We start from the raw sequence: 53,928 nt of genomic DNA on the forward strand, positions 1-53,928 counted from the left end.
AGTTAACTAATTATCATGCGCACGAGAAGTACTCATTCTTAATCTTTAACTTCCAAGGAGTTAATTGATCGTTAAGCTCATAACCGCCCTCTAATTTTGTACCTTCCATGTTAATTAAACACAACTCAACTACTTTAACTAATTATAAGCTCATTAACCGTCTAATTATACTCTAATCCTTGGAGATCTATCTGAAATTTCCTTTTTGGGTTCTTAAAATATCACGTTAAAATACCCCTCTTTAAAATTGAAATATCCAATTTATCCTCTTAAGCTGTCTTTTAAATGGATAATTTAAAATATTAATACAACTTTAAGTAATGTTTTGAGAAACTGTTATATCTCGAGGGCCATTTTGAAAAATATCCAGATCAGATCATCAGATACGGGTACAAGTACAACCACGTTTGTGATTTTTATGCGGGCGCTCGGGTCAACGGACGTTGGGAATCGTCGTAATTTTATGGAAGAGACAAGGTTAAATACGTAATTTGGCACGTGTCGTATCTTCTTTGTCGGATCCGCACTTGGAACAGTGAATAAATAGTCTTCCGCCATGGATTTCTCGGAGACTCAGACTCACCTCCTCCTCTCCTCTCCTCCTCTGTATGTAATTGAAGCAGATCCGGCGAAGCGAGGGGAAAAAAAAAATGGAAGCACGACAATGCCTCAGAAACGAGCCTCAGATCGGTTGCGCAGGGGGGAACCGGCGGCGGAGGCAGGGCATCGACGAACCCCGCGGCCGGAAACGGCCGATGCTCGTGGCCCCTTCGGCGGGGGTCGATTGCTTCGACGCGCTTCCAGATGATATTCTCGTGTTCGTGCTTTCCAAGCTCAGCTCCTCCGCCGACCGCCCTCAAGATCTCTTCAACGCTTTTTTGACGTGCGTTCCTGTTCCTCGCATTGATTTTAAAAGCTCGAAATCGGGCTAAGATTTGATTTCTTGGGAGGGAATTTTGCAGGTGCAAGAGATTTTGGGCTCTGGAAAATCAACCGTCGGTGTTGGCGAAGGCCAGCAGGAGATGCCTCGCCGTCAGAGCGAAAGCTTGGTCGGAGGCGGCTCATGGTTTCCTCAGTCGATGCGTCGATTGTGGCAATCTGGAAGCTTGCTTTATTTTGGGCATGGTATATGCGTCTTTGTGCGTCGATCGATTCATCAAAATTGGATTTTAATTGCTGCAAATTGTTTCAGATACGGTTCTATGCGCTCGGAAACAGAGGATCCGGCGCGTCGTTGATGGCGAAGGCGGCGATCCGATCGCATCCATGGGCGTTGTACTCTTTGGCGATCATCCAGTTTAACGGCAGCGGCGGTTCCAAGAACGCCAAGGACCTCCGCGCTGGCGTCGCGCTGAGCGCCCGCGCGGCCTTCTGCGGCCACGTCGATGCCTTGCGCGAGCTCGGTCACTGCCTTCAAGACGGCTACGGCGTCCGCCGGAATGTCAACGAGGGACGCCGTTTCTTGCTCCAAGCCAACACCCGGGAGCTCGTGTCCGCCATCGCGTCGTTGCCGGCGTGGAAGAATGGGCAACGCCGACGGATGACCGCGGAAGGAATCGCGGAAGCTGCCGCGGTCGCCTCCGGCGGCGGCAGCGCCCTCCTCAGCGACTTCGGCTGGAACCTGCCGCCGCCGGAGCCGCACCCAGCCAACCGGTTCCTCGTCGACTGGTTCGAATCCGCAGCCACGTCGCTGCCGGAGGACCTGCGCCTCTGCTCGCAGCGCAACTGCGGCCGCCCGGAGACCCGGCGGCACGAGTTCCGGCGGTGCTCGGTCTGCGGCGTCGTCAGCTACTGCTCCAGAGCGTGCCAGGCTCTGGACTGGAGACTATCGCACAAGGCCGAGTGCGTACCGCCGGTCATCTACGACGTCGCCGCCGCCACCGACTGAGAAAATAAGAATGACGACAAGCATCTCACCGCATTACTGATGCAAGATTCCACAACTCTCTGATTTTTTTTTTTTTTTTTGTAACTGGAGTTGTTTTGGCCCTTTCTAATCATTAAACTTTTCTTCACTTCGCTGTTCTTCTCGCCGGACTCCATTTCCCACCAGAAGAATCAATTCCAGCAGCTCCCTTTGCCCGTCCTTCATCATCATCCGCAAACCACAGTGGGGCTCTTTAATCATTTTTTTTTTAAAAAAACAATTAATCAGCACAATCACCCATGCGAATCAAAGCTGAGATTTTCATATAGAATCAAGAAAGAAGATGATCGGAAGAAAGTCAATACAATATTCAGTATCCAGAATTTCAAGAGAGAGCATATTATTCTGGAATAAAGAGAAGAGAATAGGAAAAGAAAAAGTTAAAACAAAAAAAAGTTAAAGTAAAAGATTGGGGCTTGTTCTCTTCTTCTTATCTCGTAGTTGAATAGAAACATACATTCAGCTCCACCATCAAATGACAGCAGCAAGTGGAGCACCGAAACCTTCTCATCATATGATTTTTTTAAAAAATTTCTAATTGAACTCATTTTTCAAATCTAGATCTGTTTAAGCATGATCTACACTTTTAGATTTCGAGATCGAATTTCTGTCCCCAAGAACCTCCTGTCCTGTGTCCCATTCACTTTTTTTGTTTTATTTTTTAAATTTCTAATTGTGTTAATGAGATTTTAAAAAATTTAATGGGACATAGGAAGAGGATTTTGTGAGACAGAAGATCCGATCTCATTTCCCCTGCCTCAGCCACCCACTTCTCACCTGCCTGCTGCTCCTTCTTCTCTCTCGAGAGTCGAGACTTAGAGCCATCAGGGCAGGCATTCACTCAGGGAGGATGCTCACATCACATGCAGTGTTTACCAGTTTCTTCCTGAAATTTAATGACGTATCTGACAAAAATAATAATAATCATTTCTTTTTTGGATTGTTTTTTTTCGTTTTGAGATTGACTGCTGTTGTTTAATGCCCTGCCTGATTTGGTTGGGAGCCATTAATAAGGTGGAATATTGGAATTCTATCAACTTCACAATTTGAACCTTCAAAGTTTTTTCCTTAAATTATTAAACAAGATGATTACTATACTTTTTCTATTGCCTTTGAGTGTCCTTAATATAGTTTAAAACTTAAAGGTAAGAGTACAATAAATTAACACTTTTTTTTCTTTCAAAAAGTTATCCTTTTACCGGGGCTCTAAAATTTAACTATTTAATTAAGAACATAAACCTTTAATAATTTTGATAAAATTTAAAATTAAGTTAGATTAATATTTTTTTTCACATGGAAAAAAATTCAAGGATTACTAGTAATTTTAATTTTTTATCTTTAGACATAACTTAATTTTTGCATTGTTTCTTCTTACTGTCTCAATCCGTATCAATTCTTCTTCACACTTTGAACTTGATTTCAAATCCTAATTGACCAATGGGGCACTTAACGCCTTCCACTAAGAAAGTGAAATCAGGAAACAAAACAAAAGTAAAAGAAGGCATTTTTGCTGCTGGAATAGAGCGATCACTTCGATTGAAGCAAATTGAACCGCTAAATTAAGGGCCTATGTTTTCTAAGGGAGAAAAAGAGAAACTCTTCAAAGAATAGATGGAAAGAGTTAAGTCAATTCTGTTTGACAACTCTTCTAAAAGGTTTGCAACAATTGCATTGCTTATCTTCCCCTCCCCATCTTATAGACCCTATCCGGAGCAGAACATTCAATTATATTAAGCGCTAGAGAGCTCCCCCTTTCTCACTTTTCAATTTTTACTATAAATTTTTTGTTCTGATCATTTTTATATCATGACATATCAATCCATATATTTCGATTCTTCTGCATTTCGATACAACCACATCAATTCATCTATATCTCATTGATTATTTTAAAAAAATTATAATCATATTTATCCATCTCTATATCTCATCAATTATCTCATTAGTTCTTCAAATGATATAAGACATTTTTAATATATAATTAATAATTTAACTTTTATTTTATTTTTAATATTTTTATAAAATAAATTATATTAGTGTGGGATAATATTATTTAATTATCTAATAATAAATATTTATTAATTTATATATATTTATGTATTATATTACACATATTTAATCATTCATTAAAAACAGTAGTTATTAATTCACGGAAATTCCAGATACAATTTGTGCTTATTTTTGTCGGCATTGGACTCGTATAAACCCGATAGACTACGATCCGAAACCCGAAAAGTAGGAGAGGATTTGTTAGGTTGAAATCGAAGGCATCTTCTTCCGGCGTCCGCTGCTGTAGGCAGTCTCCACCCTTCTCGGTTCTTCTATTTCGCCTCCGCCTTCTGCTCCATCGACGTGGTTCCGTGCCCGATCGAAATCCTCTTGTTTCTCCGCCGGCGAGATGCCTCGGTAGTAATGGCGTTTTCTTCTTTCCTTCTTTTTGTGTTGCCGTGCAATTTTACAAATCCTAATCTTTTGGTCTCAGGTACTATTGCGATTATTGCGATACTTACTTGACTCATGATTCTGTAAGTTTCCCCATTTCTTTAGTGTATCTTGGCTTGATGCTTGTACTTGGATTCCAATCATTAGATCAAGTTGGATATTTTGGTTTCAGCTTGGTCTCGGCTGTGGCTGTGCGAATATAGCATTAGGATTATTTATAATTAGCAACAAATTAAAGCTTTAATGGATATTAGATCTTTCTATTTGCCATTATCATTGTTCCCTTATTCGATTGTGAAATTATAAAGGAAATAGCTATTGGCATCACTGATATTTCTTTAATAAAAGATACTATAGTCTTTTATATGATCTTGAAATTTTTTTCTGAGTCCTACTGGTTAAATTCATTTTTCTTCATATATAAGTGTTCCTTTGTTAGTCTGAAATTTGTAGTGTTTCAGATTAAATTGATAAAATACACTAAACCATTGTGTTATATATTACTGAGATTTCTTGCAAATTGGATTAATTTTATGATCTCACTCCAAACACTATTATCTAATTTGGGACTCTGACGGGGTTCTCCTAATTAGCTTTAGTATAGAATATTGTTACACATTTTATGAATACTTTATAAACTTCATTGAAGATGTATTGACGTTCTATGTGTGGAATGCTATAACTTGCATCATATGATACTTAGGCTTCCATCCCGAGAACCAGTCCTGTCCTGTACCTTGCTATTTCCTTTATTTTGCATCACCTATTTTGCTTAACTCACACACGTTGTAACATGTGGGTTTGATTTTCATTAAACTGAAATAAATCTTCATTAGCTTTTGTTAACTAAATGGTCAAGATTTTATGAAGCTCAAATTTATAGTTATTCTAATAAGATACATGATCTTGCATTATTCTTGGGTATTGTAGAAATTCTACATTATTACTTGTCCCTCAGTTTCTTTCCGACCTTATTGAATGAGTGTTTAGGGAGGAGCTTACATTCTGATAGCAGGTTTAAAGTTGTATACTGATCCAAACTACTCATTTGACTAGGCTCAGAGACTAGGTCCACATCTTCTACATATAATTTCTTCATTACATGTTCTCTGTTATTAGTTACAGCCTATTTTACTAAAAGGGGCAACTTTATCATCTAACAAGCAAAATAACTCATTTCAATATACAAAATTTAACCATATAAATAGAGTTTCATTGTCACATGCTATTTAAATTTTCTGCCTTTTCTTCCTTAGATCATTAACTATTATGCATATTTTAACCATAACCTTTTCTGTTACTTGGAGGTACTTTCACATATTTCTTTAATGTACCATAACTACCATGCTTTTCACAAATTTTTTAGGCTCTTTATTTGTAGAGTTTTGCAAATGGCGTTTTTGTATTTTGGAGAGGGAATGAACTTATTTCAATCTCTTTCCGTTGCAGCCATCTGTCAGAAAGCAACACAATGCTGGCTATAAGCACAAGGTTTCAATACTTTCTGACCTCATATACTATATTCTTTTCCTACTTTGTATCTTTTACTTATTAGTCCTTCAACAACAGGCAAATGTCCGCTCTTACTATCAGCAATTTGAGGAGCAGCAAACCCAAAGTTTAATTGATCAGAGAATCAAGGAACATCTAGGCCAGGCTGCAGCGTTCCAAGTTGGCGCCACCTTTAACCAACATCTCATGACCATGCCAGGGGCCCGACCCCCTCTTCCATTTTTAATGCCTCCTATTTTACCTGTTGGAGCATCGCCTCAGGTTCCTATGACAGCACCACTTCTACCAGGGGTCAGACCCCCAGTTTTGCCGCTTCCAGTTGGTGCACCAGGTATATTAAAAAAAGTTTTGGTTGCTCTTAAATTTTAGCTACTTAACAATCTCTTTTACTTGTATTCTTTGTTCTGTTAGTAGGCTATTATGTTAAAGTCCTTCCAAGCTAATGTTTATAGTTCAGGTAATTAATTACATGAACTTCTCATCATCACACAGCAAGCCAAGCCAATTTTGTTATTTGACTGTATTATTAGGTCATTCTAGCCAATCGTTTTTAATTTTATATAGACAAGTTTATCGGACTTCTCTAAATAGAACATGGATGTCATGGATTTCTTGGTTTGACATGTTACAAATGCATATATTTCCCCCCAATTATTGCATAGTTATGGTTGATGGCTTAACCATAATGCATTCAGATAATATTACTGCAAAGATAGACAACATGATAAAACTGAAGCCCTAATGGTTAGATGTTTTCTCAGTCAAACTAGGAAGGAGGAATTTCCAGTAAGTTTTCAATTAGGTGTGTAATCAAGCCGAACTGAGCCGAACAGTATGAGGCTCGAGCTCGGCTCAATTAGCTTTTTCCTAAGCTTGAGCTTGGCTCGAGTTCAATCCGAGCTTTAATTCTTAAACTCGAGTTCGGTTCGTAATGAAATTAAAGAGTTCGTGAATGACTTAAGCTCGGCTCGAAAATAACTAGTTTGAAAATTAAATGAGCTTAGTTCGAGTTCGGCTTGTTAAACAAGCTTGAGTTCGAGCTCATTAGGAACATAATCGAGCTCGAGCTCGTGAAAATCACCTACAGTGAAAATCAAGTGCATATCATGAAAATTACCTATAAAAATGAATACATAACATGCAAATGAAAGCCACGACTCGTAGTCGAGATTACAATAAACTGCCCACAAGCAAGACTACTTTAAAATTGTTATCCATGCCAATGACATTACAATAGAACTCTTTCAGTTAAGAATCAAATACAAAAATGCCAACAAAAAACATGGATCTGAACAAAAAAATGTCAATTGGTCAAACACTCAAACTCTACAAGCAAACAATGCAAAAAAAGTGGTGCAAACACAAAAGTAGAAAAAGGAAGGGAAATATGAGTAAAGCAAAAAATCTAGCTTGGAGAATGCAGAGAAGAGATTGTCAGTGCTGGACTAGTGGGGATTTGATTTGGAGATCAAAGATTGGATTGTCCTTGAGAGTTTCTTTGCAAGCGACAGTGACGACTAGGTGATGAGGGTTTAAGAAGGTGACAAGACAACAGAGTCGATGAGATGACGATAGGGGTGGAGGAAAATATTGAAAATTTAGTATACCGTACTTACTGTATCGAAATATACATATTTTATGGTATACTGAAAATTTTGGTACGGTATTATATCATATTGAATTTTTCGGTATTACTATCGGTATAAGATTTATATTAAAATTTTCGGTATACCTTAGCATTTCTGAAATTTTACTATAAACGATATGGAATTAATACCATACTAGAATTTCGGTGTACTAAAAATACCGAATTTTCGGTACACCAAAATTCCTATATAATATCAATATGAAATTTTTTTATACTAAATTTTTCGGTATGATAACGGTATATGAGTCGGTGGTTCGGTATACTATACCGAACCACCCCTAGATGACGAGGTGACAACAAGGTGACGAGAGTTTCTCGGGAGGTTGTCGATCTTCTGAGGGTCGGCAACAACGATGTCGGTTGTTGGTTGCTACTCGGAATATCGTACTGGTCCCTGTACAAAAATTTTGTACAAGTCCCGAACCATTTCTAACAACCTATTGTGTTTTTTAGAAATTAAATTTGGAATCGCAAACAGAACTTAACATTATTGATTCCAAATTCAACTTATCTGTTCTTAGAAGTTTAGATTTGGATTGCAAACGATGATTAACATTATTAATCCAAATCCACCCATGTTACAAATTTGATTAAATATTAATTTCAGAGATCGGCTTCCAGGTTAAACATGGCGAGGCACTAGGCCTTCTTGGGTATGAGATCATCCACCACTTCCTAGACAAAGCTTTTCAACGAAATTCAATATTTAATCTCTTTACAGTAACCCTAGGTTTAACCATTAAGAACAATCGAATCACAAGATCGATAAACAAAAGAAACACAAAATCGAATCATAAATCCGAAATCTAGAATCGTTAGCCTCTTGTGTTTGGTATTTCAAAATCCATACAAAAGATGAACTAGTTATGATGCGGAAACAAAACTAGTTATACCTTTTGTAGCTTATAAACCTCACGATCTTCTGTCGTATTCCTCTTCTTATCTCGGACGTCGTGTGGGCGACGATCTACCGAGATGAGAATCCACCCAAGCCTTTCTTCTTCCTTCCAAGTTTCGGCCACCACCACCAAGCTCCAAGGGATGCTAGGAAACAAAGCATCCTTTATCTCCTTCTGCCTCAAACAAGATCCGACCACCAAAAGCTCCAAGAGATGTGATGCCGCCGACCTCCAAGGAAGAAGAGAAGAGGATGAGCAATTGAAGAGGGTTGGCCACCACCAAGGAAAAGAGAGGAGAGGAATAATAGATGTGTGTTGTAAAGTGAGGCACCTCTACCCTCTCTTTTATATTCCTTGGTCTTGACAAATAAGGAAAATTTTAAATATAATTAAAACTTCCTTATTTTCCTTGCCAATGTCTAAAAAGGAAAATTTAATTAAAGGAAAACTTCCTTTTAATCTTTCAATGGCCGACCACCCCTTTAATTCCAAACAAGGAAAGTTTTAAGCATGAAAATAAAATTTCCTTATTTATTTCCGGTAAGAAATTTTAATTAAAAAATTTCTTCCTTTAAATCCCTTCATGGTTGGTTATAAAAGGAAACTTTTATAAATAAAAATATCTCTTTTAAAACATGTGGATGATTACAAAAAATGAAAGTTTTCTCCAAAATTAAAATCTTCTTTTTCAACTACAAATAAGGAAAGATATTAAATCTTTCTTTTAATCTTTTGTAGAAAACTATAAAAGGAAAGATTTAAATTTTAAACTCTCTTTTAAAACCATGGCTTCCACATAAGGAAAGATTTTTTAAAAAATTAAAATCCCCTTTTAATTTATTGTGGCCGGCCACCTAAGCTTGGGCTCCAAGCTAGGGCCGACCACCACTTGAACCCATCTAGCCTTGGTTTGGCCGGCCTTAGCTTGGGCTCCAAGCTAGGCTTGGCCGACCACCTCAAGGTGGGTAAGAAGTTGGGTTTGGGTGGGTATAAGACTTTATAAATAAGAGGCTACGACAGGGACCGAGAGGAGGAATTGGTTTTGGTCTTCCGATGAACTTGAGCTTCCCGTGTTCACCCCGAACACCCAACTCGAGTTCATCAATAATATCTCATTCCATTAAAGAGTTATTATTGCTCTACCGCACCAATCCCATATTACTATATGGGCTCCTTCTTATCATGAGTGTGTTAGTCTCCCTGTGTTTAAAATATTGAATGCCCACTAATTAAATGAGTTACTGACAACTCACTTTAATTAATATCTAACTCCAAAAGTAGTACCACTCAACTTTATCGTCATGTCGGACTAAGTCCACCTGCAGGGTTTACATGACAATCCTTATGAGCTCGTCAAGGGGACATCATCAACCTAGATTACTAGGACACAGTTTCATTTTATAATCAACAACACCATATAAATAATATCATTTCCCAACTTATCGGGCCTATTGATTTAACGAGCTAAATCACACCCATTGATAAATTAAAGAAATAAGTATTAAGTATATGTGCTTGTTATTATATCATGATTAAGAGTACACACTTCCATAATAACAGAGGTATTGTTCTTTTATATAGTCAGTATAAAAAGAAACTTCCTCAAATGATCCTGCTCAATACACTCAGAGTGTACTAGTGTAATTTTATAGTCAAGATAAACTAATACCAAATTACACTACGACTATTCCAATGGTTTGTTCCTATCCATCTTAGTCGTGAGCTACTATTTATAACTTATAAGGAACTGATAACATGATTTTCTGTGTGTGACACCACACACCATGTTATCTACAATATAAATTAATTGAACAACTACACTTAGCATATAAATGTAGACATTTGACCAATGTGATTCTTTATTTCAAAATAAATATTTACAAAAAGCTAGGCTTTTAGTATACACTCTAACAGTCGGCGAGGTGACGGATGGGGTAGGCTAGGGTTTGATGATTGCAAACTGTCCATAAAAGAGAGAACGGATTTTATTTCCCATATTGAATTGGTTGGATTTGAAACAATCTCAGCGGATTGAGAAAGTAGGAGGAGACCAGTCTCAGCCATTGATTTAATTTTGTCTATATAACTTCTCTTTTGGAGTTTGGAAGGTGATATTTAAATGAGCCTCTTAACGAATATGGTCGTGAGCTTCTTACGAACACATTCACGAGCCGCTAAACGAACACGCTCGCGAGTTCACGAACCTGAAGAAAATCGAAAAGATTGAAGAAAAAAAAACTAGAAGAAGAGGAATTTTTTATTATTCATTTTTAACTAGACATTACATCAATAAATAGAAGATACAAAGTGCTGAAATAGGAACAAATAAAAGAAAGGAAACATGAGAAATGGAAATTACTAAAATCAATTATTTCCTGATTTTATGCTATCATTATCTCAAAGATTATTTCCTGATTTAATGTTGGTGCATAAATATCAATCATGCACAACTTGCTTGTTAACTATTCAAAGTTGACTCTTGCAAGTTCCTTCGTCAAGATGTCAGCTATTTGTTGATTAGGTGGTACAAATGGTAAGCAAATGGTTCTAACTTCAATTTTATCCTTTATAAAATGTGATCAATTTTAATGTGTTTCGTTCTATTATGTTGGACTGGATTATTAGCAATGCTTATTGCGGTCTTATTATCACAATATAACTTCAATGGTAGTTCTGAGTTTCTTGAGCTCTTTAAGTCTGTATATCCACAACACCTGCAATTTACCAAAAAGCGTATTTAGGTTTTTGAGTTTAGCAAAAGGTGTATGCTAATTTGTTATTTACCAAAGGACATACCTTTTTACCGTGCTCTTCTCATTCTATCCTCCTGACAAATTTGACTTTTTTTTTATTTTCTCTGTCATTTCTCTCTCTTCTCTTTCCTCCTATGCATGCAACATATCTTCTCTTTCCTCTCCTCTTTTTTTTATTTTCTCTCTTTTGCACGCCGATTTTTCTAAAAACATTTTAGCACTCCTGAGAAGCCAAAATAAGCAATGGATAACACCATTTAGCTCCTTGCAACCCCAGAAATTCACATGAATTGAAATGAGTGCAATCGAAGCTCTCTAGGTCCATCAGTGAGTTTCGATCCATTTCGGTTCCTGTAGATTTTTGAGGTTGCAAGGAGTTCAAATATGCTATCCATTGTTTATTTCGGCTTCTCAGAGGTGTTAAAATGTAATAAGAAAGAATCGCCAAAATTCTCCACGTTGGGCCTGATATGGAATCATATCAGGCCAAACGTATTTGAACTCCTTGCAATCTCAGAAATCCATAGGAACCGAAATAGATACAATCGGAGCTCTCTAAGCCCATCAGTGAGTTTTGGTCGAAATCCACTTATGGACCTAGAAAGCTCCGATTACACCCATTTAAGTTTCTGTGAATTTCTGGGGTTGTAAGGAGTTAAACGGTGTTATCCATTGTTTATTTTGGTTTCTTAAGGGTGTTAAAATGTTTTTAGAAGAATCGACTTCTCAGAAGGCTTTTTAAGTTTACGTTAGAAAGAGCACTGTAAAGAGAGGAAAGAAACAAACGGAGAGGAAAGAGAAGAGATGTTGCATGCATAGGAGGAAAGAGAAGACGTAGAGAAATGACAGAGAAAATAAAAAGAAAATCAGTCAAATTTGTCAGGAGGGTAGAATAGAAAAAACACTATAAAAAGATGCACCCTTTGGTAAATAACAAAGTAGCATGTGCCCTTTGGTAAATTCGAAATCTAAATACATCTTTTGGTAAATTGTCGTCACAACACCTCACAGACTCCCTGAGCTATTGCTTGAAACTCAATTTCTGTACTACTTCTGGCTACAACACTTTGTTTCTTACTCCTCCATGTTACTAGGTTTCCCCATACAAAGGTGCAATATCCTGAAGTGGATCTTCTGTCATTAATCGATCCTGCCCAATCTGCATCGGTAATCATATCAGCACTCCTTTGATTAGTCTTTCTAAAAATTAGATCTTTTCCGGGAGTAGTCTTCAAATATCTTAGAATTTTATAAACAGCCTCAAGGTGTTCTTCAAATGGTGCATGCATGAACTGACTCACAACACTCTAAAAAGCAATGTCTGCCAAGTATGAGATAGGTAAATTAGTTTCCCAACTACAGGAACACTTCCTTTTCCCCAGAGTTTTATATTAGGATCCATGAGAGTCTCTGCGGATCTACAACCACTCATTCTTGTTTTCTCCAAGAGATCAAGGATATACTTCCGTTGAGAGACAACAAACCTTCTCTAGAGCGAGAGACTTCCATACCAAGGAAATACCTTAATGTTCCCAAATCCTTGATCACAAATTCAACTGCTAAGCTTTTCTTCAGTCTTTCTACTTCAATCACATCATTACCCGTGAGAATAATATCATCCACATACACTATCAGGACAATAATATTTCCTTTAGTGGAAAATTTTAAAAACAATGTATGATCTGTTTGTCCTTGAGTGTATCTTTGTTTCTTGACCGATTGAGTAAATTTCTCAAACTAAGCTCTCGGAGATTGCTTGAGACCATACAAAGACTTTCTTAATTTACACACCTTTGAGCCGAATTTCTCCTCAAAGCCCGGTGGACTATCCATGTACACCTCTTCTAAATCACCATTGAGGAAGACATTTTTTTACGTCTAATTGCATCAAAGGCCCGTCTAGATTAACAACAATAAATAAAAATACTCTCATCGTATTAGTTTTGTAACGGAAGCAAATGTCTCAGAGTAATCAACACCATAGGTTTGCCAATCTAGCCTTATATCGCTTCACTGAACTATCTGAGTTATACTTCACAGTGAAAACCCACTTACATCCTACAATTCTTTTCCCTGTTGGGAACAATCTTCCAAGTATTATTCCTTTCAAGAGCTCTTATCTCCTCAAAGCACAACTTCCTTCTACTTCGGAACTTGTAGGACTTCTTGTACATTTTTAGGAATGTCTACCTAGGATAATTGAGAACAAAAAGTGACAAGGGATGAAGATAAATTAGAATATGACACAAACTTAGATATAGGATGTTTGGTATAAGATCTGTCACCTTTTCGAAGAGCTATTGGTATGTCAGACTCAGATTGACTATTAGACTTTGGAAGAGAGTTATCAGTACTAGGATGAAGATTTTTCTTTGGCTCAGAATCGCGGCTATGCTGTAGAGATGATTCATCTTTCCCTTTCTGATGATTCTTTCTTAAGTAGACGATTCCCTTCTAAGTTTGTTCCCCTTCCTTGAATCTATTACCTGTCATATCATGTTGTGGCTTTGTACTAGGTTTTTCACAATTTTGTTTTTCAAATTTTTGATTGTCAAATGTAAGCCTAGATTCAGTAGAAACATCACTTATTATGAGAGGAGTTTCAAAAATGATTCTTGGCCATTTGTTATTTGTGCAGAGGTAGTAGGCTCAAATTTTAACATATCATTAAAGCTAGTAAATGAATCTTCCCTTGAACTCTCCTCCTTGAAGATGAATGTCCTTAAAAAGAAGGTTGTGATTCAAAAAATGTGATATCCATTGTCACAAAATTTTTTTTTTGATATCGGATCATAACACTTATAACCTTTTTGCGTAGGGGAGTAACCCACGAAGACACATTTTCTTGCCCTTGGCTCAAGTTTTCCAGTTATCCTATGTTCGTGAATAAAAGTTGTGCATCCAAATATTTTTAATGGTAAATTAGCAGAAAGACCAACAGTAGGAAAACATGTTGTAAATGTATTGAATGAAGTCTTAAATTGTAGAATTTTAGATGACATTCTATTAATTAAATATGCAGCAGTTAAAATAGCTTCACCCAACAAATATTTTGGTACTTTGGTTGAAAAAAGTAATGCCCGGGCTACCTCCAGAAGGTGTTTATTTTTTCTTTCAGCAATACCATTTTGTTGAGGTGTATCTATACACGAATTGTGATGCACTATTCCCTTTTCAAGGAAAATTTTTCCTAAGATTGTGTTAAAATATTTCTTCCCATTGTCACTTCTAAAAAACTATATGTTAGTTTGAAATTGAGTCTGCAACATATTGAAAAAAAATTTAAAGACTTGTTCAACTTCTGATTTTTCCTTTAATAAATACACCCAGCAAAGTCAAGTATGGTCATCAGTAAATGTGATAAACTATTTCTTATTAGAGGGGGTGTTTATCTTACTAGGACTCCAAACATCACTGTGAATTATGGTAAATGGTTTTGATGATTTGTATGGCCATGAAGGGAAGAATGTGCGGTGATGTTTTGCAATCTCACATACTTCACAATGAAATAATGATGGATCTTTATTATGAAACAATTTAGGAAACAAATGCTTTAAATATTGAAAACTAGGATGCCCTAATCTAAAATGCCACAACATAATATTATGGTTCGAAATAAAAATAGATTCAAAGCAAGAACCTCTTGGTTGAGATTGTTTTCTTGTTTCAGATCCATTATCAAGGAAGTAGAGTCCTCCATTCTGTTTAGCACTGCTAATCATCCTACCCGAGGTCAAATCTTGGAATACACAGTGAGACGAAAAGAAATTAGTTTGACAATTTTGATCATGAACCAATTTACTGATAGATAAAAAGTTACAAGATAACTTTGGAACATGAAGGATATCATTTAGAGTGAGCATAGGTGATACTACTACAGAACCTTTTCCTGCAATAGCTGAAAGAGAGCCATCTGCAATCTTAATTTTTTGGTTATCTGCACAAGGTCTATAAGAAGAGAAAAAGTTTGACATTCCTGTTATATGATCAGTTGCACCTGAGTCAATGATCGAGGCGCAATTAGAATTGACACTAAGGAAGGTTGTTGTCATGCAATTACCTTTTTGAGCTATTGAACATGAATGATTTTTCTGAGACTCAAAGAGTTTGTACAGTTCGTCTATTTGTTCCTTGGTGAAAGGAAGTACTTTAGGAATAGATTGCCCCTCTTGATTTGAGATAATAGTTTAAAGTGCACGACCTTCACCATCAGTTCTTTTCTTCCAATATTTAGGCACCCGATTATTCTCTTGCGAACACTATCATCAACACAATTCCAAATATTATCGTAGCATAGATCAAGTTCTTGTAACAATGTCATCAATTCATTGTAGTAGGAAGTCACATCACGTTTCCCTTGCTTCGCTTGCCATAGCCTTGATTTTAGGCTAAAAATTTGCAAAGAGTTCTCCAAATCTGAATAAGTGTCTCTAACTGCCTCCCACACCTCTTTGGCTGTAGGTAGGAACATAAATGACTTTCTGATAGGGGGCTCCATGGAATTAACTAACCATGCGATAAGGAGCGAATTTTTAGATTTCCAGCCTTTAAATCTGGGGTCTCCATCAGCTGGTTTTATCACTTGTAACATATCCAAGTTTACCTTTCCCTTCTAAAACCAGGTGCACAGTCTGTGACCATTCTATGTAGTTCTTCCCGTTAAGACGCTGAATATTAACTTGGAGTGAATTAGAGAATACATTCATCGAACCATCCAAAGATGTCGATGAGTTTAAATTTGAGTTGACAGTCATTTCTTCTCTAGACACCATTGAGTCTCTACTCATGCCGATTAAGGGAGTCTTCCATGGATGTTGATTTGCCATGGGAAAAAAAAATAAACCCTAGATCGAACCTAGGGCTCTGATACCATGAAGAAAATCGGGAAGATTGAAGAAAAAAAACTAGAAGAAAGGAATTTTTTATTATTCATTTTCAATTAGACATTATATCAATAAATTGAAGATGCAAATTGCCGAAATATGAACAAATAAAAGGAAGAAAATATAAGAAATGGAAATGACTAAAATCAATTATTTCCTAATTTCCCAAGATTCTTTCTTGATTTTATGCGATCATTATTTCAAAGATTATTTCCTGATTTTATGCAATCAGGATCTCCTAATTTTCCAACCAACTAAATATTGTTAAGCTCGAGCTCGGCTTGATAATGCATTTGAGCTCGAAATTAGGCTCGAACTCGGCTCGTTAACTTAAACAAATGAACTTGAATGAATTTTTTTTTTGAACCGAGACTTGAATAGTTCGCAAGCGGCTTGGCATGTTTACACCCTAGTAAAGTCGCATGATTTTAGTTTTTATTCTTTAGTAAATAGCTACTGGTACAGAAACGTAGCAGTTGCAGAAGGATTTACATTATCTTATAGCAGCTTCTAAACGTTGACAAATCAATTTATAGTCGTAATTCCCGTAATTGGCAGGTTATGGAGCTGTTCCTACAGTTGCTGCGCCCCCACCTACAGTCGTACCACCAGGTGCACCAACATCGGCACCAACTCAGAGTAGTCTACCAAGGCCGCCCACATTAGCACCGCCCATTTCAGGGGCCGTGACAATGCCAACCACCAGTACTTCTGCACCAGCTTTCTACCAGGGCAATCCGTCATCAAGCGCATCGACAAACTTTGAATCCTTTACTACTGCACCGTAAGACCTACGGACAAGGTTATTTCCAGAAACCTGGCTGAGATATGAACTGTGGATTTTATATGCTCTTTATTTTGATTGTGTCTTGCATCTGACAGCCTCATCCATAGACTCAACTTAATGCACCCAAAACAGTGTTAGATTAGAAGAGAATTAGTCTGGTTACTCATCTGATTTGGTAATTTTAGTACAATGGCTTTCCTTTTAAATCTGTCTTCCAATTGTCGTGGCCTAAATAAATGCTGAGTGTTGATATTACAACATCATCGTAAATTTGCTCCTGAGATATGAATGCCTACCCAATTATCAACGAAATATACATTGAGCTTTGAAGGAATGGGCAGAATGTCATTGAACAAGTTTGATATTCTACTCCAATTTACTCGTGTTCATTTATTGTTTAGAACCATTATAAAATAAACGTATTTGAAAATCGGTGAGACATTCTTGTACAAAATTATTTTGGTCAGTAAAAAATCTTAGCAAATGTCAATGGGACTGAACCTACATGTTCAACGAGCGACAGGCGGACCCAAAAAAAAAAAGAAAGAAAGAAATGATTTTGATCAAATTCAACCGGGAAAGATAAAAGAGAATTCCGTTAGCCAGCGTTATCTGTTTTTTAAGATGATAAATCGTGTCATTTTAAATTACACTTTTATATTTTTAAGTTAAATAAAGATGTGAATAGTTTTTTAAGATGATAAATCGTGTCATTTTAAATTACACTTTTATATTTTTAAGTTAAATAAAGATCTGGAATATTCACGTAAGAAAGTGTATATCTACCTAACTACCTTCGAGACTTTACAACTATATTTCAATTTCAAACAATACCCATAGAGACGATAGAAGACTCATTCCTTTATGATCAGATTAGTTGTCTACTGGGAGTTTGTCCATGTTTTTTGTTTTTTTTTTGTATCTCTAACTAATTCTGTAGTCTAGTTTGAATTGGTATATCAATACATTGCATTTGTGATACTAACCTCAAGGCGAATATATCAATCAAAATTTTTGTTTTACATCGATACCCTGATAAGGAGCAATGTACAATTCTCGAATCATATTTGACAAAGAACAAAATTCTAGGAAGCAATAGATTTGGGTTAGTGATCTGTACAAAGCGCTTGGCGAAGCATTTCCTAGTCGCTAGCTCATTCTTCGCGAAGCAAAGCTGCACACGAAAACAAATAACAAAGCTGAACACGCTGCAATTTAACATAAAGTAGGCTGAAAATGGAACATCATTGCTTACAATTTCACTAACAAGGATTGCTTCCCTAGGTTGCATGGATCGGCTCAAGCTCTCTGGGTTTTATTGATGAGAAGCGACATAATTTCCTCTGGTGTGTTCCATACTAAGACCTCGTCGGAATCTTGCCGTTAGACAATACTTTGTTCCTTGGGTTTGAAAAAGAGTAACTTTAGGTAATCTAATGGCGAAAGCATCATCTATTTCCTCCAAGCTCCATCAACCGGTGATTGTGTATTCTGTGGCTCTTTCTTTGAGTTGGTGACCTTCGCCTTTTCAACTTCAGCCTCTTTCTGTGCCTTTTTCTTCTCCAACTCTAGTTGTTTGCTGTTATCTTCATGGGCATGCGAGAACAATTTAACAAAATTGAAAAGTGTCGAAACAGCTGCATTAAAACCAATAGGTTATTATGAGAATTCGCGCACGAGGTAAGGTAGTCATGATGAACTCAAATCGATAATGTACTCATCCAATCTCAGTATGGTAAAATGATATATTGCAGACAAACAAGCATCACATTCCTGATAGAAACACCGCATGGAGAATAAATAATGTTAACAAAGTAAAAGAATCATCTATAATAGAAACACCGCATGGAAAACTAAATAATAATTGAAACGTCATTGTGCGCCTAGAAAATAAAAAATAAAAATTCAAACTTCAGTTACCCAACCAGTGATTGCTTAGCTGGGGCCGTCTTTACCTTGCTCGAATGGACACCGGGCAGGATCTTCTCCAAAGTAAAGAGCTACTGCATCCGCATTCCTGCCCTGTAAAAGTTCAAAAAACATGAATCTTCACAGATTGTAAAAACATCAAAAGCGGCGTCGACAAGCATACCACACTGGAATATAGAGAAGTTAGGGATCTAACTTCTGCTTCAGCACCAACCAGAAACCCCTTCAGTGTCTGATAAACATGTTGGGTAAGCAAGGTTGAAAAATTCAAAAGAATAGAAGATAAAATATTCTCCAGAGTTCCATATTGATGACAAAAGTGATTACACTGAAAAACAATTATGAGTTTGATGAAACTTCTTTTTCTTAAGGTTTTTAATCAGGTCCTCTCAGTATTTTTCCCTTGCTGGTGCTTCTGATAGCTGGTTAAGTATGGTAATTGATAATTGCAGGTAATGATAAAATTCTAGGAAAAAGCTTGCTATTTTATTCACTTAATTCATGTACAGCTTACGAGGGTGCTTCTGTAGCTGGTTAAATATGGTAATTGGTAACTGCAGGTAATGATAAAATTGTAGGAAAATATTCACTTAATTTATGTGCAACTTATGGGGGTTGATCCATATTATATGGTCATGTACCTACAAAAGGAATAAATAGACAAGGAAATGATATTAAAAAATAGCAATAGAGAGAGAGAAATAAGAGAGATTCAACAGAGATATTCCAAAGAATATTCTAAGAGAAATAGCAGGAAAAAAATTCCAACAATATAGCAGGAAATATTTCCAGCATTATGGTAAGACAAAATTCTAATTTTTCCAACAAATTGCATGTCTAAACTTGCATGGCTTAGTTGGTTTTGGAATATGGTTTTATGGTTGCTAAGTAATTCATCGTGAATTTGTTAGATTTAGTTGTGAAATAAAACCCATCCCTTTCATCTTTAGCTGGTGAACAAAAGTGTGCATTATTTTCTACAAGAAACTGAAACTCAGGGCCCAAATGGGTAATTGGAGCTGCCAGAATATCACAGATGCATAGAAGTTATACAAGATCGTAATATTACCTGACAGAAAACTTGTGAAACAAGACCATCATTTTCAGATGCTGTTAATTCGTGTTCAACCTTCTCAAGGCCTTTGTTGATTGCTTGCATTTCCTCTGCCAAAATTTTCAACTGCATCTGTAAATGAGTACTTGTGGAATTGAGTTGATTTTTATGCATCAAAACAACGTCAGAGTCAAATATTCATATGTACCTTTGAGGCAGCTTCCAAGCTAACAAGACTTTTAGGAAAATCAAGAAGTTCAGGTAGCTTCTCTGCAAGAACCTGCAGTGGCACAAGGAAAGAATGGGTTACGTTTTTAAGATAAACAACATAGAAAAAAATACTCCGAATAACTAAAAATGTATTCTGAACAATTTAGTTTTCTACATTCTGCAATTCCAGAAAGAGAAACCTAACAAAGAAACAAGTAGGAACTAATTGGTGTATGTTCCAACCATTTGCTCACTTCCATAACAAAATCACAAAAAGCAGATGCATATTCAATTTTATCAGAGAAAAAGGACCAGACAGAAGTAAATTGGAAAATAATTATATGCAAATGAATTACCATATCATTTTTTGTTATGACATCAAGCTACAGATATTTAAGTTAGATTTTCCACACAAAGTTGATCATGTTGTGAGGATTGGGCAAAACTGAGTTGCCAATGAAAGTTCAAGCTAGAAGTAGCTTACATAGGTAAAAAATGTATATTTACTGCAACATTCAAGGACCAAACTAAAGTTCATCTGATTCGTATTGGTAACTTGAACTTTATAACTGTAATTTCTTGATGACTAATCGAACACCTTTTTCCAACAGTCTGAAACTATCAGCCATTTAACCATTTTGTTTTCTCTAGTAAATGAGAAACAATACTTGAATCCAACTACACAGTACCTTGCACAGATAATGCATGAGGGTCATCTTATTGTTACGTGCACGTGTATCGGAGAGTTTAAGAAGGCTATCCAACCTGAATCCAACAGCAGAACCTACAAAAGTAAATAAACATATTCAGTAAATAAATGGTGAACTATCTATTAATCTAGATAAACTGAAAGCATGAAACAATGTAATATATGGCTGCAAACTTCAATTTCATTTATGCAAAGGTAAATTACTTCTCCATGCTGCAGAAACTTCACTTTATCTATACAATAACTACAACTAATTTAGCTTTGCTTCGTTGCAGATTAGACCCTGTTTATGCTAATAGTAGATGATAAAAGCCCAAGCAAGCTGTCCCCGCTTTGTACCTAATTATTGACAGATTAATGAAATTTGAAACAGAACTCTTATGTGCATACATAGGTTCCACAAAGATCAAGCTAAATTTATACTCCGTTGCCACATTTTTTAACCTTGAGATTTTTATTCTGGATAGTTAGAGAATACCAAGGCAAGTTTCAAGTTGCTTATTTGTCAGCGTCTCAGTGCCTTGCCAGAACAAGATGACTCTAGTATTGCAGAGGGCATAAGGTGTTGCTTGTCAGCACAACCAACAGAACAGTGACATTCCAAGAAGGGGAAGATCAGGAATGATTAGGTGTTTTGTGTAACCAAACACCTAAGAATAAGGAGAAGAACCAAATAAGAGGGAGATTTGTACAACTTCTCCCTGCAGCCTGAACTGATTATTCGCTGGTGATTCCTCTGTTTCAAAATCATCTTAGTGCCAATCTTCTGTCAGAATAGTCATGGGCAATATGGAATGGTTTTTTAGTTCATGCTCCTAAAATTAGATTGTGGCCTTTCATTTTGTCTAGCAGAAAATTTATCAATTCATTCCTTATGAAGATCAACTTTTGTATGCTTAGAATATAAAAGGGATATTTACACAAATAATCTTAGTGCCATTCTTCTGTCAGAATAGTCATGGGCAATATGGAATGGTTTTTTAGTTCTTGCTCCTAAAATTAGATTGGGGGGGGGGGGGATGGTTAGGGATAAAGCAAAAGACTCTACTCAGAGTAGAAGCAAGAAACTGCTCTGACCGAACCAAAGAGAAATAAATACCATATATTAAAATAAATTGTAATTTAGCTCGTCATTATCTTGCAAGGTAAGGAAGACAGAATATCACCATGCAAGGTCAAGGTTGCATGGTGATAATCTTGGACTTAGATAAATTGGAGGTCAACTTATAAATTAAAACAGCATATCCCTCTAAATATTTATTTAGACAGTGGCCCAACATATTCTGATTGTTACTAGTGTAATAAGATTACAGAAATTTAGGAAGGGCCATGCTTGTGTAATTTTGACTCACCCCTGGCAGTTCCCTGGTTTAATGCATTTCCCAAGGAAAGAATTGTCTGCATGATTCTTTTCAATTTAACTGAACTTCTGATCTGAGAATGAAAGTAACCAATGGTAAGCAATAGGACTATTATAGACAACAAGGTTAACCTCCCTGGATAGGCAAACTGAAAACTAATAGAAGTGAAAGGGCACTTACCTCTTCTGAAGCAGTCTTAACAATGTTCAGGTTACCTTTGAGGTCAGCAACCTAGAAGAAATATGAAAATAGTAATTCCAATCTTCTCAGGTTAAATGAAAAGAAAGCAGGAGACTGCCAACCTGGGAGCGAAACTGGAGTTTGAATGAGAAGACTCTTAACTTGGATTCCACCCGAGGGACTTTCATGAGCTCCAAAAAATACTGCTTAAAGTCAAGAAGGAAAGCGTGAAAATAATACATATAGAAAACCATTTTAGATGCAAGTTGAAAATAAACTGACTATAACTAGTTTGTTTGAGTTAATAAACATGGCTTCAATTTGGCGTCAGAGATAAGGAACAAAGCAATCTAAAACTAATCTTTTAAGAGAATTCCAACAACGAACAAATCTTCTAATTCTTTTCTCATTTCAATAATATACATATAGACTTTTTTATTCATTTGAATATTGTATATAGCATTTATCCTTGTTCTTCTATAAGAGAAGAGGGTACTTTGAATAAATAAATAAAGGATTAGTTTGTTCTCAATAGTTGTTTTATTAATCTAATAAATAGGAACATTACTCTAGATCAAATTGTGACAACACCCAATTTGAAATGGTCTGCAAGAAATTGTGTACTACTCTAAATCAAGTGTATATAGCTATTAGGTGACAGCTAAAATTGCGCATTCTATACTAGTCAGCAACAAAGAACTACATTAGTCCTTACAATTTAGGGTCGACTAAATGCATTACCCTTGAGTCTATGCAAGAAATTGACTTTTATCAATTGTTCCTCTTTTTTGGTTATTAAAAACCAAAACACTTGAATGGGGATTTGTAACTCAACAATGGTGCTTTTCAACTCAAAAACACTGCTACATCACAAGGAAGCATCTAAGTAAATTTTTTGTTGCCAAAATCAAAATTATAACAAAGCTTCCTAAGAGTCTCGAATATTCCATTGTTTTTTAGTTATAAATAGCCACTTTTGAGTTAAAAATGTCAACAAAATTTCATTTCAACAACAACAATAATAATAAATTAATATTAATTATTTGAATAAACAAATTAATAAAAAAATAATAAAAGTATAACTTTTAATGAAATGTATTTATTTATTTAGGATTTTTATTTATTTTTAATTAAATTGGACCCTCAGACTTAGCCCTGCAATCTAGGCATAGATCAAAATAAAAGGAGGCTCGAGGCGCACAGGCATAGGATTAAACTAGACGAGAAGATTGGATAATGGGTTGTGCCAAGCACGAGCTATTTTCCCATGTCAGGTTGTGCAAGGCCCAGTCCGACACAGAAAGAAAAATAGCCCAATGGGCACTTCACCCAAGTGCAGGCCCTCCGCCCAAGCAATGACCTGTTTACACCTCTAGCCAAAATATATAATTTTGAATAAAAATTCATTAAGAAACACTTTATTAGAGTCTCAAGACAATTTTTTGACATTTGAGTTGAAAATAACCATAAAAATGTTGCAAAAAGCATTTCATGGCTTAAAACAAGTCATGTTAACAAAAAACAAGACATACTAGAGGCTTCCTAGGAGTCACAACTAGAGTGTTCCACCGTTCTTTTTTGAAAAAAAAGAGCAATTTAGATCTCAGAGTAACAATCAAAGTATTTTTGAAATAACATGAGACAAGTCATTGTGGCAAAAAAATTCATAGTTTCCTGAGAGTCTCAAGTAGTGTGTTCTAGTGTTTTCGAGTTGAAAAGACCCATTTTGACATAAAAAAGTTATTTTTACCAAAATAAATCATTTGGCCAAAAAAGGTATGTTAGGTAGTATCCTTGGTGCTCTCAACCTGTTGCAACCCAAGATTTTTTTTTTTTTTTTCGTATAACTCTTATTATCACAGATCCTCTCAACCTGTTGTACTTTCAAAATGATCAAGTTACAACCATAAAAAAAAATAGAAAAACAAAAAATTTAATTTCTTAAGACGAGGTATTTGGGATAAGTTAAAAGAGGTGCATGATTTGGGCAAAAACAAAGTAGGATGCACCTCTAAGAAACTGAAAATTTTGGTGTGCCCTTTGGGAACTCTAATGGGATACCACACAACAAGAAACGAAGCAGTTGTAGGAGTTCAATAGGTGACTTACTGAGAATGAGAAACTAAGCCTAATATTTTTAGATCATCAGTCATCGCCATCAAAATATTTATCCCAACTATTTTTGGAGTCTGTTATATAGATCTTACCCCTTCATTAAGCTTTGCAAGGTTGTACCATTAATAATATTCGAGATCAATTAAATCAGTTATATTATATTAATTGGAATTCTTTATGATCTTCCTCAACCCCGCACGCATTCCAATCTGATTGATTCAAGTCATCTATGTACGAAATTTATTTTGTATTGAAGTGATTGTTACCTAATTATTCAATAGACCATGTGAAACTAGGATAGGACATTTTTGTAGTCAAATAGCACCGGTAAGCCCCTCCTCCCAAACTGTTGAGACAATTTTTAGATTAGATGATTTTCAAGTGTTTAACAATTTTGAGAAGGGACCCAAGTGAACAAGGCAGTGACAATGGGGTCTCTGTCTCATTTAAACACCAAATGTTGTGTGACATACTCGCTTGTACAGGTCCAACAGAGTATCAACAGAGAATCAAGATTACAAATGTTAAATAAAACTACTACTTTGATGAAAATCTATATTCCAAATTCCACAATAAATTAGACAGCCATAAAGCAACAAATGAGCACACTTACCTGCTCACATTTCCCTAAATTTTCTATGTCTCCGTTGTATGCCTGAAGATTATAGGATGAAAACTAATTAGGAGAACTTGCAACATAAGAGAATAAGACATCAAAAATAGGATTGAAGAATAATAAGAAAGACCAAAAAACAAAACCATCAAAGGGAGAGAGGGAAAAAAACCACCTTCAGTAGTTCCATTTCCTCCTTTGTAGGACAAAACTTTATAAGGTTCTCAATCTGATCAATATCTAAGATTGAATCATCAAGGGCAAGTACTGAACTCTGTAAAAAAGTCACAAAACAGCCCTTAGGACTTAAATAAACAGTACAAAAAATAAGGAAAAATTCAAAGCCAACTTCATGCCTCAAAATGATTCTAAAGTCTAAACTAAATCATCAGATGATCAGAAGCACATTTAAAAGAATTAATTTATCTTATATAAACAATTAGTAGGTGATTTATGAAAAGAAAAGAAAAAACAATATACAAACCCACACCATTATACAAGAATCATAACTCAACATAAGAAATGTTGTAAAAGGTAAGCTTCATGTCTCTAATAACCATCAATGTAGAAATAAACCATCCATCAATTACTTACCATTAAATCATTCAATGGCATCTTAACCTTAGTAAGCATGATTTCACAATTGTTAGCCCGTCTAAGATCAATCTGCAAGAACAAGAGATTTGGATATATCAAAAGATGGTAAAGCAAGCATTGCACTACTAAAGAACTGAAGTCTCTGTATCTATGAAAGTAAGTCATAACAATAATCAAGTTAAAAAAAATCAGAATTGTGCCTCAAAGATAGGTTGTCAAGTGTTACTCGCAAATCCTTTTTTCAGTGTCTCTCACACCCCTTGCACCTATAACCATAACTTATTCTACTTATCTAATTAAAGAATTTCACATATCATCTTTAATTTATTTTCTCCAATTTTATTGTCAATTGGAGGTACACCTAATCAACACCTAATTGGCTAATTGCTTTAGGATACTAATTTTTTTTCTTGTCATTCTCACACATTAAAATATTACTTCTAGAAACAAACCAATCCATCAATATAAATTTTATTTAAACTTTAGGCCCTAATCTAGATGTGGCCCATCCACAACAAACCTTCTTGCCCCTATGATCATCCAACATGTTCCCTACATCCTCCAGTGTCCAATCTTGCTCCTACTGCACTTAAGAACTTCAACATCCCCCATTCCCTCTACAGCAGATCCAGGATCATTCATGGACTGAGGCAGAGGATCCTTGATGTCAACCTATAGAGTAACAATTCTACAAAATGGGGAAATAAACTAAATGAACTCGCCCAAATGTGAGTGGAGATTGCAGGAAAAAAGGGGCAAAAAGGAAGAAGTGCAGTAAGTTAAACTTAGAAAGACACCAGTTCAAAGGTCTATGGACCTTTCGTATTTTCGTAGCTTCCGTGTAGATAGCCATCTCAAATGGCAATAAACTGCCATGCTGTTGGCATGTACACCTTTCAACCTTGGCTCTTATGATATGATCACAAAAACAATTCAATTTTCCTATCATCAGAACTATGTAGCTTATACACAAAAGTATCAGTCTGAATAAATTGTAATTGAAACACTAAGAAAATGGCAGGTAACATACAAATAAGTTATTATCTTCTCCATTGATTGGAATGTAGGCTTAACTGATACACATTATCATTCTGAATTTAGGAAGCAAGGGCTTACCAGATGAACTTTGTCAAACTTTGGGGCAGTTGAACGCCCACTCTTGGAACCTGCACCCTGAATATTAGGACTTGGCACTGCTGTAGAAAAAAGACTCTCTAATTCAGACATATCAAATTCAGGTGCCCTGACACAATAAAATAGGCAGTATGAGATAAATTCTAAAAAGTGAAACCTTAACACAATAACAAAGGAACACCAAATACTTTGAAAATTCATCTGTATTTTGTGACTCAGCCCATAGGCTTCCTTGCACTGCTCTTGTTACTTTAACCCAATGCAATGGCTTCAAGTTAGACTTTTTTGATGTGGACTGGTTAAACTGAAAGTTTCTGAAAGTTGGAGTTCGACTTGGGAGCTGTCCCTTCCCTCCTAACAAAGAACCATTCATGCCACTGGGAGGTGGTGGAGGAGCATTCATGCCACTAGGAGGTGGTGGAGGAGCATTCATGCCCCTGAAGGGTGGTGGTGGTGGAGGGGCATTCATGCTGCTAGGAGGTGGTGGAGGAGCATTCATGGTACTTGGTGGTGGTGGAGGCGGCAGTGCATTCATGCCACAAGTCGGGGGTGGTGGTGGAGGAACATTCATACCACTAAGGGGTGGTGGAAGTATTGCCTCAGAGATAGTTCCCTTAGCTCCAGAAGAGTAAGGAACGGAAAGGCTCTTCCGGGAACTTGGAGGAACAAGAGATGGGACAAGTGGAGAAGGTAATGTTTCAGAAGAAGAACCACCTGAATTGTTTGATGAAATATGAGGTGGTGGAGGTGGAGGTGGAGGTGGAGGTCGAGGTCGAGGTGATAATGCATGCTCTGAGACAGATTGTGGAGGAGTTGGAGGGAAAGGAACATCAGGTGTATTAACTCCTTTTCCTAATGGAGAAATGTTAGCTTTGGGAATTGGCAAGGTAACCAAGGGTGGTGGAGGGGGACTAGGTATTGACTTACTTGCCTTGATGCCTACCTGCTGTGTAACTGATGAAGCAGTAGACTTTTCTAAGCCAGCAGAGGGAAGGGGCGATGAAGTGACTTTTAAGGAAGGTGGACGTGGAGGTGGAGGAGGATTTGAAGTTGATTGAATAGAATTTCTAAGATGAGAAGGTATGTCTGGTGATGGGGGCACTTCTGGGATAGAGCCTTTAACAGACATAGATAGGATATCCACTGGAGCCAGTTGTTTGCGAACTGTTGGAGCTTCTGTTTTGGTAGCACAAGTATGAAGAAGTGGTAGTGGAAGAGGAGGAGCAATCGTAGATGAGCTTACTCTTGGTGGTGGTTGAGGAGGAGGAGGAGAAACAGAAGTAGGAGCACGCATAGTTACTTTTGGTGGTGGTGGTGGCGCCGGCGGCAGCGGTAAACGGGCTAATGAACATGGTGGAGGGGTAAGTGAAAATACTCTAATTGGTGGTGATGTTGGTTGTGCTGGCGGCGACAACAAGGGCTGTGTTGGTGGTGGGGGTGGGGGAGGAGTGATATGGGCAGGTTCTACTGAAGCCTCTTTTGCTGAAGTTGGTAGTACTGGTGCCGATGATAAGCATTGTGGTGATGGTGAAGCTTCTTTTGTATAGCTCACTGAAGTTGTTAATAGTTGTGCTGGTGATAGTTGCTGTGGTGACTCAGAGGGAATAGTGGATCCAGAAGCTGAACTCGTTGAGGCAATCTTCTTTGTGTTAGCTTCAGAGGTATTAGATGCAGCATGGTCATCCAGCAGAGTCATAATTCCAAGAGGTGAACGAGCACTGTGATACCTTGAAACAGTTGGATGACAGCTGGGACTAGAATTAGAAGAAAAGGCAGCAGTTGATTGAGGTACAGGAATTCTTTGTGATATTAAAGATGGAAGTTTTGCTAGAGCCTGTAGACCATGCAATTCAGCATTGTTCTCTGAATTTGAATCAGAAATTTTGTGGAATGGAACAGAATGCATTGTAGAGGGAGGGAGAAATTCTTTCTTTTTTCTGTCACTATTTTCATTAGATACGACTTCCTCAAACAGTATATCTGAACTTAATTCTGCTAGAAAAGCATCAGCTTTAGATTTCACTGGAGAAACTGAATCCAACTTCTCTTGCAAATACTTAGAAGAAGCAACCTGCTGAAGGACTTTCATGGCAGTATCTGGTTTTGTTTCTAGCCAATCTAAATTGTTGAACATTTCTTTCACTTTATCGAATGCTTCAATTGGAAGGCCCTCCTTTTCATCAACATTTATCAATTCCAACGATGCCATTGAATTAGGTGAATCCATCTCTGAAAGAAGAATCTTCTCACAAAGAAAAAGGACAAAAAAAGAGATCATTGGAAGTATAAATTTATACAAACTCAGAAAATGATAGGATGGGAAACAGACCTCAACTCTGAAATTCTTTGGAAATCGATCTTTAGCATCCCATAAGATATCTATTGCATCGCGATCTAGCATCAAAATGTTAGACCTGATAAAAGCTGTATTGAACATCACTCTGAACATCATCTCCTCACGTTGTAGGTCCTCCTCCAAACTGATGCACTCAAGCACAACATCCCCTTGAATATGGCAATGGATATCAATTTTAACAAGTTCACAATCTTCCTGTGTAAGCAGAAATAAGTAGAATGTTGAAAAATAATATTCCAGCTAGCAGTAAAAAGTATTCAAATGCATTAATGCACGTGTATGATACTCTTTTCAACAAAATCTTCAGATTATAAAAGGTCCCATCTGAGAACATCAGCTTCTTTTACGGAAAGCAAAGTGAGCTAGAGAACATCATGCACATTATTTCAATTGGTATTTAATTAACTACTACAGCTCATGAAATTCCACAGACAGTTGCTGATATTTGAAAAGAAAAAAAAGTATGAAATAAAAAGGTTCTAAGGCCTTAATAATATCCACTTCAACTTTAAAAAAAATATGAACTCATTAAAGTAAACTGAAATTACCTGTTTGTAGAAACGAACTAACTTGCTCTTCTTAGGCATTGAGAATAGAACTTTGGGAGTTCTATCAACTGCAAGAAAGGGATCCTGCCCATAAATTCGAAACAATGGTCTGCATCCGCCAGTTCCATCAAAGTCAGGTATAAACCGGAGAATTACACAGTCCAAAGTAAGGGCTCTATCAAGAGGAGGCCATTCTGAGCCAACATTTCTTCTTGAGACATAATGCAAGTATCTAAGTTGAGAAGGCAGTGGATTTAGCGGTGATAGTAACTGCAAAAGCTCGCGAGGGGCTTGCTTATAAATCATATCTAATGTCCTCTGTTCTCCTGCATATTGTTTGTGATAAACTAGAAGAGCTGCTAACATAAAAGCTAGAACTGGCCAACCACCTCGCTCACAGTGCATCAATAAGATATTTTGTTGACCCAATGAGAGCCAACTTTCACTTGACCTTAAGAAATGGTGAATCATTTCCATTGTGAGCAGTGGGCATCCTTCATACTGTCGTGGATAATCCATCACAGTCATGTCATATTCTGACAAAATACTAGAAATCTGACTTTGACTCACTCCCTCCCGGAAGTTAAATACCATGACAGAGGCATCAGGGAAATGTTCCCGTAGCTGTGCCACAATGCTTCCAACGTAGACCTTATATTCATCTTCCTCCGATACATCAGTTGTGAAGCAACAATCAAACACTGCAAACATTAAACATAACTAATTTTTCCAAATAAAAATTAACAAAAACAGCTAGTCCATTTTGAGGTGTGATTCAATGCATCATGGTATTATCTCTACTAGTAGAGGATAAGATTCATGTGCATAATAATAATAATAATAATAATGATAATGATAATAATAATAATAAACTTGATATTGATGATGATGATGGGTAGGCATTTAGATTTTTAGAGCCAACAGATACATTTATCAATAAGAAAATTTCAAATGAGCTTGTACTATTATCAAGTTAGCAAAAGAGTGCTCCAATACAACACCAGAAGATCAAACAAGAAATGACCAATTACAGGTTGGAAAGAGATCCAATATCTAGAAACGAAAACAAAATCACTGATAAATCATACAAATTGATATCAGAAGATAGATTTATTCCCTTTTTCTATATAAAAAGAAAGAAAGTTTCAACGAAGCGGAATCATACCATAGACTCTCTCAGATATCTCCAGCAGTCCATCTGGTGGCTTGCGGTAAAAGAACTTCCTAAACAGCGCCATCGTAAAGATCCAGCCGATTCAAACACCTCAATGCCGCCACCCAAGCGATCAATATCAACAACCCTAGGTAAAAGGTTCGTGCCCAGGTCAGATTTCTGGGCAGAAGAGGAAAACGAACGACCTTGCAAAACTTGTTTTTGCGGCAGACCGAGTGTGGATTCTGGAACAAAACATGGATTTTGCTGCAACTTCAAGAAATCGCATGCGCTTTTTCACCAGCCCGATTACTTTAATAGCTCCTCGCACTGGGAATGGGCGAAAACCGAAGGAAGGCGAACTTTTGCAAGCAATCAGCATCCCAAAACGACATTTTGAAGACAAAAAATATGCTTTCCTCGATTGAAAATGACAGAGGCGAGTGGAAGATCTGAGATTCGACGAACCGACCGCAATGCTCTTCTGCGTTGCCTCGAGGGTGACGTGGTACGTCGTTGTGCTACCTCGCCATGCTATTGATACTTACACGCCCTAATTTGACGAGTCCACCCGTTTAATGAACGTTATGTTTAACAGAATGTACAATATTCCTCCTTATACTCTTTGAAATCACTATAAATTTTAATATTTCACATATTAGTCGTCTAAAATATTAACTAAATATTTATTTTAAAAACAATGTGACTAAATTCACTTTTAATGTTAATCAAATTTAACATTAAAATGTTCAATTCGTAAGAAAAAAGATTCTGCAGATAATATTTTATTAAATAATTTGCAAGAAGAAATAGGAAGTATGATTAGTGGATTATCGTGGCAAAGGATGACACGTTCTTTACTATCGGTTCCACGTCGAGATGAAAAAAAAAGTAAATACGATGATCAAATAGCCTCTTTATTTTCTAAAAAATTATTTCTCCGGAGATTCGGTTCACACTTTTACGTAATAATTTATTATCTAAATATCATCAGAGCATGATTAGTGGATTATCAGTAACAAAAAAAATTTAATAAAAAAAATCAGCTTGGACTAACTGGTTTGGCCCTATAGCATTTTTCCACCCGTCATCAGACTAAATTAGAAATCATTCATGGCGGACGATTTAAAAACCTAACACCATTTGATTGCACATTCTATTTGAAAAAAAAAATTCTTATAAGTTTATCATATCTAGGACAAGAATGGATATGAGGTGAGGCCTAGGAGGTAAGCACCTTAGGCACATTTTTTAAAGGGCCCTAAAACTTTAAAATTTATTAAACTATTTATTATTAAAATTTAAATTTGAACAAAAAGTGATCGTCTCTTAATTTCGCCATGAGTTCCTCATTGCCCTAATTTCACTGATCCTCATCTTTTCTTGCGACTTCGCTCCTCTTCCAATCGATCGCCACCCAGGGGCTGATCGTCGTTGCCTGTGCTCTCTCACCTCGCAATGTCGTCAAGGCGATCCCTCCGTCTCTTGTGATAGGAGCTGATCCTGTCCGAATGCTGAATCAACGGACGCTGGGCACGTGGCGCTCTCCGGGTTGCTGATGTAGATCTCCGGCTAGTCTCACGAAACTCCGGCGAACCTGCACAGAAGTCGGGCCGGGAAGGGGTTCCCGGCGGCGACCCTCCGACGCTCAAGTCAGGTAAGCAAGTGGTGGAAAAAGTAGCTCCAAAGCTTGTATCTCGCGTACCTCCGGCGAAGTCTGCGGCTCTTTATATAGAGCGGTGAAAGAGCTTCTACACGCCCACCGAGGCGCGTACGTGTCCGCAGCCCATACCTCGATATGGGTTTGTCAGAAAGCTTACCTGACACCATACTTCAACAGTCCTATCGCGCCTTCGATGGGACAACAGGACACCCCGTTGTCAGCAGGTGTTCCTGTCCCTATTTACCCACCGCCGGCCAGGACGTCCGTCCGACCGGCTAGACAAAGAGCGCCGTCCGGACGGCCATAATTCCCTGTGCCGGCCGGGCGGCGCACCCATTACATCCTGCCTTCTCTTAGGTCTTCCGCTCGGTCATTATTTACTGTTTCATTGAGCGTTGGAACCCCGATCCCTGTCAGGGTGCCTTTTACTATCAGATGTTTACTGGCAGACCGATCGGCCTGCCCTTTTTTCATGAGTCCGGTCGGCTCACCCTTCTTCGACGGACCACCTGGCCTTTTGACCTCCACGTGGCGTTGACCCCTCGTTAGGGGGTCCCGGGCTCTTACCACCGGATCACTTGCCTTCCCCTCGAGTCTAGTCGAAGGAGGCGAAGTCCGACTGGCTGGACTGCCGATCTGACTGAGCAATGATCACTGTATTAGGCCGCTCGGCCAGGCATAGGGATACTCATCCGTTCGGCGGTATCTTGTCCGTGCCTTGTGTTCTCTTGGAATCCATGTCCGATGCTCTCCCTTACTACCCATCACGTGCGCCGCGCACGGTAAGGGGAGCTCATTAAATGCGGCCAGTATCCTACTGACACGTGGCGATCGTGCGTTTGTCAGCGTATGGCGGTAGCGTCACTTCCGATGGGACAACCGCCGTTTGAAATGAACGGCTAGATGACGTCCTCGATATCGGTGACCTGGATCGGACGGCTGAAATTAATAGCTGTCGCCCTTATAAAGCGCCGACTTCCGCTTTCCGCCGCATTTCGGCCTCATCTCCTCCCGACGTTTCGCTGCTCTTTTCTTCTTCGGCGACCTTGCGTTCCGGCTCTCCGGCAACCCTACAGCTTCTTCCGATCATCTCCCTTGCTCGTAAGACTTCCTCTTCCTTGCTGCCTCTCCTTTCTTCTCTCTATTAGCTATTTCTTTTATCATCCCGCACTCTTTCCTAGTTTTATTTCTCCTTCCTTCCATCACACGTCCATCCCTGGCCTTATACCATGACCAATACCTCACAGCCGACCGGCGGTGCTCCGGGTCTTTAGTATCCGACCATGGAAAGCCGGTTCGACGAGGAGGACACCTTGCGCCTCACTCGAACCTATGATCTGCCGACCGACCACCAAATAGTGTTAGCCACACCGGCCGATCGGCCTCATGAACCGCCGCCCGACACCGTTCTTTTCTTCCAAGACCAATTTTTGGCCGGGCTACGTTTTCCACCCCACAAGTTCTTCTTACAAATCTGCAATTATTTTCGCATTCCGCTTGGCCAGGTAGTCCCTAACTCCATCAGGCTGTTGAGCGGAGTGATAGTCCTTTTTAAGCTGAACAACATCCCCCTCGACCCTAAGATTTTTCACTACTTTTTCTATCCCAAGCAAGCCGAGTGGGGTACCTTTATTTTCCAATCTAGGATAGGTTTCGTCTTTTTTGATAATATGCCGAGCTCCAACAAACATTGGAAGGAGCACTTTTTCTATGTGCATTTTCCCGAGCGGCCAACTTTTCGTACCAAGTGGCAGACGGCGATGCCGGCGCAACCAGAGCTCGGCAAATTTAGAGGTGATGCGGCCTACCTTCATGCGGCCGAGCGGTTGGTGGGTCAGCGCTATCACATTGACAAGCTACTCCTCCCAGGAGTAATGTATATATTCGGCATGTCTTCCACCCCAGTCGATCTTCCCTGCAGCATGAGTAAGCGATTCTCATCCCTCCTTTTTCTTTTGTTCTAATTGATTTAATCTTTGCTTCTGCAGCTGAAGTTATGTGGCGTGCTAAGGTGACCGAGAAGCTCAAATTGAAAGCCGCTCAGATTGAGGCGGTGAAGAACAAGGAGGTCGCCGAGCGGGGCCTTGATCCAGCCGATCCGACCGGCGAATTAGGCGAGGGGACTCAGGATGCCCCTGAAGCCTTAGCAGCTACTACCTCTCATGACGAGGCAGCGGGCGGCACAGAAACTTCTACCCAAGCCGAGGTAGAGGGTCGTTCGGCCGATGATGTTCCGCTAGTCACTCGAAAGCGCCGACGACCGGAATCTGCATCTGCCTCAACTCCACTTGATGAGCCACAGCCCGAGCGGGGCGCGGATGCTCCGGTGTTGTCCGGGACGGTTTCCCTAGAGAGTACCCCGACCCCACATGGCTCTCCGAGGGCAAGCTTTGAGGTGCCGCCGTCCAGCCCTTCAAGAACTCTGCGCCGTATCAGGCGTTTGGGCGAGCTTCCTTCCTCGTCCACCGGTGGGCCGTCCGGTAAGGCCGATGCTTCCCAGAGCGAGCCGAGCGGCTCAAATTTAATTAAAACCGTCCTGCGCCTCCCCTCAGAGGAATACATGGCTGCTGCTGATCGGCCAGTGGTCCCCGAGCAGCCGATCACCTTGACGGGCCCTCTTGCAAAAGCTTGGGAGGACGCTCGGCGCCGAATAAAAGCTATGACTCCCGGGCAGCTCGGCGACAACAACCTTCAACAGGCCACCGGGGTATGCTCTTTTTCTTTGTTCGTGTATTTGAATTAAGTTTTTAACCTGTTCACTTTTGCTCGTAGAACTGGGTGGAGCAGATTGCCGTTAGCAATCGGTTGGCCGAGCTGGAGGATGAATTGAAAAAACTCAAGGCCGCGGGAGACAGCCGACAGTCGACGGCCGATCTGGAGAAGGCCAAAAAATTACTGGAAGCCGAACGGAAACGAGCTTCCGATCTAGCGAGCAAGGTCGTTCGGCTCGAAGCGATGATCAAACAACGAGATAAGGAGATCAAGACGACGACCACCCGGAAGCGCCAGGCCATCGATGACATGGACCGAATGAAGGTGGAGATCAGAGGGCTGGAGCAATGCATCAAGGATCTGGATGCTCTTCTGGCCACCGAGAAGGAGAGCCGCTCGGCCGATCTTCAAAGATTTGATGGAGATTTGAAGGATCTCCAAACTGCTAGCGACGCCGCCCACGCCGAGCTCAAAGAGTATCAAGAGGGGGAGTCGGCTCGCTCCGACGAGGTGAGGAAGGCATTCGTCCGCTCGGATGCCTTTGGGGAGAAATTTACTGACAAGATCTCCCTCACCTTTGAAGAGGCGATCAAAGCGGCTGTGGATCACTTAAAGGCCAAAGGCCACCTGCCCGCCGAGCTGACCATCCCTCCCGAGGACCTCGCGACCGTGATGGGCGCCATCCCTGATGCTCTTTTTGATTTCGACGCATGAGGAGCGTTTCTTATGAACTTTTTTGTATCCCCGCCGTTCGGCCAAACTTATTTTTGCTGTAACTTTTTTGGTTAGCCCTGTGCTTAATAGATAATCTTTTCCTTTCCTTCAACTTTTGTTTTGGCAAGAAATTTTTCTTTCGTCATGTGTGAAGTGTTCTTTAAAACTCCTCCGCTCGGCTTCACGCTCTGACGTGGACCCAAGCCGCCTGCCTTCAATAACGTCTTTCGCCGTGCAATTAAGCAGCCGCTCGGTGCGCGAACGTCACTCGTTCACTTGCTCGCATTTTTAATTCTAATTAACCATCTTTTACTTTGCGCCTTACCTCAAAGGGGTTTTCCATAGATTTTGCTATGCGAGACGCTCGGCTACTCAGGGGTCTTAAAGAACGAGCTTTGTCGTCGATCGGCTTCTTACCGCCGGAATATATTACATGGATGGCTCTCCCGCTCGGACGTTTATAGACGCCGGCTCGTCTCTCGATATTTAACGTCGGAGCTCGACGGTCTTCCGTTCGGACGTTTATAGACGCCGGCTCGTCTCTCGATATTTAACGTCGGAGCTCGACGGTCTTCCGCTCGGACGTTTATAGACGCCGGCTCGTCTCGTCTCTCGATATTTAACGTCGGAGCTCGACGGTCTTTCGCTCGGACGTTTATAGACGCCGGCTCGTCTCTCGATATTTAACGTCGGAGCTCGACGGTCTTCCGCTCGGACGTTTATAGACACCGGCTCGTCTCTCGATATTTAACGTCGGAGCTCAACGATCTTCCGCTCGGACGTTTATAGACGCCGGCTCGTCTCTCGATATTTAACTTCGGAGCTCGACGGTCTTCCGCTCGGACGTTTATAGACGCCGGCTCGTCTCTCGATATTTAACGTCGGAGCCCGACGGTCTTCCGCTCGGACGTTTATAGACGCCGTTGATCCTGTCCGAACGCTGAATCAACGGACGCTGGGCACGTGGCGCTCTCCGGGTTGCTGATGTAGATCTCCGGCTAGTCTCACGAAACTCCGGCGAACCTGCACAGAAGTCGGGCCGGGAAGGGGTTCCCGGCGGTGACCCTCCGACGCTCAAGTCAGGTAAGCAAGTGGTGGAAAAAGTAGCTCCAAAGCTTGTATCTCGCGTACCTCCGGCGAAGTCTGCGGCTCTTTATATAGAGCGGTGAAAGAGCTTCTACACGCCCACCGAGGCGCGTACGTGTCCGCAGCCCATACCTCGGTATGGGTTTGTCAGAAAGCTTACCTGACGCCATACTTCAACAGCCCCATCGCGCCTTCGATGGGACAACAGGACACCCCGTTGTCAGACTAGGAGTATGGCCTAGCCATACGACTTGACGGCTGTCAGCAGGTGTTCCTGTCCCTATTTACCCACCGCCGGCCAGGACGTCCGTCCGACCTGCTAGACGAAGAGCGCCGTCCGGACGACCATAATTCCCTGCGCCGGCCGGGCGGCGCACCCATTACATCCTGCCTTCTCTTAGGCCTTCCGCTCGGTCATTATTTACTGTTTCATTGAGCGTCGGAACCCCGATCCCTGTCAGGGTGCCTTTTACTGTCAGATGTTTACTGGCAGACTGATCGGCCTGTCCTTTTTTCATGAGTCCGGTTGGCTCACCCTCCTTCGACGGACCACCTGGCCTTTTGACCTCCACGTGGCGTTGACCCCTCGTTAGGGGGTCCCGGGCTCTTACCACCGGATCAGGAGCCAATGCTCCGTCGCCGTTGGTGATTGGCAATTGATGGTGATCAACAGTGCCATACCTGAGATTTTGATGGTCTAAGTTGAACTTCAATAAAAAGGGTCCTCTTACATCGTCTTACTACTATATTAACTTAAAAAATCATCTACATTTCAAAATATGATCCTCCTTATCAAAATTTTTTAATGAGGCTACAAGATGTACAATAAAATAAAGAGTTGGATAGCATGAATATTTCAAATAATAATAAAAAAATAGATATTATTGATAATCATTTAATACAATATGTCTTGCTTCCGTTTTAGCTATAAAAGTACAATATATATTGCTGTCATGTTTTAGTGAGGCTACAACATGTAAAGTAAAATATGAAGTTAAATAATACTTAATATTACAAAATATAATTAAATAAAAAGATAAATATTACCAATAATCATTTTGAATACAACACATCTTGTTGTTTTAGTTGCAAAAATATCAATTAAGTTTGTACAATCAAGATGTTCAACTATTTTCTTTTCAATAGACAACATCACTAATCCATTTAATCTGGTTGATTGAAGATATGTTTTAATCAACTTCGACTTAGAAAAACTCCTTTCTATAGATGTCACTGTAACTGGTATGGTCAATAAAATTCTATATGCAACATGAGTATTTTGGATATCAATCATCCATATTTTTCAGATAATTCAAAACATCTATTATTATGTTTATTTCCATGCTGGTAAAGACTATTTCAAAATTGATAACTCCATATACAGATCATCTCCATCAACATCTGACTTACCATTATATCTCAATGTTTCTTCAAGATTTTTATAAAATTTCATTAGGCTATCATCATTAGCAAACTTTTCTTTCTCTAGATTGAACAAAAATCTAAATGTTTCTTCATGCTTATAAAATTGTTCAAATCGGATTTTTAGTGAAGAAATAGCTTGATCTATTAAGAAGATTAAATAATTAACTCTAAAAGATTATTCAGCTATTGTATCACATCTTCACTATTACTTTAATCAAATTATTTCTTTTTTCGGATAATGCATTTTTCTTTAAACGTAGTTTTAATCTCCATTTCTTCTGCCATTTGCTTTGCTTCTAGCATGACCTTATCAAATCTAAACTAACAACTTGTGTCAAATTACCATGTCAAGCAAGAATTCAAAATTTTCAAGTTCATATGTTGCCAATGATTCATCTTCACTCTTTATTTTGGATCTTTACTCGTTTGTACTAAATCAAATAAAGCATCTCTAATTTTTTATGTTTGTTCTTTTATAACTCTCACGCTTTCAACATGAATTTCCCAATGAGTTTGTGATAATGGGTTAACTATTAGGCCTTCTACATGATCTTTAAAAACTTTCCAATGCTTGGTAGAAGATAAAAACAATGTATAAATACGTTGTATCACTCCAAACATAGACATAGCTTTAGAACAACAATTAACCATATCATATAATGCCAAATTCAGACTATGACACTCACAAAGTGTATAAAAGGCTCTATGATTTATTTTAAGTAATCTTTTTTGCACTCCATTATACTTTCCTTTCATATTGGATCCATTCTAATACCCCTATCCTCTTATATCATCAATATTTAGCTCGAGACCATTCAACACATTTTTTAGTTCAGTAAGCAGTCCGAATCTAAAAGTGGAATCCACTTTTAAAAAAACTACCTAGTATTCTTTAACCATAACAGAGTTTGTTGAATTATCCACACAACGTATTATAAGAAACATTTGTTCCTCATGCCTTATGTTTGGAGTGTAATCTAGTATAACTGAATAATATTGCTTCTTTATTTTTTTTTTCTAAAAATTGTAGTTTTTACTTTATTTTCCAATATCTGAATCAATTTATTTTGAATTTTTGGATCAAGATATGTATAATGTGTCTCATGTGCTTGAAAACATCGTATGTGCTCTTGCATTATTGGATTGAACTCAGCAATCATTTGTAAAAAATTACTATTATTCTCAACATAAAGTTTTTCACAATTTCCTCGATATGCTAGATTAATTTTTGCAAGTCTATAGGCAACAACAATTAACTTCTTTAATATTAATCTCCAATGCTCTTTTTCTTTATTATTTTCTATCTGAATGATTTCATCAATTGTTTATTTTTTCAACCTTTTTTCCAATTCATTCCATGTTGTCATACAACCACTATGTTCCTTATTTCCTTCATGCACTGTAATACATCAAGTTAAATTATATCAATCCTTGTAACTTCAGTATCTAATTGACTAATTGTATTCATGCTGTTGTGATTTATGAACAACTAACAACAAAAGTAAAATATTCTATCCAAGGAAGAAGAATAAACTAGCCATTTTCTATTCTTTTTTCTCTCCATTTGCAGTATCCGTTCATAATGCAATACATCAAAATGTCTACCAGCTTTATCTTTAGGAAACAAGATGCCATCAATTCTAGTTGGACCCTTTTCTACTAAAAAAATCTCTTAAATTTTGTTCATTTTCCCCCCATTTTCTAAAATCATCAATATTCAAATGTGAAGGAATCTCTTGGTTTGTAGTTTCAGGCTGAACATCAAAAATATTATCATTATCTTCTTCATCCAAGTCATTCACAATTTCTTGTTCAACTTCCATCGTATTTTTAATCTTCTTTTCCATAACCATTTTGTTATTGATATTAAGGTATTTATTAAGAAAAATGATATGCTCAAGGAAAGAATCTCAAGGAAATACTCAAGGATAGACACATAAAATGATGGGATCCACAAAAAGTGAAATGGTGGGGGTATGAATTTATGTGTCTATTCTTGAGTATTTCCTTGAAATTTTTTCTTGTGCATATCATTGCGCATTTATTCATATCTCCAAATAAGTGTCTCTTCTCTTTGTTTCCTTTTTCTTTTTTGAGATCTAGATAAATATTTTAGAGACATGATTATATATTACACCTAGTTTTAGGCTGAACATCAAAAATATTATCATTATCTTCTTCATCTATTAATATCTCCAAATAAGTGTCTCTTCTCTTTGTTTCTTTTTTCTTTTTTGAGATCCAGATAAATATTTTAGAGACATGATTATATATTACACCTAAAAAATATAAAAAAATAATGTGTAAGAACTAAGAAATAAATAAATAAATAATGGAAAAGAGAAAAAGTTTAAAGGATAAAAAGTAAAAGAAAAGAGAGCTAAAGAAAGACAAGAAAGAAAAAAACACATTCAAGGTAGAAAATGAAGGAATTTTATTTGAGGGCTTTTGTCGTCATGTGCAATTTGGGAAGAACTATGTGTCCTCGACTGCGCCAGATTGGTCCACTTCACCTCCCCTGTAGCTTCTAGACAATATAAGTACTGTAAGCAGCATTTGTAAAATAAATGCATTCGAATTTGGGTTACTGTGAGAATGATTTCATAGTAAATTCATTTGATAAATTTGCAAAAAAAAAGTTGTTAAATGTAGAGAGTGAAAAATAAAAATGAACGTCATCATATTATTCCTTATTTTCAACAATTCAAAGAGGTGAATTGCCAATGCTTACAATTATATCGTAATGGTAGCTACTGTTCAATTGCTAAATTTTGGGAAATTGTACAATTTAATATGATAGGGATATCAAGAAACATTTTTGCAAAAAACTTAACCAAATTTCTTAGGATTTAGCAAATAACATGTTATGGAATTATAATGTAGATATTCTGCCCTCAAGAAACATAAACTTTTCTCCTTTTTTGTTTCTTAGATTTCAATGCACCATTAAGTGTTAAGCATTTGAGGAATTTAGTACGTTAGGTATCAGGAAGATGTACATTGTATACACAGTTAAAAAAAAGAGGCAGATCTAGCATTAGGGCAATCTTAAACTTCAGAAAGTAACATGTTTTTTTTTTCAAGTATAAATGAGTGAAACACAAATTCTAGCAGTCAAATCAATGAAGTAACAAAGAAACCTACCCGATTATGAGAAAGACGAGGATCTCGAGATAAATCACATAAAGGAGAGAAGCTTCAGGCAAGGAAAAGGGGATGAACAATCCAATCGATCAAACTTGTGCTAGTGATTTGTCTTATGATATGCTCGGTAAATTTTTCATCCATCCCACTACAACATAACAATCCAATCAATCAGACTCGCACTTCTTTCGATTATACTTAAGGGTGAGACTTGTGATATGAGAATAGATGAAGTCACGTGAAAAAGGGGGAATCCCCCTGTATGGTTCCTTTGAACGATAGGGAAAAGAGAGGGAGGATCTCTCATGCACCGCAAGAAGCCTCTTGATGGGATAGCCCTTCTCACACAATCTACTGGATGAACGCATGCCACTGCGTATCCCTTTGCTGGCTCCTTCGTGCTTGATGTGGCGGTTCAAAGAGGGTGCCATGTGGCATCCAAAAGTTAATATTGTAAGTATCCTATGGTAGTTTTGGTGTGATCAACAAAGTCAAGTTAGGTTTGTTGGGTTGCAAAGTTACAAACAAAGTCCCACATTGAAAAATACATTGGAAAGATCATATATTTAATTATAAGGGAAAGATATCTCCATTGGTATGAGACCTTTTGGGTAGAGCCCAAGAGCAAATCATAAAGACTTAGGTCTAAAGTGGACAATATCATGTTATTATAGAGATATCTAAATTCCTTTTGATCCTAACAATTGGTACAGAGCCCGGATTATTAGAAGGTCTAACCGCCGACTGTGCACAAGAATTATGGTCTAATTAAGCCATGTAAGTAAAATATTGACCTTGAACAAGGGAGGAGGGAGCTCTTATGTCCGAATCAGGAGGGCTAGACACCAGATAGGAAGTCCTAACTATGACTAGGCAAGGAAGTCCTAGTAGGTCTGGTGGACCGAGGGACAAGAAGACCTGATGGGTCAATAATCAGATGTGAACAAGTAAATTTTCAAAGGAGCATTTTTCAAGGTAAAAATAAAATATTACTCACTCCCCCAAAACTTTTTCTACTCATAAAGATCTGTTCCTCAAAAGAAAGCTTTATTACTTACTTTTTTAATACATTTCTCTCCCTTTGACATATATAAAGTTTCTCAAAAAAAAGCTTTATTACTTACTTTTTAATATATTTATCTCCCTTTGACATATATAAAAAATTATTAAGTAGAAAGAAAAGTTGTAAAAAATAATAATTTTAAAAAGTTAACTTTTCAATCCTTTTCTTTTAAGCTCCCTGAAAATAACACTTAACTTTTAAAAAATGTGTTTAGCTTAAAAAATCTTAGCTAAATACTTAGCTTTGAACATAATTTCTTTAAAAAATATTTAACTAAATAGTTAGTTTTAAAAAGAATTTTCTTGTAAAAATAACTTAGTTAAAAACATAGCTAAAGAAATTCGATTAAAATTTTCAGGAAATAATTGATTTTGAAAAAACTTAACTTATAAATCTTTTAAAATATCAACCCAAAAAAAAATAATTAATTCTCTATTTTTCTCTCTTAAAAAGTTTAAGTAATTTATAGGGGATAATGAGCTTAAATATTTCAATTAATACCTTGATTAATGACTATGACCCTAGAGTCCAAGCATGAAAAATTTAAATTTAAAAGTATGGAAGTAATTATCTATTTTCCTAATTTTTCATTTCACCCATTTTATATATGTTATCAAACATATTCAGCTTATGAGTTTGTGTGAGATGGAGTTAAGTTAATTTTGAAGTTGAATTTTGAAAAACATTTAATTTTGAAAAATAAGTTTGAAATTTGAAAAATATTTAAGTTTGAATTATAAAAATATTTAAGTTCAATTTTAAAATATCTAAATTTAAATTTCAAAAATATAAAAATTTCAATTTTAAAATATATAAGTTTGAATTTTAAAATATTTAAGTTTGAATTTTAAAAATATTTAAGTTTAAAATTTTAAAAATATTTAAATTTTAAATTTTAAAAATATTTAAATTTGAATTTTAAAATATCTAAGTTTTAATTTCAAAAATATATAAGTTTAAATTTTAAAATATTTAAGTTTGAATTCCAAAAATATTTAAATTTGAATAAAATATTTAACTTTAAATTTTAAAATATTTAAGTTTGAATTCCAAAAATATTTAAGTTTGAATCTCAAAAATGTTTAAGTTTGAATTTTAAAATATTTAAGTTTGAATTTCAAAAATATATAAGTTTGAATAAAATATATAAGTTTGTATTTTAAAATATTTAAATTTGAATAAAATATTTAAGTTTGAATTTTAAAAATATTTAAGTTTGAATTTTAAAAACAATTATATTTGAATTTCAAAAATATTTAAGTTTGAATTTTAAAACATTTAAGATTAAAATTAAAAAAATTAAAAATTAAAAATTAATTATGATTTAAAACTTAACATTTGAAAATATTTAAGATTAAAATTTAAAAATTAATTATGACTTGAAAATTAATTAACTTATGAAAATATTTAAGATTTTGAAATTAAAATTTAAAAAGTAATTATGATTTAAAAATTAACATTTGAAAATATTTAAGATTAAAATTTTAAAATTAATTATAATTTCAAAATTATCATTTGAAAATATTTAAAATTAAAATTTGAAAATTAAATAACTTTTGAAAATATTTAATATTTTGAAATTAAAATTTAAAAATTAATTAAGATTCGATTTAAGTTTGGTTAAATTTTATTAAGTTTAGTTTAATTTGAATTATATTTCGTTGATTAAGTGAGGTTAATGTTTTAATTAACTAATTTTAAACCTAAATCCATCTCACACCTCTTCTAGATTGTCAATCAGGGAATCTTATCTATTTTGTGATATGGTTAATTTTATCTTCATTTTAAATTCAAATCTAATGATTGATTTACAAATAAGTTAGACAAAGGTTTAGCAGTTAGTCAATTAAATATTTATTTTAATAATTGATTTCCAGACTGTGTCGAGGTACTAAGCCTTCTTGGATATTGGAATAACAACCACTTCTAGACAAAGAGTTTTAAAGAAACTAAATGTTTATTTTTCTTTCTGAAAATCCTTGGTCTAACTAAACAAGTGTCGATCAAGTATAAGTCCTTATCTATTCTAATCTAAGCATGTATAAGGAAAAAGCAGTAAATCAACATCAATCAGGTTTATTTATAAAGATGATTTTTCTATTGGCTCCCTCTGGATCATATCCTTGATAAGGTCTATCGAGGTAGTAGATTTGATCTTTGGGGATCCAATATTGATCAAGTCCAACTTGATTAGTCATGTTAGACTTAGGGACCCATGCTTGGAATAGGATTATAACGATCCCACCCTCCACTCTACTAGTCTGTGAGGGTGGGACGTTACTGTACTATTAACTTTACTTAACTAGTGTTGCTCACATGTAAATAGCAATACTTAAAACTCTCAAAAACTCAAAGGATACAATAAGTAACAGCTGGAAATATAAATAACTCATCTAATACATTCTACTCAATTATTTGTTCTCAACTAAAACTATATATATTAATCTGAACATGCATGCAACAATAATACAATTCAGATAGCGGAACTAATGTGCATAGCAAATAAAAGGAAGAATTCTAAAACTTAAAATATTCAATGAACAAATCCAGCAACATGAAAGAATAATCCCAACAGTCTAAATACAAAATCTTAATGAATTCTTAAGCAAAATCCCAAAGCTTCCATAGTCCAGGCACCACACATCCATCCACACCTCCTTGTCGCCTTCCTTCACTATAGCTTTCCTTTTCCTTTATCTGCAGTAAGAGGAAAATGCAACTATAAGCAGAATTCTTAGTAAGCGCTATCTAACTCACAAAACTCGAATATGCATGTGAACAAAAAGGAATTTAAAAACTGAATGCTTTAAAAGGAATACTACTCATGCTCATCTAATAGCAAGGAAATTAAAATAGACTGAAATGCTAAACATATAAAGCTGCTCATGCTCATTTAATAGAAATAAGAAAATCTAAACATGTAAGAATAAAAGAGCTAAACTTGCTGATTTTTAAACTTATGGGAAGCTTATTCTATTTGTTCAAAACTTATACTTTTATACTTCAAAATAATAATCTCTTGGGCCCAGGCTTAGTACCATTTGCGCGCTCCCTAATAGAAACTGAGGTAGCGAGCCACCAGTCCTACAAAGGTAAAGACCTTGGTCTTACCAGGGCTGAGACCTCGGAACCGGTCACCTGGATTTGTTTAACGACAACCTCGGAAGTCGGGTACTAGACTTCTCAAATAAAATACTTGTTACTTGTTAATACTTATAATAAAAGATTGCCTCATACAAAACTGCAATGCTTAAACAAATCTAAACTGCAGTGCTGAAATAAATCTAAAACTGCAGTGCTTAAACGAATTTAAAACATGCAGTGCTTAAACAAATTTTAAAACTAAAATGCTTGAATAAAATCTTAGACTGCAGTGCTCGGTTAAAAGATCTAAAACTGCAGCGCTTGAACAAAAATCTAACTGAAATGCTTAAATGAATCAGTAAAGAATCTACACTGCACATTAAAAACAAAATGACCAAAAGTCTAACAACATGGTTAACACACAAGTCATTCCTACTCAAGAGTTCCACGGAAAAAAAAAAAATCAAAGCTGCACATCTAATTATGCTACCAATGATCTAATTACTGGATCTTTCCACAACTGAACTTATTCATACCCATTGCAACACAACCCGAAAACATAACCATCCTCCTGTTCAGTACCACGGTAAGGAAAACAAAAGGGACCGAATTGCTACACATAGACATTCTTTGCAGTGACCACAAAACCGAAACCTACATGCTCAAACAACTAAACCCTTTCATATTCATGGCCTAGTAGCAACAAAATCTGAAACCTGTAAAACTCCATATTTAACTGATCATGCTCATTAAAATCTCAACAGAAAAATCTACATAAAAATCTGAATTTCTAATTACAAGGGAAAAATAAATCTTGGATCTACTCTAAATTCCCTAGCAACCACAATCCTTTACAGCAGATGCCGAAAGCCAAAGAAAACTAAATCCCTAGCAATCCACAATTCTTTACAGCATATTCCGAAAACTAAAAGAAACACTAAATCGAAGCTCGAAACTACCCTTGCCGCAGGTGAGTAGCACTTACCTTGGTTCTTGGACTCACAACCGAGAAGAGAAGCTTCTAGGGTTTTTCGGAGAACTTGAAAATCCAACCTTTCCTTCGTGCCTATAGATTCCCTCGACGAGAAGGTCCCTAGTCCGTGAAGAGCTCACGGGATTAGCCCTTCGCCGGCCGCCGGAGACGAAGCCCTAGCTTCGACTTCGTCTTCCGCCCTAATAGCATCGTCGCACGCGAGAGAGGAGAGGAAATTAGGTCTCGGAAAAATAATCCCTAAGTTCTCTCTTTATCTCCCTTTATAACTCGAGTACTTTGTTATCTACTATTGCTTAAATTAATTTCGCTATCTATTTTATCAGCATGGCCCTGCTGGGTTCCTGGTCATCCGAAACAACTTAAGACTTTGCTTAACTAGAGGTCTCTGGTTCGATCCTTGGCCCGTCCTCTTTTTGCCTTAAATTCGTTTCTTTTGGTAAAATTACCAAACGAACTCCAAAAATTACATAAAAATATTCTAAAAATTTCTAAAAATCTTTAGAATATTTCTAAAGTATTTTAAAATATTTTTAAGTACTATTAGGACTCGTACTAAGGAAATTTGGGTTGTTACAAGGATCTTAGTTGATCAATTCACTAAAGACAAGATTTGAATCGATTTCTAGCCTTGTACCCAAGTCCGGTTCGGTTGTATATGACCCTTTATTTTTCAAGAATCAGATCAACGTTCTTGGAACCCAAGGTGAACCGTTTCAACGTGTCCTTAAGTCCTTGAATTGAGTTTTCAGATTGAAATTTTCTTCCTCAAGTTGTTGAACTTGGGTTGAATTTCCACTTTGAATTGGCTCAGTCAAAGGACTTGGGTTAGTCTCCCCCTTAAAAGGTTCAATCTCCTTTAGGAGTGGCTTGACCCGGATATTGGACTTAGCTAATTTTCTTGATAAAGTAAGAAATTAAATTATGAGATCCGATTAAGGAAATACTTACAGTGGATTTAGAACCTTCTGAACCGGACACAGATCTCTGGCTTCGCTCGGACTCAGCTTCTGATTTTGTCTCGAACTCGGATTCAGTCTTGGCAACATGGACTTATACGGGTAGAGCAAGGAAGTTTGCTTGAGTTTGTTCTTCTTTGTCCGACTCTTCTGATGACTCGGACCACGTTGCCTTCAACACCTTCCTTCTTCCTCGCTTCTGGTTCGGACATTATGGCTTGTAGTGTCCCTTATGGTTCCAACCATAGCAGTTAACTTTAGACTTGACCTTCGTGTTCGATTGAGCCACCTTCTTCTTCTTAAGTACTTTCCGAGCTAATTTGACTAGTTCGTTGGTGATTTCGTCTTCGTCTTCAGAATCTAATTCATTTTCGAATTTGGGTCCGATTGGGTACTTAAGCTTGGATTTACTGTTTATAAGTTTCCTTGCAAGCAACGTAATACCTTTTTCGACCCGAGTAGTATTAGTTTGTGTTGGTGCAGTTTGCACTAATGGTCTAACTCAGGTTTTGATAAATGACAAGTGAGTTAAGTTAGGTATGTTTGTGATTTGATTACTTTACCAAGTGTGCAGGAATGGATGGTCTAAAGGACCTGATAGTCGGCAGAAGTCCAGTTGGGTTTGCGGACCGGACAGCTGGCATGAAGACCTGGTGGGTCAAGAGACTAGTTAACTGACTACAAGTTGGTAAGAAAAGGTAAATCATTGGAGGAGAGTGACTCGGTGAGGACGCGTCCCAGTTGAGGGACAGTAGGTGTCGGCCCAATTTAAGTTCATTTCGGATCCCTAAACTAGGACCTAGACTAGATCATGGTCTCAGGGGAGGCAAGGTCTAAGTACTACTCATATGTAACGACCCACCTTCCACTACTAGGCTGTAAGGCGAATCGCTACAGTTACTGTGCTAAGCTGCGCGGAAAACTGATCTAATTTGAGTTTTTATGCTACTGATATCTGACCTAATACATGTTATTGGTTCTACCTGTACTAAGGGAGATGATCTAAGGGATACCTGGTGTATCCTACATCCCCTACGGTCAAGGAGCTGGACTGATAAGTTTCTTGGACGAAACCTGAGCTTCCCAATCGATCCGAGCTGAACTGGATCGATTGCTCTTGGTTGGATCGGTCCGTGGATCGATCGGAGCTGGGGAACGTTCTGTTCCCGACTGGATCGGTCGGCAGACCGATCCAGGTGTGGCTGGATCGGTCGGTCGGACCGATCCAGGTATGTCTGGATCGGTCGGCTGACCGATCCAGTGACACAGCCAGGCCCTGATCGGTCGGGAGACCGATCAGAGTCTGATTTCACCCGGGGACTCGGATTTCAGCACTTTGGCGTGCCAAAACCCCACTTAACACCTAACTAATGCATCATAACTATTCTAACAACATATAATAACATTCCAACGACATAAACTAGTAATCTGACTTAACATAGGGCATAGTTTAGGAATTCATGGCAACACATAACTAAAAGTGCCTAGAACATGGAAACCAAAACTAATAAATAAAATGCTAAAGTAAATGCTAAAGAGTCTAATGCTCAATTTGCTACGTCCCCTAAGGACCTTTGATTCCAGTTCCATACACACACATCCTCATCTGCATTGACCTCCAGCCTCCACTGTTAGTCCACTTTTCCTTTACCTTTATCTGCAGTATAAGAAAAGTAGTATCTGTAAGCTAACAAGCTTAGTAAGAAACCATCTACCTCACAAAAACATGCATTCGGTGCAATATGGTTTTTAAAGCATGCTATTTGAAAATATGCACTGAACTTGCTAAGTCATGGTATACTGAAATCATAAAGCATAACACATAAGCATGGCATGAGCACTGAATCATATCGTAGCAAGCAATAAAACACTGAACTGAACATAAGCTAAACTAACTGAAACTAAATCTGTAACTGGAAACAAACTCAACTAGCATAATTGATTTTGAGTTTTGAAATCTAATACATAATAGGTGAAAATACTAAACATGCTGTTGGGCCCGGCAACTGTACTTGCTGTGCGCGCATCCCTACTAGACCCGGGGTTGCAAGTCCCGAATTTAGCAGGGTTGTCTAGGCTATCTGAACCTAGGGACGACTGTGGGAGTCCAACCCAATGGATATCTAATCCAGTACAGTGCCACTGAAAATAAAATACTGATATCTATAGCTAACTGATATAACATGCTGTTTCTAGGTTATCTGAACCTAGAGGCGACTGTGGGAGCTCACCCATTGGACCGTAGTCCCATAAAACTGAACTAAACTAATGTGCTGGTTTAAATGCCTCTAATGCATTTAACTGAGCTATTAAACATAACTGAGGTGGTATTTAGCTACACTAACATTTTACCGAACACTTGGTGTGCTCTAACTCTCTCCTCTAATAGGGAGATCACCTCTAGGCACCCGACAACGTCTAGAATCTCCAACTAAAGGAGAACAACGTGTCCGGCCCGTCTAGAGGTGTTCAACTAGATCCCTAAATCCTCGAGGAGGGTTTAAACATACCCTATGCGTCGGAAAAACCTGCATATAGCTAAAACTAATGCGTAGGAAACCAACCGGGGCTATTATACCGCAGGTGAGGGGTTTCTTACCTCGTACGCTAAATTCTTTACAATTCTATTCGCTAGAATTCCGGTGGAGATGACCTTCTCGACGACCCGCTCACGTCTTCGCGTTCCTCTCGCGGAGAAGAACCTCTTTCGTGTTGGAGTCGTTGCCGGAAGATGAGCCGAGAGTCCTTGGGTTTGGGCGCCGAGAGAGGAGGAGGAGGAGGAGGTGGCGTCGGCGTTGAGGGTTTGGAGAGGGAGGAGTTTGCCGAACCAAGCAAAATAAACCAAACCCACTTAACCCTTCTATTTATATTAAGTGATAATTCCGGTCAACTCTAATATAAATATAGATGTTTCTCCTTTCTCTCAGCACGGCCCTGCTAGGTTCACTGGTTACTAACATTATCTCTTAAACCATAGGTCTCGGGTTCGATCCCCGCTTAGGCTGTTTTCGTTTATATTTATTTTTTCTACTTCCGCTACTCGGAAAATTTCGGAAAAATATCTAAAAATTCCAGAAAAATCATATTATATTTCTAAAATAGTTTTGAGAATTTTCGGGCATTACATCATATTATTGTGTTAACACTTGTGTTGCAAGTTATTGTTTGGTTTATTGAACTAACACGCTTTGCAGGGCAAGAAGAGTACAAAATGCCTCGGGTGAACAGTACCTGAGGTACCTTCAAACATTGAAGGCGCATTGACACTGTTCATAGAAGGCGCCTTCAGTGAATGGAAGGTGCCTTCAACAAGATAAAAGTTGACCTCTTCGGCGATAAGCGCCAGCAATTCTCAGGATCAAATTTTACATGTTAGAGGCACCTTCAACCCTATAGAAGGCGTCTTCCACAGCTTATAAAAGAAGTACCCGCCCAAAGCTTTCAACAAAATTGATATACAAGCTTCCACGCAATCATTTGGGCTTCCAAGTGCTGCTACTACGCCCTCCTACTATGCTGCGAAGCTACTGTGCCCGACAACCATTCCGAGGGCTTCCGATCACGGACGACAGACCGACATTGACAAACAAGCGTTCGGAATTCAATTCTTTCTTGTTGGTAATGAAGCTATTTTGTTATACTTAATTCTGTATAAAGGAAAGTATAGCCTATTACACTTTTCTATTTCTTACTAGATTCCCTCTTCCGGAGGTACCGGAAGACGTATTTTAGTATATTATCTATCAATAGATCCGCGGAGCCTGAGTCTTGGAGTAGGAGTCGCCAAAGGCTCCGAACCAAGTAAAATCGAATGTGTACTTTCTTGCCTACTTTTCTACTTCGCTTTTTAAATTCTTTTTCCGCTGTGTACTTCACCTTTAGTTTTAAAAAGTAAAAACAAGTTTTCAAAAACCATGTGATTCAACCCCCCCCCCCCCCTCACGTGTGTCTCGATCCAACAGTTTGTTCGTGAAGTTTGAATTCAGAAAATAACTCATCTAGTCTAATCAAAGAAAGATCCTTAAATACCTTGTAGCCATCTACCATTGATGCTCACAATGTATTCCTTGGAAAAGAATTTAGCGCGTACATGATGATGTCGCGATTCTCTACTTTTTGTCTGATCACGTGGAGGTAGTTCAGAAGATCTTGGATGCGAGCATGTAACTGTCTTGCCATCTCACCTTCCTGTATTTTAATGTTATACAATTTATTAAGAATTAAATCACGTTTGTTTACCTTAGTGTCAGAGGTGCCCTCGTGTAGCTCGATTAGCTTCTCCCATAACTTCTTGGCACTGTTGAAGGGGTCGGCCCGATTCAACTCTTCTTTGGTTAGGCCGCATTGGAGGGTACATGTCGCTTTTGCATCCGCCTCGTTCTTCCTCTTTGTTTGTATGTCCCATTTGTCATAGGGGATGAGTACTCCATCTTCGATGGGAAATATGAATCTGATTTTGATTATGATCCATATTTCTACTTGGGTCTTGAGATGGTACTTCATGCAGCTTTTCCAGTACCCAAAGTATTCACCAAAGAAAAGAGGTGGACGAGTAGTGTTGTAGCCTTCTTGGTGGGCTATTGATAAAGAATCTCGCACAAAGAAAAATGAAACTTGTTCCAAGACTTAGTCTTAGATTAATAGTATGGTAGGAGAATAAGGCGAAAAATTGGCTCAAGTGGTGTTTACATCAATTTCGAGAAAAAGTAATAAAATAATTAAAAAATACTAAAAAATATTATGATAAATTTTTGACAAATGCGATATTTCACCAACTCTGACTAATAGTGAAAAAATGAAAGTAATTTTTTTTCAAAAAAAAAATAGAGGAAAAAATATGAAAGGCATTTTTTAAACAAAAATAATATACAATTTTCTTTTTTCAAAAATAAACCCCCTGCTCGATTGGTGATTTCACCAATTTAGAGCAGCATTGCTAGATTTGTTTGTACCCCATGGTAGTTTTGATGTGATCAACCAAGTCAAGTTAGGTCTTGTTATGTTTTGATGCCTTGTGTCTGAGTGTGCAGGAACTTAGGAGCACAGGAGGTTGAGCGAAAGACGCAGCTAGTGAGAAGGATGACACGAGAGAGAGTCGACGGGCTCGGTGCGTTCGAGGGACGAAACACTACGGAAGATTACGCTGACAGACAAGAAGGAGGCGTGCGACATTTCTGAGGGACGATAAACCGAAACAGAAGGTTGCTCGAGAAGACTGGAAAATGGGTTTGGGTGAGCCCTATTCCAAATAGCCAAAATTACCCAAGCGAGAAGAGTCGAAGCGAAAAACCTGGATGAAAATTCAACTTCAAGTTGACTGGAGTCCAAGCTCCCGGAGCTACTCCGGGCTGAGCCCCGGAGCTACTCCAGGCCAAGTGCCCAGAATAGCTTGGTCCAGCTAGGGCACCTTGGCGACGCACCCCTATGCGAAAGCGGTCCGAGCGCTCGAAAACCTTCCAAGCGCCCGAACCAAAGATTTTATCCAGATCTGTTGTAACACGATCCGTTGCTACGTAGATAAAATTTTATGAACATTCAGGGGTCTGGAACCCTTCCAGGTGCCCCAATTAGGGCTATAATTACACCAATTGTAGAATCGATGCGCGCTAGAAGAGGTTGAATAGTGCTCGTGGCTTTCACATTCGTTTAAAAACAATCGGAGTAAAACACAGCAGAAATAAAGATAAACGAAAGGTAAAAACACAAGTAATCGAAAAACATCAAGATTTACTTAGTTCAGAGCCTGTGACGACTCCTACTCCAAGGCCCGCATGTGAGAGTGCTTCCGATGGGCAATCACTAATCAAGCGGAAGATTACAAGTACAATTTTAACTTATGTACATGCAATATGAAAAGTAAACAATACCAATAACTCGGAGAATTAAATCTTTGGTGCAGTTATCGTTAGGGCATCTTTTGAGCATCGAGGAGGCATTTTCACAGCAGCACAAAGAAGCGAAAGTTGTTTGGAATGATATTTTTCAGCCATTGGTTGAAGTCTCTTTTTATAACCCATTTCGAGCGCCCGGACCACCCCCGGGCACCCCGATCGTGATGTAGGTCTGTCAATCATCTTGTTTTAGCTCGCTGTAAAGATAGACTATCGGTCGTCCGGATGCCTGGAGCAACTCCAAGCGCCCGAACCGCTCGGGCGCCTCGCTTGGGCGAAGGCTTCTCGGGCGCTCGAAGCAGCTTTGGGCTCCTGGACCATCTTTTTCTGCTAACTTCTTTTCCTGCAAAACAAAATTAGTCCAAGCAAATAATATGTAATGAATGATA

General features: G+C 37.9%; 3 protein-coding genes across 9 annotated transcripts; 2 read left to right on the plus strand and 1 right to left on the minus strand.

The window, feature by feature from the left end:
- The first annotated feature begins 570 nt into the window (after positions 1 to 570).
- On the plus strand, positions 571 to 2,015 carry LOC122036575 (F-box protein At1g67340-like). The gene is made up of 3 exons (XM_042595932.1): positions 571 to 883; positions 963 to 1,125; positions 1,193 to 2,015. The coding sequence occupies exons 1-3, from the start codon at positions 651 to 653 to the stop codon at positions 1,886 to 1,888; spliced, it is 1,092 nt and encodes a 363-aa protein (XP_042451866.1). The 5' UTR covers positions 571 to 650; the 3' UTR covers positions 1,889 to 2,015.
- A 2,145-nt stretch (positions 2,016 to 4,160) lies between these two features.
- Positions 4,161 to 17,131, plus strand: LOC122036582 (U1 small nuclear ribonucleoprotein C-like). The gene is made up of 5 exons (XM_042595950.1): positions 4,161 to 4,330; positions 4,407 to 4,449; positions 5,816 to 5,857; positions 5,936 to 6,209; positions 16,620 to 17,131. The coding sequence occupies exons 1-5, from the start codon at positions 4,323 to 4,325 to the stop codon at positions 16,847 to 16,849; spliced, it is 597 nt and encodes a 198-aa protein (XP_042451884.1). The 5' UTR covers positions 4,161 to 4,322; the 3' UTR covers positions 16,850 to 17,131.
- A 689-nt stretch (positions 17,132 to 17,820) lies between these two features.
- LOC122036579 (formin-like protein 18) lies at positions 17,821 to 31,360 on the minus strand. 7 transcript variants are annotated; one of them, XM_042595941.1, is made up of 18 exons: positions 30,820 to 31,359; positions 29,655 to 30,355; positions 29,080 to 29,301; positions 26,939 to 28,992; positions 26,733 to 26,859; positions 25,614 to 25,685; positions 25,195 to 25,293; positions 25,020 to 25,061; positions 22,414 to 22,494; positions 22,292 to 22,342; positions 22,103 to 22,184; positions 20,731 to 20,825; positions 20,040 to 20,111; positions 19,847 to 19,963; positions 18,941 to 19,009; positions 18,804 to 18,870; positions 18,104 to 18,434; positions 17,821 to 18,022 (listed from the first exon to the last, which is right to left on the minus strand). In XM_042595941.1, the coding sequence occupies exons 1-17, from the start codon at positions 30,890 to 30,892 to the stop codon at positions 18,301 to 18,303; spliced, it is 4,158 nt and encodes a 1,385-aa protein (XP_042451875.1). In that variant the 5' UTR covers positions 30,893 to 31,359; the 3' UTR covers positions 17,821 to 18,022; positions 18,104 to 18,300. The 7 variants fall into 7 exon arrangements, with proteins under 7 accessions (XP_042451875.1, XP_042451874.1, XP_042451881.1 ...); XM_042595940.1 differs by having other exon boundaries at positions 18,104 to 18,485; XM_042595947.1 differs by lacking the exon at positions 30,820 to 31,359 and having other exon boundaries at positions 18,104 to 18,485; positions 29,080 to 29,297; positions 29,655 to 29,791.
- Positions 31,361 to 53,928: the final 22,568 nt, after the last annotated feature.

This window comes from Zingiber officinale, unplaced genomic scaffold (assembly GCF_018446385.1).
Source record: "Zingiber officinale cultivar Zhangliang unplaced genomic scaffold, Zo_v1.1 ctg177, whole genome shotgun sequence".
Lineage (NCBI taxonomy): Eukaryota > Viridiplantae > Streptophyta > Magnoliopsida > Zingiberales > Zingiberaceae > Zingiber > Zingiber officinale.

Bases quoted from the DNA above. Each gene is read 5' to 3' on its own strand.
- LOC122036575 (XM_042595932.1), top strand. From the start codon at position 651: ATGGAAGCACGACAATGCCTCAGAAACGAGCCTCAGATCGGTTGCGCA. The intron at 884-962 runs GTGCGTTCCTGT...GGAATTTTGCAG, and splicing joins CTCTTCAACGCTTTTTTGAC to GTGCAAGAGATTTTGGGCTC. The intron at 1,126-1,192 runs GTATATGCGTCT...AAATTGTTTCAG, and splicing joins CTTGCTTTATTTTGGGCATG to ATACGGTTCTATGCGCTCGG.
- LOC122036582 (XM_042595950.1), top strand. The intron at 5,858-5,935 runs GTTTCAATACTT...CTTCAACAACAG, and splicing joins ATGCTGGCTATAAGCACAAG to GCAAATGTCCGCTCTTACTA. The intron at 6,210-16,619 runs GTATATTAAAAA...CGTAATTGGCAG, and splicing joins GCTTCCAGTTGGTGCACCAG to GTTATGGAGCTGTTCCTACA.
- LOC122036579 (XM_042595940.1), bottom strand. From the start codon at position 30,892: ATGGCGCTGTTTAGGAAGTTCTTTTACCGCAAGCCACCAGATGGACTG. The intron at 22,343-22,413 runs GTTGGCAGTCTC...TATTTCTTCTAG, and splicing joins AACTCCAGTTTCGCTCCCAG to GTTGCTGACCTCAAAGGTAA. The intron at 19,964-20,039 runs GTACATATGAAT...ACTCATTTACAG, and splicing joins GCTTGGAAGCTGCCTCAAAG to ATGCAGTTGAAAATTTTGGC.